Genomic DNA, 72,089 nt, shown 5'->3' on the forward strand with positions numbered 1-72,089 from the left:
GCATTACCCTACCCTGCCATCCTGTCAGCTGCTATGTGTACCACCAATTCAACAATTGCTGAAGTACCCTCGCAGGAGCTGGCTGTCATGAGACTCCATATGGCCCTCCCTCCTTCCTGCAGCACATAACCTAAATATGTAACAACTCATCCACCGTCACACTGAGAATGTGTTACTAGAGTGACACAATTGCTGTGGAAACAAAAGGTAGTTTGGGGACTTTCGCATTATATTCCCCTCTAAATTCCAGGTTCTAAAAAAAAAAAATAAAAATATTTCAGCATGTCTCATGGTATGGAATAAGCAATTCACAGGAGGATGTGCCTCCATCACTCTACACCTGAAAAATAACAGAGAAAGAAATTTTCACTTTTGGAAAGAGACAGTGTACCAGCCTTCCCTCCTGCCATAAGGTCATCTTTATGCACTGAATGCTGTTAAAGAGCAAAATAAGGTTCAGATTTTTTGGCTGATGAGATATGGGAGAAAAGGCAGAAGGCATTTCAAAAAGCAAAACTGAAAAAGTAGAGTGCCTCCCACTGCAGGTGCACACTTGTCATTTGTGCGCCTCAGGGTAAGAGGGAGTCAGAAGTGCTTTCAATTTACTGTATTTGATTTCACTTCTGAGAGTAACAATCTGTTCAGGGACTCTAACTGTGATGCTGGAAGTATGTCAGATTTTGGGTTTGCATTCATGAAGGATTTGGAGAAGAGAACAATACAATACTCATCCTAGCAGTATTATTATAGCAGCAGAATAGCCTGCTACAATTACCTGTTTGGCACAGGATTTAAAATGCAGTAATTCTTGAGGTAAAACGTGTCATGAACAATTCATTTGCTTTGGCCAAAACGTGACATTCTCAATGCAATCTAGAATCAGGAGAGTGGATAATGAAGGGCCTGCAGGGCATAACATAACCTGAAGAATCTTTATGGCTGGTATAGCACTGAGCAATCTTCAGACAAATCATTAAAGATGCATGATAAGCTGGTTGAAAAGAGCAGGGATTCCAGTAAATGTTGATGTATCAGCCAGAGGAGTTTAGCTGACACCTCAACTATCCTGTCATTTGAACACAGATATTTTTTTGGCTGTGAGTCACAGAACCACTTAGGTTGGAAAAGACCTCTAAGGTCACATCTAACCTTTCACTGATCATCATCTTGTCAATTGGAAAAGCAGGTCAAAAGTACTTGGAAGTGTGTACACTCCCTTGAGATCTGGATGGATATGTAGAATTCAACATTACCAGGCTTTCTTTATCTGCACCATCTAAGTTTGAATCACCAGTTCCACAGACAAGGAATTACAACATACTTTACAGCTTTTTTCTCTCAGGGCAGCCAAATGACTGAGAGCTGTTCAGTCTGGTTTCTGTGAAGTATAAAAAAAAAAATATGACGCCATTCGATCTCATTAATGAGCTGCTGAGAGCCACACTCCACAGTAACCAACATCTCCATTTTCCCAGGCAGTAAATCAGCACTACTCCATTAACTTTAAAGGGCTCCAGCTAATTTACACCAACTGAGAGTACCATGCTGTAAACTTAGGCTCCCACAGTGTATGGGTTGCTTCACTCATCACAGAATCACAGCTACCTCCAGCTGGCAGAGAGCACCTATTCAGATCCTGAACACTGCACAATAAAGCACAGTAAAGCAGGAAATGAGTAAGAACATGAGGCCCTTGTGGGAGTGTATGGTGCATGTACATTTTCTGAACATCATATGGATTCGGTCAGGGTGCTCACGATTCAGCCACTGTGCTTGGGGATGGGGTAAAAGAGGTTAAAATAGTTATATATAATGCAGTGGTATATCTAACATAATTATAGGACAGTGTAGAACCTATGCTGGTCCATTTGTGCAGTCTTTGAAATCTGTCAGAATTTTAGAGTATAAAAAATTTTAAAATGCACTGTTTCAACATAGCTGAAACAAAGGATTGTATGAAAACAGCAGCTGAATGAGAAAGCATTTCTTATTGGGCTTTTTGTTCTCCTGTAGCTTTTGCAGTAATTAGAAGAAAAGCAAAGAAAAATTCAGAGTTTATATAAATAACAATTATTTCTACTGAATTAGGGCAGTTCTTACCTGAACAGTAAATTTTTCTACTTTCCGTCATTTAGTGGGGCTCCTGCTTTTAAAGATCAGCAGCACTGCTTGAAGGAGAAAGCCTTGGTGGAATTTAAAAGTCTTTTTATAGACCGTTAAATATTGGTGAAAGAATACAAATATACACATTGGCCAACCAAAAATTCATCTTTTTCTTCCACTCTGCCTAAGTTTCAGAAATCAGTTCCTAACAGAGCTGTTGATACTTCTGTACCTAATCTCACCTTTCCAGAAGGGCTGGTCCCTGCTGCTTTGCTCATGTGTGACAACAGGGAGATACTGCCTGGATAGTAGGCACCATAATTAGGCAAAAAAATGAGCAAACTGAGCCTCTTCCACCATGTCTTTGGTATTGGTTACATAGAATACAAAAGACCCACCTATTGGGATGCCAGTCAAGACAATAAGGAAAGGTTCAGACTGTGAGGAGGAAAGAGCTACTTCTTTCCCTCTTTTTTTTTTTTTTTTTTTTTTTTTTTTTTAAGGGAACATAAAAAAAATGTCTAATTTTTGTAGAGTTTTGAAGGCTGAGGTTTGTGAGTAGATAAAAAGGTGAATCATGACGAAGGCGTGGGGATGGAGTGAAGTTCTTAGTAGGCAGTTCTTTGTTTGAAGTATGAAAAAGTGAAGTTATTATCTACAAAACCGAGGTTTTTGACAGAGAGACTAAAAGAACTTTGCAGAGGAAAGTAGCAGGGAAGACAGAAAACTTACAAGGAGTAATGCAATAAAAATAATCCATTAAGAAAACACTGCGTGGCACACAGCATCTGTGACCTTAGTGTATCCCCAGGAAGCTTAATAGCAAATCTTAGGTTCTTAAGTCTAACACCAGTAGGCAGACTGTCCTCAAGGGGCAAATCTCTTCTAAGCTGCAGAGGTTCCATTACAAAAGGAAAGAGAGGATCATGCTGTACCTGCAGGTAGATTCCCTGCTTGAACAGCAGATGATTGTGAGACACATTCCTAGCTGCTAGCTCATTACCAGTTCTGTTTGTTAAAATACAGCTGCATCAATACAAATGTGGAAAATCCATTATTTGATTGTGCTATGGATTCTTTTGGCCTGGTGCTGGAAAATGTTTTTCCAACTTTAGTTTCTGATGCTTCCTTCAATACTGTGGCTGCTTGGGTTCCCGTTTTCCCTGTTACATTTTGACCAAAAGTATGCTAACCTATGAACTCCTTAAAAATTACCATAAGTCTGCAGAACTTCAAGAGCACTATTGTCAGGCTTTTGTTGGGGGAAAGCTGCTTGGGGAAATCCTAATGTGGATGCTCAGCTCTCCCCCTCCCCTCTTGTTTTGGGAGGAAGTATTTGAATATTGCTCAGGGCTCTGGTTTTTGGAATGATGCCTGAAGGCTTCACTTTGTGGCTCTAAGGACTGTGATAGGCAGTTCAGTTCATAGATCTATTCCTGAGTATAGAAAATATTATTATTATGATAATGAAAAAAACATTTTAGAGACTGTTTAAAGACTGTTATGATTGTATATTTTGCCTGAATGTTATTCTTTATATTACACTCTGGTCCCAGTGGACTGGAAATCCTTTAGGGTAGGAAAGGAGGTAGAATCACTTCTCCTGTTTCTATTCATTAATTAGTACAATGCAGCCCCTATTTTTATAGTGGATTTGGGTTACGCTGAAATGTCAGTAACATTAAAATAAAGATGATATTCTTCTATTAATTTTCCCTGCTATTGTGCAATAAGCAGTGCACTCAGTTTTCGATATGTCCAACTACCCAATTGCTGATATCTGTTTTGGAGTGAGCCTCTTCAAATTTACAGACTTCAGATGTGCCCCAAATAAAAAAGTACAGTGGCCACACAGTAACATTAAAGTGATAGGATGTGACAAAACACCAATCATTTTTATCTAGGTGGATTGTAATGATTAATGCTGAGTTGGATAGGAAAAGCAACTATGCCCTGCTACAAAATTCTCAGTGATATAACTTCATTTTGTTAAGAGAAATTCCAGTGTGATTTTTTAGTTCAGACTGAGATTTTCTACGTTTGCTGTGGGAGTAAAAGTTGTACTCTCACTCTGGTCACTGTGACAGGAGTTCCATCCTGGCTTGCCCTCTGCATAACTTTGTCAAATGTGAATTTCTCATGTGACATCTCCCATTCAGGATCTGTTTGGACATGTTATTGAGTCTTATTAAAGCATAAAAGGACTGGCAAGACAGGGAAATGAATGAGAGGAAAATGTATATCCTGTGCTTTCCAATTCTCTGTTAGCTGGCTAGTAGGAATGCAAAAGACCACATGATGTTCAGTGATTAGACAGTACCCCAAACAGGCAGATTTTACAGCCCTCAAGTTCTGTTTTAGGTTGTATCAGTAAAGCAGACCTTAGATTTCATGCAGCTGCTGGTGCTCAGATGCTTGCTGCATACCATGCAGTTCAACTCCCATTCCTGGAGCCCAATCCTGCTGCCCTTTGCAGACAGACAACAGTGTGTGAAGGCACTGGGCCTTGCCTATCTGAGGCTACAGGTGCTGGAGATGTGGCACAGATTACCAAATATCATTTATTATTATATTTACAAAGAAACAAAGGCTAAACTTACGATGCTGCACAAGAAAGTCTGATGGCTATACAGATAAATAGGATTGATTGAGTTTTCTAAGAATGACACATATGGACTTTAGCTATATGAATATGTGGTAGGCAAATGGCTCAATAACTTTAACAATGGGTCTGTACAAATACCATATAGTCTTTTTTCATACTCTTTGACAGCCACAGACTGTGATCTTAGACTAAGAGTCAACATTTTCCGGGACCCTAGATGTTCTTGGATGTGATGTATCCGTAAAGTTAAGTTTCAAGACCAGAAGAATTGCTAATGATCAGCTTTTGTACTGTGATAGCAGCTGTATGAAACTCAGCTATGGAATCGGGGCTCGCTGTGCTTTCTTAATGTTTATAATCCTTTGGTTAGGGATGCATCTAACACTTTTCAGTTCTACATGTAAACAGCTGTAAAACTACTATTTGCAGAGGAGGGTGAGCAATTCAGGTTATTTGATATAAGCTTTGGAATTTCTTTTCCTATTTTCTGCTCCTGTTTTCACTATGATCAATTATGGATTAAAAAGTGTCATTATTGCTACTATTGTGGTTCCACCATCACTGTGAAAAATCAAGTCAGCAGCATAATTTATTTTATTTGTGATAGTGCTTCAACACTCCAGCATTCACCAGAAGGTGCAATAATGGGCATTGACAGCAGAGACCCTGAAGATCTGGCTGCCAAATCACATCACTGGAGTGATGAGATGAAGTTTACAGCAGAGGAAATGTCTACTTTTCACAGCTACAATTTGTTGGGTTTTTTACTAGCCTTATATTTTCTTGGTCAAAAAATGTCTTTTTAGATGAGAAATTATAGCCTGCAGAAAACATCTGCTAGTAAGTTGATTAATTAAAGATTATAACCCCTGAAAGCAACTGTTGTGTCAATCGGTCTGGAAATGAGAGAATATAGAAAGTATGGCTGAAAGGCTGGGGGATATAATAGATGGTAGATATAATTGATGGTAGTGAAGGTTTCTGAAAGGCCTGGATTTACTTGAACAAGCCATGGTATAGCAATAGGCCAAAAAAATCTGAGGTTCTTCATTCTTGATAACCCAAGGAAACTTAATTCATTAAGACACAAACTATTTAAAGCTATCCTGGGTATATAAGCATGCAATTTTCCCCAGTCATCTGCCTGCCAGATGTAAAGACAGACACCAAGGGCAGGTGTATTAAATCCCTCTGCTAAGTGCAACATTCCCTTGGTCTCATTGGGGGAAGTTTTAAATCTTGCCACTTTCTCAGGTAACCTCTGGGCACTGCTGCTTTTCCCCAGGCAGAAGGGAGAAACTGAAGTGCCATTCCCAGGCCCCCTGCCTGCAGATGGGAGCAGGATGGAGAGCCCTGAGCCCATGGGAGGTCCCATGGTGGAGCATTCTCCTGTCTCTGCCTCCAAGTGTGCCAAGCTCCAAACCCCAGCTGCATCTACTTGGTATTCCAGGGTTGGTTTAGGGGACCCTGAAAAAGTCGCTTGAAATTGCACTTTCTGTGTGGAGCCAGCCATGGGGATCTGTGTTTCACACCTTTGTGGGCACCAAGTTGAGAGTGTCATGCTAACACACCCAACACTGCCATCATGCTCGTGTTCTTAATGGCATGCTTGGACTGTAGTTTAGGAATTGCGATTTTCCATCTGGTCTCTTAGTAATTAAGAAACAATAATGCTGGAAGATTAATGGCTCATGAGGTCAATAATAGTTGCATTCTCTTTTCAGACCTTTCCCAGACTGCTGCTGCATGGCTGAGGGCCACTGAAACCCCAAATAGGTTGTGTGTAGTCATCCTGTGACAAGCCAAAGATCTGTATGTTCTCTCTCATCTCTCTCTCATGATAGTTTATTGGATTCCTCCTGTCTATTTGGTTCTTTCTGTCTGTAACTAGGTGGATAAATAGTTTTGTATGTGGAAACCCCTCACACACTTTCCCACCTGTCAGGGCATACCCACCCTACTCTGTGAGGAGGAAAGTACCCCTACTGCCTCCCTGAGGCATTCAGATTTGCAGTAGCAAAACAGCTCATAGATTTTCTGCTTCAAGGTCCTATTTGCCTTCTTTGAATTCCTTGAGCAGGAAACTGCCTGGAGAGCCTAGTTTTTATTCAGCTTCATAATACAGTGTTTGGCCTCAGTTACCACTTACAGGACCCAATCCTCTTTTTCTAAAAAAGTAAAATCTCAGTTTAGTAACATGACCCCCTTTCAGCTTGTCAAAGAGAGACATATAATCACAAGAGAATTGAGCTGGTACAGAAGAAGCTCTTGAAAAAGAATCTACAAATATAGGAAATTATGGTCCTATAATTTTTTAATATAATTTGAATTAAAGCAATTATTTTAATTCAATAAAACAATAACTTGTTATCTTTAAAACATAATCTAAAATTTAAATAGTAGATATCAAAATGAGATTGTCTCCTTATTACAAGTAACGCTTGGTGAATTCCATGCCACAGAAACATATTTTTATTTAAATCACAGGAAAGAAACAATGTGTTTGTACATATGGTCTGTGGCAAAAAAGGAGTAGAAAATGGTCTAACAAGGATCTATCCTCTGATGTAGAATTAAACCTACAGATTTATACTCAAATGTAACAGGCTGCCCCATAGTGTAAGGTACAGCCCTGAGCCTGGGAAAACCCATTTACATGAAAGACAATGGAAATGCTAAACTAGGAATTTATTATCTGCTGCTTTTCTTTCCCCTCTTTCTTACATCAGAAAACAGAATATTAATGCAATATACGAGAACAAATTGAAAAGGGCCAGAGAGAAAAACCTATTTCCAGCTGTTCTAAAAACGCTAATTTACTCACTCGTCTGCTTGGCTCCCTTCAAATGGAACATTCAGCATTACTTTTGAGCATGACATAACCACTCTCTGTGTCTGTGTACGTGTGCATGTGCACGTGGAGAGGGCACACTTTGGAAGCAGCATCACACTGCAATTTCTCCATTTTTTTGGCGGCTGGAGCGTAACATTGCCTTTTAAGTGGATTTTCTTGCATTTAATTTGCTGGATTAGCATAACTAAAATGGTAGTCATAGGACAGAAAAACATTGTGTCTCTGTCTTCTTTTCTTTATTGGCTTGCCCTCTGACAGTATTGTATTTCAGTGTGCCAGCTGGGTGACAGACTGCCTGATGAAAATTTATCACGTTGCCCTCCACGGTGGACACAAAGATGTGTCATGAGGAAAGTATCCATGATGTCATACTTTTAGCCTCTAGTGGATGTACAACACAAAAGATAAAAGCTATAAGCCAGCTATTTCTCTGTGCAAATTTCCTTGCTCTTGCTGGTTGCTGGCATTGTTATATTTATTAATTTTCTTCCATTAAAACATGTTACTCTGCTACACACCAATAATTAAATCATATTATTTTCTTAAAATAATAATTTTCTCTGTTTCATGGGTCTTCATATTCAAGTATAGGTTTTTTTTTTCCAGGAAGCTCTGAAATAGCATGGTTCTTCTTGTTAAATAGTTAAAGTTCACAATAGTGCTGGATCTACATGTGCATCTGAATACATCAGAAGACAAAATTTTGCTTCCAATGATTTTTTTCTTTTTTTTTTTTTTTTTTTTAAAGTAACACAGATAATTCTACTATTTAAATATTTAAACCTATGAAGATGTCCTTTGTCACTCAAGGTAGTTTGAAATTTGGAAAGTCAAAATATTGACTATTGAAATATGTCATATATGTTCTCTTTGCAATCTTTCAAGCAAGAGAATTCCTTCTGGTATTTGACTCCATGTGGTAAAAATAGATCTCTCAACCCAAAAAACCAGAGAAAACTCTCTTTTGTTTCTTAAAGGCAGATCAAAATTATCATTGAAGAGAGGGGTTATTCTAAACTCAGGGTGTGTCCTTAAAGCTTCAGTGGTTTCTTAAGCTGGTATAATTGTGACAAACCCTATTGACTTAAGAAGATTAAACTGTTATGCAATAAATATACACTCCAGATCTTTACAGAATCACAAACATTTTCCCCTCGTGCAAAGACTGCTGTTTCCTGCACAGAGCAGTCAACAATATACCTGACAATTGAGACAGAAAAGTTTTGCTGTAAATTTAACCAACTCATCTCAGTAATATCTTCATTACCACTACCATTTAGGCTGTTCTGATCCTGGGGATTTTTCTTCTGTAAAATGTATCCTGCTGAATTTAGTTGACTGTTACTTTCAGGCATTTACTTCGGCTGTGAAGCTGCTACTTTGAGGAAACCAGTTTCCAGTCCCAGGGTTCCAGTTTCTTGTGGGTGTTGGAGGAAGCACTGTGCTCCAGACTCCACACAATCATATCTCAAATTAGGGTCTCAGATAAAGAAAAAAATATTTTTATACTGTTAAAAAGGAAATTATATCTAATTCTGAAGCAGTAACCAATTAAAAAATCTCCTAACACATGGGACTTCTTTTTGTAATCCGTGCCATTCCTTTTCCCTCTTTGTCTAAAGCTAATAATTTTGTTTTGATTTTGTTGAAAACAAGGCAAACTTTCATAAACATTCAGGGAAAAAAAAATCTTTCCACCTTAAGTGTACACAACCTACACCTAATGTCAATTGTTATGCCTGGGTATAGCCAGCATATATCTCAGTATGGGCCTCTCCTTCTTTAGCTGCATGACGTGAATTTTAATTAATTGTGCTAAGGATGCGAATGACAATACGACAAAATTTGCAGCTTGTTTTACATCAAACAAGCTATTCTCTTTTGCCTCTTGTATAATCGATTGTCTGTACACAAAAGATTAAAAAAAAAGCTGGTCAAGGGTTTAGTGCTGTTGAGCTACCATTTGGCATGCCCATCAAATTACTGCACAAAGCAGACAACAATGCAGATCCAAGCCCCGAATCTTGTGTTAACTTGACTGCATAAATGGGTCTCAAGTTTAAAAACAGTTGAACAAAAGAGCCACCATGGAGTGATTAAGACTTATTTGGGTGCTGAAGTGCACAGCTGCTGCAGGGAGGAGGGAGAGAGACAGCACACATCCTCAGGGCTCGCCTGTGCTTGGCACAGTCCCAGCTGCAAGGGAACGAACTGAGCAGCTGTACAACCTTTGTGCTCCTCGGCTTCTTCAGGGCTGTACCAATCCCCCAGCACGAACAGGACCATCCCACTCAGCAAAGGGTCTGCCAGCCTGCAGCAGTGCTCTGTTTGAGGCTCTGCTCCTGCCACGCCACAGTCCAAGTTTGTTCAGCTCTCCTGCAGGCACATCTCTGCTCCTTTTGTGTTACTGCGGAAGGGCAAGGGGATAGAAACCAGGTGGGGAGTGGTCTGCCAACTTATCAGTGAAATTCATTTCTTCAGCACACGAACTTGAACACCCAGCACTGTTTGCAAAGAAAAAAAAAAAAAGCCTTTGATTGCTTTGATATCATCAACATTTCAGGGGTGACATAGCTTCCAGCAGAAAGATGTCTCTTATACATTACTGACTCTGATGTCTTGCTTCCTATGTAACTGATTATCCCAGACTGCTCATGTTTGCTAATGACTCCAGGAGTCTGTTGAGAAGGAAGTTCAGCACTGTAGAAACTAAAAATTAAAGTGTCATAGGGCAATATTAACACAGAAATGAAACATTTCTTCATGACTGTTCTGCAAAAGACCACCTACGGTGGAAAAATGCCTATTTCCAGGGAGAAGGCAGTACAGGATTGGAACCAAAACAGGCAAAGTCAGGGAACCATTTATATGTTCAGTACTACAGCTTTATCAAAGAACAAATAAATTACTGATATTTTTTAATGCCACCTAGCAGTTTTCAAATAGCACATTTTATACAACTGTTCTCCTTTAATACAGCAAAGGATGGGCAGATTGGTACAGTACATCCAGCTCCTATGCCAGTACTCTGTCATAAAAACAAAATGGTATAGTGATTTAGTCTGTGTTGATTTTTGTCTCTGGGATGAATAAATTAATCAGTCCAAGACATTTTCCTTTTTCTTTCCTTTAACTTACACTTTTGATAAATTCTCCGCTTCTTTGGGACATAGATGGTTTAGCACTATCACAACATAAATGTCACAATCACAGCAATGTATCATAGTTCTCTTAGGTTTTAGAGAAATCTTAATTTAAAAAATATTCTTAGTGGCATAGTCCTATAAAACAGAATAGAAACATTGGAAGGTCAGCAGCTTTACATCCTTAGGGCTTTTTCTTACACTGTTAGCTTGATGCTTTTGAAAATGTATTTATGCTGTTAATGCATGACCAATACAGTGGGCATGTACATAAGATTTCCAAACAAAATAAAGTAAATCCAGATTATTGTTGAACTTCCCATGTAACCTGAATATATGCACAATATGTGTCTTGGAGCTACTGATTGAGGCTGTGAGTTAACAAAAAAATTCAGTCTCAAGCTTGTCAACATATAAAGCTCACTGAGTCAGGCCCTGAAATTTATTTCTTTTCATCAAAAGCATTATGATGGTTGTGCCAAAGATCTCATTCTTACTCACTCTGATGGATGACATCTGCATTTGAGTCCATTCTCTTTTCAAAGAACAATGCCTTGTTTTGTGTCCTTGTACCAAAAAGTCTTGTCAGCTCATTGCTAAAGGAAACTAGCATCATAAAGATATGTTAATCAAAAGAGTAATAAATTATGCTCTAAGTTGCAAACTCAGAACTTGCCTGGCCAAGCAACGTGATTTAACTTTGAAAGGAGCCGTGGGCTGTAGGCTGTACAAAATTACCTCCAAGGATTTTTCCATGGCTATTTGAAATCCAGTTAATGACACAATATTTTGTGTTTACTCTTTCTGTTTCTTTCTTTCCAGCTTACTAGCACAGTAAGTCTAGCAGAATGAACACATACACAATTTATGTTGTTGGATTAAACTTCATCTATATGTAATTTCTGTTTACTGTCTCCTTTAGAACAGCATGCAAAATCTTAACAACTAACAGAGAAGTAAATGTCCTTATGGTGGTTTAGGAATGGAACTCCCCAGCTGAATGCCCCCACTGAGACTCTCTCAAACCACATTGCCATTCACTCCCCATTTCCCCCTTCCCCTCCTGCTTCCCACTCCAGCAGGATGGAGAAGAGAATCAGAGGCATAAAAGGTTAAAATCGGGTTGAACAGCATTGGAACAGCAATGAGATAAGGAAATGAACAGTAACAACAACAATATTAATAACAAAATGCATAAGACAAAAAAATTAGTTACATGAAAAAGCCACGAGAATCCCAACCTTGCTTTCGCCAGAAATCTCACTCTTCTTGGAAGAAGAGTCCCTTTGCCAGCCCCTGGCTGTGATCTGAGGTGATCTGGTCTAACATTAGTGTCTGGCCACTGCCCCTCTCAACTATTGCCAAAGATTAACACTGTCCTTGGCCAAAACCAGGACAATCACCTACACTGCCTAACAGAAAAACCACAGAGGCAGAACACCTCTGAACAACTCATCTCAGGTCTTTGCTAAAATTTGGTTAAGTGATGGCATTGGGCATCTTCATGTGAAATCTGCTTATACACATGTTCTTCTGCCATAAGAGTACAGCTATGCACGTTCATCCAACATTTCCCAAGAGCTTTGCAAGCTCTGGTTTACATTTGCAATAGCCCCATGACTTGGTACGAGTGGGAAAGCTGAGGCATAGAAGAGATTTCCTTAAATGAAACAGGAAACAAATAGCAGAATGAGCGCAACACACTTTCCACTTACCACATGAGCTATTTAATAGCCTTGCATACAAACCTAAACTGAAGGCAGCTGCGCCTCCTTACAAAGCACAGGACTGTATTTTCTAGTCATACTTCTAAGGCCCATGAAGCTTAAACAATCAAACATGATGGACTGGTGCACAGAAACTCTGGAGTGCCAAGGGATCTTGTGACAACTCCTCTTCATAGCTGACTGTGTCAGCTTGTGTGCTTAAGATAAAATGCTGAGCCAGGCATTTTCTTCTGAGTTTTGTTTCCTCTCTCAAGAAAACTGGGCTCTTTGTCAGTACACTTCTCTGTGTATTGCTTCTAAAAGCAAACTGTAAGTTCCTAGAAAGCCAAGCTACAAATTTGCCAAGATGAAAAGACATTGATTTTATATCCTTCCTATTTGTAAGAAATAGAAAGAACCAAAATTAAAAAATTGGTGTATCTACTCTGCTACTGCCTGGTAATGGCCCTTCTTTTTTTTTTAAGAGCTGAGCTGTGCCTAGCTGGTCTTCTGGACTTTCATTTGCAGTTAAACTTGAGAATGGTATTTAATGCAGCTCTTAAATTAATGCAAATGAGAAGGATTCCCTGCAAAAAGAATATGGCAGCTTCACCTTTGACTTCAACTGATTTTATGCTCTCATCTACAATGTATTGCTCCATTTTTAATGTTAATTTCTGAAAATCTTAATAACACAGGATGTCCTTTTGCCTGAGTATCTGTCCTTGATCCTTTGTTTCAACAGATGGATGAAGCATTGCACACTGCCCTCAGAAGAGGACTGGAGCCTTTCCATAAGACCCAGACTTGCTGGCAGAGACAACTTCTGCAAGGAGCACCTAGGGATTTTGCTGCAGGCCTAATGGAGGCTTCCCAGACTTTGTGTGCTATTTTGCCTGCCCTACCTTTTGCAACGTGAGCAGCAGCGGGGCTTCTGCATATCTTGCTTTTGTTCTCAGCTCTACCCATGCAATTGCTTCTGATTGCTACAATTTGGGCCAGGTTTCTTCCTGTGAACTATGGCTAACACTGAAGACCTTATTTTACAGCATCAAGAGTCTTCTTAAAAAAAAAAAAAAACTAAAAAGGAAGTGAAAGCAAAGGGGAAGCTGCCACTTATCTAAGCACACCAGAAGTACTGGAATATTCTCTGATGAGGATTGGGCTCCTTACTGCAGACCCCTGGCTCAGCCCTGTTTCTTGAAGCAGAGTGTGAAGCTTCACTTCTTCCCTACATGACAACAGGCTCTGGAGATAATTGATTTACACAAGTTGTGATTATTTCAACTCTTCACTGATTCATTAATGTGAGGGTTAGGCTCCTAATGACCAGCCTGGCTGCTTGACTTCCTTCTCTTCTGAGGTAATTTAAATGCAGTGTCATTTTCTCAGCTGCCCCTACAGAATCATGTAAAAAACTGCCACTTAGTTAATTTAACACTAACTGCTACTGAAGTGTCAGATTAGAAGAACAAAATGATTGTAAGGTCTAATTACTAATGCTATTTGTCACAGCCACTTGAAGAGACCATACTCTGGAGTGGATCCTTTTAACTGCTAAATACTAAAAAGCAACTGTTGGGGCATTTCCTAGTGAAAGTCATGTCTTATACAGGGAGCACCAAACAGCCTTCTGATAGAGGCTTTTGATGGTCAACAAGGGACCCTTAGATAATATCAGATAACTGGGAACGTCCACTACTTGACTGTGACATTTGAATTACAAAGACAGCTAACAAAATGTTGATCTTCAGCGGTCAGTGGGTATTTGCATCTGAAACCTAAGATGGTGAAAAATGGCTTTTCTGAGTGGTTTTTCTCTCAGATGGATGCACTATATCAAATACTGAAATGCAGTTCTCATGACACCATTTGAATGATGCTCTCTGTAAGCAAGTAGTTTTACAACTTTTCTTTCTCTGTATTCACTTACACAAATTAAACTAGCAGTGGAGGCTGCCAAAAAGACAAAGGGCTATGAAGAATAACTCTTTCTACATGCTACAATCCGCCAGCTACCCACTTCTGTCCAAGCAATTCCTCAAACTCCCTAAGATATAGGTATACTACAATTAAAAGAAATCACCAGGTTTTACCTGGCACCAGGTATTTGATAATGTGTATGGATAACAATCAACAACTTATACATGAATTCTATGGACACCATCCTCCCACATCCTCTGCCCCTAAACGACTTTGACTTATTCTTCCACAAAAAAAAGTTGGGGGAGAGGGGCAGTGGGTTGAATGCTGTTTAATTAAAGACTAATCAGTGTTTCTTGTAGTAAAACTAGAATGACAAAGTTGCTTCAGTATGAATATAGCACATGTAACTTAAATTTTGTACTGAGGCTTCATTAAGGATAATTATTTGAAGAAAGTTAATGGGATGAACTTTTATTACTACTAGAGACATCAGCCAAAACGTTAGAAACTCACAGTATTTGTCATTTAGACTGCAGCAGCCACAACACACTATGGAACTACCAAACCACAACCTAACTTTCAAGAAAGTCTTTGTTTAAATGCACATATGAGTTCTCATATAGCTAAAAATCCAAAAAAGGAATAAGCTTCCTTACACTTCTCAGTGTGCACACATCTACAAAAAGGATATCAGAACACGCAGCACTGTTTCTAGGTATTTTTGGCAATGACTGTATTCAATGATCAGCCTTTCCAAGAGGCCTTTCAAAAATACTTTCCACTGGAAAGAAACATGTGTTCTGAATGTTAAGTTAATCTTTTTGTGCTGATATCCAGCTATCAACTTTGTCTATGCACTGACATCACGATAAAACATTTTCATGTATTTTGAAGTTTGTCTCTAGGAAAGGATGTCTAGGAAGGAAGGAAAAATTACCTAAAAACTGTCTAGTTTTTCTACAGAGGACACTTCCACAGCAAAAATCCATTTCTAAGAAATGTGGTTTTCCCAATAATTTTTCTTGGTTGAATGCTTAGTGTTTCTTACCTTCATGTAATTTATTACATAGAGTATGTTAGTGAAGTTAGGCTTCAGTTACCCATTTTGGCTGTTGTGGTGGGGGGGAAATTTCATGTATGATATGAAGTATTTTCCAGTCTTCGACAGCAGTGAGGAAGTGGCCCAATCAGTGCTGTGCAAGGAGAACTAAGACCATCAATCATTCTTTCCACAGAAAGTTTTTATTTTAGATGTTTAACAGCCTGGATGTTCAGCAGCCTAACTGATTGCAGAGCCTGTCTGTCCCTCCCTGCTCTGAAGAATTTTTCATTTGATATGGGCAAGTTTCAAAGCTCTCTCAGGAGAAGAAAAGCAAAAACCAGCAAGCCAGGAATGTATTAAGTTGGCTCTTGCACTTCAACAGAGCAAGCAGACCTCTCCAAACACCTTCTTCCAGTAAATGACAATACTCACTGTTGTGAGCCAGCTCAAAGAAGGAGCAGGAGCACATTGCTTCATAGATATGCTGTGACATATCTACAGAAAGTACTGGCAGACCTCTTCTCACATCTAAATTGTGAAGAGAGCTTCTTTAGCTGTATGCTTTTTTTCTTTATCTGATGACTCTCACACTATTTCTTCAAGTCTAAGTCTTTGTTTCAGTACTTTTTCCTCATATCTACCAAGATTCAGCACTTACAAAAAAATAGATAAATGCATCTTTGCTGTTTCAGGAAAGATCTGATTGGAAAAAAGGTATGTTCATTAAAAATGTAGGGTTGGAAAAAGCTATATTGTAGCTAGCTGTAGAGGAACAAGCTGCAGAAGGGGAAGAAATTCACATGAGCAGCATCACTTCCCTTTATGTTAATTTCCTGCTGAGAAATAATGTAAAATATTTACAGTGCTATAAAAATAAAGGCAGATCAAACAGAAAGCAGAAAATAATGGGGGAGCAGAGAGAGTGTATTAAGAGAAATTTGCATGTTTATAAGGGAAAGAAAAAGCCAGACTCAAATTTAGTTTTGCCAGCAGACACTGAACAGAAATAGAACCAGAACCAGAGATTTTGGTTTAGAACCGGAGGGCTTACATAGTCTTCTGGGAAGCAAAAACTATACCTTGAATATTACCTCAATAACCAAATAGTCATATTTTTGTATTTATAAGCAGAAAATTCTTCAGGAGAAATATAGTCACCTTAACAGTGAAATCTGACCAAAGAGGTTATTAATGTCCCATTGCTCTGGGGTACCACAAGCCTGCAGCAGTGGAGCTGAGGCAGGGATGATGGCTAAGAATTCCTTTAGTGGAACCAGCATAGCCACAGGGTGCTGCTGTAGGAGTGCTCAGAACAGCTATACCATCATCACTAGATGCCAAAGGAGTCATATGACAAGGAGTAAACCAGAGTCAAACACTTCCAGATGGCAGAGGGGAAAAAAACTGTTCAAAGAGAGTACAGCATTTGTCAATGCAAGTTGGATCTCTTTTTACAGAAGGAATCCCTGACCACTCTCCAAGCCTGCTCTGGAAGTAAAAAATGATTTCATAACACAAAAATGAAGAGGGGCACAAAAGAATAAACCTAGTGAGACTAAAAACCAAACAACATTTGCAAATAAGTACAGGCCATCTTGCACCATCTCTGGCTACTGCCTTATATTCCCCACTCCTCTCTTCTGCTGAATAAAGCCATTGTTGTTTTATCTGGTAAAGTGTTAAGTCCCCTCTACACTACAGGAAAAAAAAATGTTTGTCAAGGCACTATTCTTTGTTCAGCACACTGGAGTAATGTCAGAAAACAAATTCCTAGAGTCGACAGTGTCTGTAAAAATTACATCAGGTTCCCATAATAGACTTAAGTTGCTACTTCAAATAAATATTCATCTCAGGAAGAAATGTATGAATTGGTCTTACTGGTATTTCCTTACACCATTTGGTATGATACTGGTAAGAGCAATGAACTTCAGCAAAAAAGTAGAGCTGTTCTATACAAAGACTGGGAAGGCAGAGCATTTTGCCTGTAATTAGCTGCCATGTGAATTTAAAATCAACCATCTGAGAGTTTTGTTTTGTTTTGTCACATCTGAACACAAATACTTCAAAGTATCCAGAGTTAGAAGTCTAACTGAAAAAGTTGAATTCCACCCCATAACTAATGAATGCCATGTATTAGGCATCTATGAAAGGCACTTTATCCCAACAGATACTAGGAAAAAGAAGATACAATATTGCTAGCCAGAAACTTTAGAGGCCCCCTTACATCCTAATCTTTGCAAGACAATTTAGTACACGTGAGTTCCAGAGATCTTAAATATCTACAGTCAAGAGTTGCCAGAGACAGCTGGTTAGAAGCTTCAATTCCCCAAAGAGCTGTGAACTTGCTAGAAACAACTTATTTCAAACCTGCACAAGTTGGCAGCTGTCCTCATCTGTTAATAAAGGAGTCCACAATACAAGAAGACCATTAAGAGAACAGACCCCAGCTGTAACTGCAATGAGAACAGGCATTGGAAGCAAGCCTAGGAACTGATCCAAGTTCTGACTGTATTTTCATGGTTACTGTTTTATAGACAGGATTGATTTAGAATGATTTAACATGTCATCACTAAAGCATAATCAGGAGATTATTGCTTCTTCCAAACTATGTCTTAGCCTTGAAACTGCATCCCTCCCATCACAAGCATTTTTTTTTTCTTACCTTGAAGCGGGAAGGATTAGCAAGAGTCAAGCAGCACCTCCTACTACAAAAGTTATGGGGAGTAACTGCCAACAGCCTGACACTGCAAGGACCTCAAACTCACCTGTCAGATCATGCTCTGACCCGTCTCCACCTCGCACATCTGCCAATGCTGCCTCTCAAAACCTTGCAGTAGTAGTTGAGTAATTTTAGCCAGTGTCAGCCCCAACTTAGGAGATCAGCTGGTATTCTGTGATAGGAGAGCCACTCTGTCTGTTACTCTGTGCAGACTATTAGTCTCAATAACAAACATGTCACCTGGCAAATGTCTCAGCTGCCTAGAATGCTGCTGAAGTAACTGGAGAAATACCTCATGATCTGGCTGGCAGTGGTAGTGTAGCCTACTAAAGCTTTCAACTTAGGAGATATATAATTTTACTTTGGTGCTAACATAATAACTGAGAACAATACTTCAACTGCTTGACTCATTTTATTTTTATCCCCTCGGCTGCATTTGAGTTTTACAGTGGTTTCTCAGAGATCATTCATTCTTGTAGACCTCTAAGAGGTAACAGACAAGATTGAAACAATCATACATATAAAATTACTTATGTTTACAAATTTTTGGCAATCATAGTAACCCGTTTTTTCCTATTGCCATTGCCCCAATCATTGAAAAAGAGAGTGTACAATAATTTACATCTGAAGTATTTCAAAGTGCTTGGTAGTGATTTTCCAATAATTATTTACAAGTGGCCTATAGACATATGTACAGGTGTTACACAAGTTGTGGCTGGAATATGGCTTTCTATGGAAAGTGCTTTGTATTTGGTCAGTGATGTTACTGACTAACCAACCCAAGGGTTACTGATAAAATTGTAACCACAAACAGCTGAATTGTTGTGGACAGGTATTTACAGAGTTGTTAAACTGTAGAAAATAACTATTTACACAAGTGTTCCATAAATACAGAAAGTATCTTCTTTCTTCCAAGAACGGAGGAAGTCCTTCAGCCACAAACCTGGTTACTATCCCCAAAGAGAGTAAGACACAAGTAAACTGGAAGTGATTGCTGATCCAGTGCTCACGCCATATCATCATCTGTGCTGACTACAGATATCTGTGAAAGAGTAAGTACAAAGTTAGCTACAGTTGCAGTAATAGGACAGAGCAACACAAATCATTGCTAATTCTGCAGGCTAGTGACCACATTCAGCATAGATTACTCCATCCCAGGTATAGACACTAGTTGCCTAGCACAACTTGAACCTTGATTATAGGGTAAAGTTCTCAGTTGATTCAGCCCAAGTAGTTTGTCTGCAAACAGCAGCTTTCAAAAGCAGAGACCTTTCCTAAATCCAACTCAGGCATCATTTGGCAGTCTTTCTACTCCAACTAGAGTCTCAAATATAATAGGTTAATAGGTTTACTTACTGCAGGGTAGGTGTGTCCTACTGAACCACTATGTCTTCCAATATCAATTGTGAGGTCCTCTTCTGTAGTCTTTAGGTAGACTGGATTATCAAAATTCATGCTTTTCATGTTCTTGTGCTGCCAGTTACGCCACATGAAGTAGCCAGCTGCTGCAGCCATCATCAGCAATACTGCAGGGAGATAAAAGAGATTGCAAACATGGAGTACAGTCAGGTCAAGCTCCTAAGAGTGGCTTTGTACCCCACATGGGGTCCAAAAGGCTAGTAAATGCTGTACTCACCTGCAGGAAGAATGATCCAAGCTGCTGATGTTCTTCCAGCTGCAGTTACTTCAGAGGTTGCACCACTAGTGTTGAATCCTGCATGAGAATTTGATGCAGTGAGCTTGCATACTGGCAGGCCAGCAGATTGTCATGTGCAAGCATTTCCCAAACCCAGAAGCTCCTATTTGATTAACTTCTCAGTAGCACACTGCTAGGACAGCCTAACATGCTTCATCCTGTATTAGTTGGAAGGTTTCTTTATTGCTCACTTTCTCTGAGCACTCCTGGGATTTCATGGAACCTACAGGTTCCACACTGTCCTATGAGAACTAAATCTGTTTAACACATGCTCCAGCTGTTAAACTACACAAATGATCTGGCCTGTGTTCCCTATTTGCATGCAAAGGAGAAAACTTCCCAAGTAGGCTAGTTGGTCAGTTTGCATTTAATTTCTCTAAGGTTTAGCAGTGTGAGTTATTGGGACCAGTACCTCCAGGAACTAGTCCAACAGTTGGAGATTTTTCTGTTGTGCTGGTATCTTTAGCCTCAGTGTAAGCCACAGTTGTTCCAGTACCTGAAACTAATTATAGATCAAGAACTAATTATAGATCAGTTAATCCTGAAGTTCTGCAACGGCTTTGCTATGAGAGCCATGGTAGTGAAGGTTCAGCAGATGGCAAAAATGATCATGCAGCTTATTAGCTTCACTGGGTACACTGACATTAACTATTTCACTAGCACACCCTCAGCAGAGAGTTCTTGATGAAAAGAACAAGGCCAGATGGTTAATCAGGAAAGAACTACAGGCATTTGAAGTCACAACAGTTGTAAGCCATTCCACCCCTCACATAAGGTTTTCTTTTTACTATTTTACTTGTTAGGTACAGCCTTTGATACCTATAACAATCTTTTAGAGCAGCCAAGGGAGGCCAGCATCTTTGCACTTAGCACTCCGTGGCAGTCAGAATCAATACGCAATAGTCAGTGGCACCTTGGAGTTTCCAGTTCCACTTCACTGGATAAAGCAACCTTGCTGCATAGTCAGTGCTGACAACAGTAGTACAGCAGAATGTTCATCTGGACCAACAAACTCCGTCAGACAGCAACATTAGCTCATCACCTTTTAAACACTGTGTATTTATATTACAGCCATGTCAGTTTATACCCATTTTACAAGAGGCTGAGTATGTTTCATCCTTGTGCTTGCTGTCTGCAGAAAGCCATGGAAGAACAAGGTCTTGTTGCAAATGATGATGACAAAGAAGCAAAGCACGGACTTTGAACAGCAGCTGCAGACTCTGAGGGTCGTATTAATGCATAAGACCCTCCCTTCCAAGATTAATTGTACCAGATTAATTTTAGCAAAGCTGTCAGCCTATACCACTCTATTTCCTTCCCACAAACAGGTTCAATGCTCTCTTATTCCCTCCCCATTCATCCTGGGAAAGATCAAAGTTGTGTTACAGTACCTGTACATCTCAGACCATCCTCCTGCAAGAAGTACCCAGCAGAACATGCACAGGTGTACTTTGGAGAATGTTCATTAATCTGAGGAGCAGGAAGGCACAGGTAGCTACAGCCTCCATTTGCCATGTTCTCTTCACACCAGTTCCTACCTGTTGGTACAGCAATTAAGGAGTGAACAAGTGCAAGCCTTCATGCTCCAGATGTGTAGTAGAAGTATTTGCTCAGTAATTGTTTTAGAATAATCACTTGTCTCAGCTGGTTATAGATTTATATCTGCTCTGCTCAAGAGAACAATTGCAACTAGACCTCTCAACCCCCATGGGGCTGCCTATGTTAGAAGCTCCAAGCAAAAGTAGAAATGGACAGCTGTACAGAGAAGGGATACCATTTGCCACCATCCAGGCAGGGCAGGCTTCTTACAAGTATACACTGACTTAACTATAACCTGTACTGAAATTACCTGAAGGCTGAACAAGTTCATGATACACAATGATGTCCTGTGCATCATTGAGGTTGTTCACCAGGGTAACCAAGTCGGATCCAGTAAATTTGTTGGCACCATAGACTGCCTCATTCTCTCCGTCAATCCAGTACACACGGTCCTAGAAGACAATGCCATTGCATCCCCATCACCTCCATGATGCTATCACAGCCCCATCATTCCTGCCACATACCAGCAAGAAGAGGATCTCTGACAATGACTATAGGAAGTCATTCTTACCTCAAAAATGGTTAGAGCAAGAGGATGAGGAAGGAACATATGCGACTTCAGCACAATCCTACGATCCTGGCCATTCAAGTCCACACTTGACAGCATGTGTAGTTTAGAATCAAGCCAGTACAGACGGCTTTTTACAAGATCTAGGAGGGGGAAATCACCACATATATTTAGTGTTCACATGGAGGAAACCTCCAAAGCTTGCTGCAAGAATTGAAATGCGCACAGGTTTGAGAATGGTGGTGGTGATGCCCTAGTTTCTTACCAGGACACAGAGGGCTGCTGCAGTGATGCCTATGCGGCCTGTGCCTCAACTATAATACAGAGCAGTTCAGGAAAAGTTACTATTTCAGTATCTGAGAAGTGCTGTTGCCTGTTGCAGTGTCTTCAGGCATACAGAAGCTTCCCTTTCTCAGAAGCTGAAAATAGATTTCTGAAGAATAACCTTGGCTTCTGTAGCAAAAAATTGCTAAAGCTCCAGAATACCTCTGGCACAGAGACAAGTTCAACATACCTAGAGCAATTCCATTAGGCCATTGGATTTCTGTTGTCACAAGCTGCTGTCTGTCAAATCCATTCATTCCTGCTTTCTCAATTTTTGCTGGCTCACCCCAGTCTGACCAGTACATAAAGCTGTGAAGCAGAATTTATGTTGTATGATGTACTATAGTACTGTGTAGTATTACTCTTTATAATAGATCAATTTTTTATTATGACCAATAACTAAGGCTACCTAAGTCAGTTATCACAACATGTGGTTGGTAGGTCTGCTCTTCCAAAAGAACCTGGACAAATACTCACCCAGAGATGGGATCTACAGCAATAGAAGCTGGCTCTCTCAGCTCAGAGAGAAACAAAACCTTTCTTTTTGTGCCATCCAGGCTAGCCACTGAAATGGTCTTTGCAGTTGAGTCAGACCAGTAGATGTTCTTATAAACCCAGTCAACAGCAATTCCTGCAGGGCTGTGTACATTGTTCAGGATTCTGATGTGTGTTCCAACTTTATCACGGGTATCAACAGAGGCACTGGAAGACAAGAATTACTTGCTTTCAACCACTTCTTCCACAGATACTATCCATTGGCACACCTCAGCAAAAACTGCACAAGATTTCAGGTAGAAGACGCATGCGGGACTTTCCACAAAGCGCCTTTTGTACAAATGTAGCAGCAGTCACTAGGAAGTGCAATAGGCAATACACATACACACTGCTAGCTGTAGGAATTTGCAGCAGCTGTACTTCCTCTTTAGGACACCAGGAATCTAGTTTTCACTACCAGAGGCTAGAGAAATAGCTTGGGTAGCACATGGGATGGTTTAGGGAAGTACACTAGGTTCAGAAGCTAAGCCTATTTACCTGAAGATTGCTTTTTGGCTGAAGTCTGCCCAGTAAAGCTTTTGTTCAGCAATATCAGCATCTAGAGCTATAGAGTTTCTTAGCTGCTCTACAAGCTGAATGTATTCTTTTCTCTCAAGGCCAATCTTCCTGATGTCCCGACGGTTGGTGAAAATTAGACTTGGTTCTTTCCCTGTGAAAAGAGTTCAAAGTGTTATCTATACTTCTAGATACTCAGTCACATGCTTGTCTTTTACAAAAAGTGTTAGGAGTCATCATATTTAATATTTTTCCATTCTACACTTGGTAGCAGATGCTGACAGAGGTCTTGGCTGTACCATACCTCATCCTTTTCTCCCTCCACAACTTGATGGGGAGGATCCTCCTGCCCAGGACACAGACACAAGCAGTTTATGTCAGGCAGCTTTAAGAACTGTATCATGGCATCATTCAAAGCGTTAGTACTGATCAGTAACAACAGCTAGTGTAAAAACCACAGTAATATAAACAGTGCATCACTTGCTGACTCATTTTAAAGTGGGGATATGAAAAAGTCTTACATCAATACTCACCAACTGCCTTGCACACCCCAGTAGCAAGATCCATCTGATAGCCACGGCTACATTCACATTTGTAGCCCCCTTTCAGGTTGATACAGATCTGACTACAGATACCGGGGTTCTGACATTCATCAATATCTGTAAAAACAAAAGTTTAATTTATGCTCACCTCCAGTATCACCGGTAGAGTCCATATTAAACTACTAGATACTTGCCTCCACAGGTTCTCCTGTCCAGAAGCTCAAACCCAGCTGGACAGTCACATTCATAGCCAATAATGAGATCTCTGCAGATATGAGAGCATCCACCATTGTTCACCAGACATTCATTGATGTCTAGAAGACAGAATTGGCCACTTCTGAGAAGGCATGCATGTTTAGTCTTATAGACTTAGCCATGGAGCACTTCCCCAGGTACACACCCATGTTCTAACAATGCCTGCCACATCTGAGAAATTGTTCTGGCACATCAATCACATGCAAGAGAATCCCCACAAATTCACATTCACTCATCTACCAGCACCTTCTCTGTGTTACAAGCAGGCAGCAATAAAATTGAGGCTCCTGAAATTTCAGTGTTTCTAATGCATTCAAGTGCCTTCCTGTCTACAGAGAAATCATCCTATCAGCCAGTATGGCTAGGATAAAACTAGCCTATTAACTAGGCTGGCCTCAGTTTGCCACCAAAAAGCACCAATGGGCATTCCAGCTGACATCTGACAACTCAGAACCTATACCCAAGTATATCTAGTAGTCAACATTGTGCAAAGAGTTTATTTACTTACTACATTCCTTGAGGGGCTCATCACTCCAGTCCTTGCAGTCTCTCTGCTGGTTACATACTTTATTGATATCTATGCATTCTCCACTTCTGCATTTGAATTTGCCAGGCCCAGAGCACTGAATAACTGACATAATGAAGATTGTGAGGGTGACTACCAGCTTCAACAGATTCTGCAAAAGACTTTATTCTTGCTCAGTTCCACGCTTACCATTGTTACAATTTGCTTCATCTGTGCCATCCAGACAGTCTCTCACACCATTGCACTGCCTACTCCCATGGATGCAGTTCCCATCTTCACATCTGAACTGGTCTGGTCTGCAGGTCCGAGAAGCTGAGGACACAGCCATTACAGACTTTTACTCCTGAGGTTTATTGAAGCAGAGGAAATAAGAGAGGAGTCAAGCAGTATCTCCTAGAAAAGAACCAAGTGAACTTACGGCAGTTGATTTCATCACTTCCATCCTTACAGTCAGGATCTCCATCACAGCGCCACTTTTTGTGGATACATTCACCTGAGCCACACTGCACCTCACTGGCAGAGCACTTCACAGAAGGTGCAGGCTGGCGGCCACATTGCTCTAGAGACTCATCTGAGTGGTCAGAGCAGTCAGCATCATCATCACACACCCAGCTGAGGGGGATGCAAGTCGAGCTCTTGCACTGGAACTCATGAACTCCACACGTAGGAGGTGCACACTCCAGCTCATCACTACCGTCACTGCAGTCATCTTGACCATTGCAGACAAAGCTCTTGGAAATGCATTGCCCACTGCTGCATGTGAAGTCTGCTGGACTACAAGTCACATTGCCTAGGGTAATGGGAGTAAGAGAGAATAGTACATTATCACAAGCAGGCTGACTTTTGTGTCAAGGTATTTTGTTTGGCAGCTGCTAGCTGACAGAAGATCAGCATCCTGTGCAGGACAATAGGAAAGCCTAAATGACCACCTACAGGACACCTGGACTCCACAGATCATCCTCCTTGCCACTGGCCATTTTAAGTGATAGGCATCAGATTTGAACTACTGAGTGAAAATAACTTTCTGAAATAGCTGGTCTGTCCTGCATTTCAGACTGCACTTCAGAAAACAGGGTCCAACCAAAGGTGAACCAAAGGCATAAGGTAAGAGAATTGCTAACTCAAGAGTACAGACTAAGATTAAGGTAGTCTCATGGTCAGCATGTACTGTAGTTTGAAATTAAAGTGTTTTGTGATGGTCCCCAGGACAGCAGTGTCCCATTTGCCTGGACCAGTGGGGATAATACACCAAGATCTTGCCCGAGTTGATCCCGTGGTTAAGCAAACCCATGCAATTTATGTCAGTACAAATTAGACTGGTTTAAAAGCAATGTAACTAACAGCTCATAGTTTTATCAGCTTTATTAAAAACACTGTCTGTAGATTTACTTGTAGATTAAGGCATTAATTTGCTGAGTAAGATGGCAACTCCAATGACACACAGCAAAAGTCTGGAGATCTGTGTCTCATTAGGTCATCCGGGTAAGGTGGATCTGATAGAAGCCAGCCCTGTGGCTTTGGTTACAGCAAATATGTCCCAGAACACATCAGAAAACTCATACGTATGCAAATTCTTTTGAATAATCCAGGAATCCTGCATTCTAATGCTGCAGTGGCAGCTCTACTTGTGTACCAGCCTGAAGTTCTGCCCCCACCTTGCTACCCAAACACCAGACATCCAGCTTCCCAGATATTTCAGGACTGGCTGTAAAGTAGATCAGCTATGCCCTCAGCTAAAAGTTGCTACTACACTTTAGGAGACAATTAATTTGTTAATGAAAGCAGCAATTTCAGAAACTCTCCAGAGAACAAGTTCTGACAGGTGGCTTGCCAGGTGACTAAGCCTACCAATTGTCACTGCCGAAATTAGCAGGGAAGAAAGATACATTAAAAAGCGGACACTACTGTAGCTCTTAACTTAGTAGGCTATAGGAGTGTTAGAAGAAGTTTAGTTTAAGTGGCTCCAAAATAAAAGGAATGTAGGAAAGATATTGATACTATCAAAAATTTATCTTCCCAGGTGTACTGCCCAGATAGCTCCTTTCCAGACAAGTTAACCTCAAACAGAATTATGCAGCCACCATTTTTCTCCTTACCACAATTCTGTTCATCTTCTTCACTGTCACAGTCTTTTTCACCGTCACACTTCCAGGACACTGGGATACACTGAGTTGACTGAGGACCACAGCTGATTTCATTTACCCGGCATGTTCTCGTATCTATTGAAAGAAAGTTTAAGTTCAACCTAGAGCTACTGATCTTGGGTTTCACATTTGTGCTGAAAACTGAGACTGAAAGGCTTCAGGTCTGGACAAAGTTGCAGTTATTAGGTGCCAACATCTGTGTAAATTGATGAAAAAGGCTATACTATTTTGTAGGGTTAAGCTGAAAAAGATGTTTCCAGTTCCTAAGAAATTAGTATTTTAAGGGTACCTTTGCAGTGATAGCATTGTGATTGCACACCAATTACACTGCAGCAGCTTGAGCTACAACAAGTAGTAGTAGGGAGGAATAATGCCAAAGTGCACTAGGACTTGGGGCTGAAGTATTCCCCATTGTGGATCCTATTCATACACGAAAATTACAGTTCCTGGACCTATACTCCTTGATGATTTATGATACTTCAGACCAGAGTTGCTAATCCTGAGACCTGACAGTCAAGCCTCTGCACTACTGCTTCCCACACCCAAGACACAGTCATATACCCAGTCCCTACATTAGCTCTGGTAGTATTGGGACTGCACTTGCAAAGTAGTTGCCTTGGAGAACAGCAACCACTTGGTAGACAAGCCACAGTGACAGCCAGGCCTGCCACATTCTACTTGCTGCTTCTGACTGTGAATAAAACTCGGTACTTGCTTCTCTTACCAGTACAGTGCAAGAGTGCCCACTCAGTTCTGCATTGTTTAAGCAGTGAAAAGTCTCCTCAAGACCCTGACAAAGTCAAGCACTTAGGATGCTGCTCCCCAAGACAAGTTCGTCCTTGCTTTAGGAGGAGAGCCAGACAGCAAAAAGGCAAGAAGTCAAAATGCACCTCCCTACAGGCTTGGCTACACCACCACGCCAGGTTCACTTACGGCACAGTTCGGAACTCTCATCAGACCCATCCTCACAGTCTGGATCCCCATCACACTGCCATCTGTTAGGCACACATTGACCACTGAGGCACACAAAATCAGATTCGGCACATGTCTTCTTCACTGCAAGGGAGAAAAAGACAGTTGTTTAGGAACCAGAGCTTAGCTTATTTATTGCTAATCAGCTTTGTTGCCCTATAAAGTTATTTGATATCCTTGGTTCCTGGGTGCCTGGTGCTCCTCACCAATCTAGTAAACAGTGCTGTTGAGCACTTCCTACAGTTATTCCATGCATAGAGAAACATTTATATTCATCTAATCAGGCACTAAAGGACCAATATTGCTAAGGAGACTAATCAGGTTAGTCTATATTTGTGCCGCTTTGAACAGATGAATTAAAATAAGGTCTGTTGATATTAATATTTAGGTTTTGAATTCTGAGTTTATAGCTGAGGCACTTGATTTGCCATTACAGAAGCATGGTACTATGTAACCCCAGGGTAATAGTTTAGGTCTGCTTGAGGAGACTGGCAGTTCTACCACACTAGTGATGGATATAGAGTATGCTTTGCCTGGTCTCCAAGTAAATCTAGTCATCTATCTTGGCTTGTATGTCTGCTTAAAGCAAGGGTTGGCAGCCAAAGCTAGACTTAATGTTTATAGGAGACACAGCAGAATCACTTTCATATATAAAACAAGGCTTTTAACCATGGCATAGCCAACAGCAGAGTGCTAATAGCAAACATTTCCTATTATGTATTCAAGAAATAACTGATAATAGGCTTATATTCTGTTCCTGTCAGTCATCACTCTCACAAGGGAAGAATTTGGTCACAAGCTTAGTCTCAGTTGCCAATTTCAGGAGAGTTAGATAACACTCAGGAAAATTTAATTGCTTCAGATGGATACAAGGAATCAAAAGCAGTTATTCTAAGGAATTTGTCTTTGTATTCCAACTGCCAGAAGTGCTGGATAGGATAAGCATCTCTCCAGCTATCCACTTTTAAGTCCCCACTTCCAACAAGCAAGTACTACTACAGAGGTATTATTTTGATTACTTACCACAAGCACTCTCATCACTGCCATCTGAACAGTCTTCATCCCCATCACATTTCCAGATTTGAGGAATACAGCGTCCATTACCACATGCAAATTGGGATTCTTCACATTTTGTTCTCGCACCTTCAATGCAAAAAGGAACCTAAGCCTTGATACTCTTAAGCTATATCTTCTCACTCTCCCCACTGATCAAGAAGCTACCCAGCCTAATAAAGAGCATCATACAAACATGAAACCAGATCTGAGCTCCAAATCTTTGCAATCACCCTATTCAATCATGAAAGTAGAGCCAAAAGCTTTCTTTCACAGTACAAGTGCAGAGTTTAAGCACCATAACCATCCACCTGCCAAACAGCAGCAGCCTCAGTGTTACTCTTATTCAATTTTCCTCTTCAAGACAGGATCAAGCCTGCAAAAATGTGTGCCCACAATTACTTCTGCTATCTTGCCCCTAGCATCACATTCTCAAAACTCTTCAAACTTTAAGCAAACTGGGTTTAAATATGATTAATGTCAAGCTGGATTAGCATTCCAGTGCTCTGCTTCTAACACATTACAGCAGAATCCTAGACATCTGTAAAGGAAGCTTAGGTAACTGCTTTGTAGCTGAGCAAGTTTTCATGCTGTAGATGTTACTCCTCAAACAGTGGCATCCCTTTGGGTGCCATGTCTCTATAGTCCTTGGTATACACCAAAAGAAGTGTGAAGCCAAAAGAGCAAAGTAATTTATCACTTTCTTCTGGAATCAAGTCCATTGTCTCACAACTGTAAGTCTTGATTTGTTAGTACGCTTGAGTAAGGTACGGCTTTCTCTAAGATCCTTAGAGTACATTTTCCAGAGTATCTTCAGCTCTACAACTGTATGACCCCATCCTCCAAGGGAACGTGCTTTGTCTTGGAAGCCCTGTTATAACTGTCACTAAAAGAAGCAGCCTGCATCCTCAGCATCTAAGCCTGAGCTGTTCCACTTAATGCACACAGGCAAGTGTGTAAGACTGTGCATCAGTATTGGCTGCACAGGCCTACAGCACAATGCAAGACTCCTGATCCTTCTTGGTTTATTGCATCATTGGCTTTGTCCTGGCATTTCAAAGCTCAAAAGGCATCGAATTTTAGTAAGTATCTGCTATTTTGTATCCTCTCTGTATGACACGCAAAATGCAAGACAGTTTCCAAGCAGAAGGAAGGTACTCAGCTATTTTACATAATATGGGCTATAGCCATCACACATGAGGTACTCACAAATGCTGGACAGTGAAAGCAAGAACAACATGAGCACTTCTATCTGCTGAATGTCTCATGTAAATCCATGATCAAAGACGTGAAACAGAATCTTACTGAGTTCGGCTAATGTTTTAGTAGCCTTAATGGAGGAGTAAAGCAGTAACCTACTTGCTAGAACAAAGTCAAAAACTTTTTTTCATGGGAACTGTGTTCAGAAAGTACCAAAAATCAGAACATCAGCTCTCATGTATACTGTTCCATTCCATTTCCTTTTCTGGTTGAGAATTACACCAGCATGTGCTTTCTAATAGCATGGTTTTGTAAAGCTACTACTACTACCTGGTCATGAGCTGTCAATTAGCTCACCTTGTGCTAGAAAGCACACCCCAGTCACCTAAGACTGGGACTAGCTGCCACAATTAGAAGCTTGTTGTAAGCCTGATAACTTGCTGTCTAAAAAATGGTTAGAGATGTAAACCCTGGTGACATATTTCATGTTTTATAAAATATGTAATTCCTGCTAGTTTTGGGACTTCCTCATTCAGGCATTCAGAGTGAGAATAGCCAACCTTTCCCAAAATAGCATACAGAGAGGTCCCACTAAGGAGATCCCAAAATAACTCCACGGTCCTTAGTTACTCCATTTCAAGCTAGAATAACCAGAATAGGCTTGCTAAGGCTGCCTAGTACATTGTGACTTACAAGCACAACACCATTTTGACCAAATGCTACAGGGAAGCTATGCACAAGGCTAACAGAAACCATACCTGAGCTTGGAGTAACAGCTATAACTTTACAACTACAATCCTAACAACAAGCCATTCCAAGAAGGTATCATTGCTTCTGCGGCTGATACCAAGTGAAATGTCAGAGCAACTACTTTTAGCCCACAAACTAGTAAAAAAATCGACAAGGCCTAACACCCGCACAGGTGCTCAAAGGGGAAGGTCAACATCTGCTACTGCTCCTGAAGATGTCTGTCAGATTCTAACAGCCACTTGAAATGAGCTCCAGTTAAGATGGTTAGTTACAGCCAGTAACTCTGATCCCCTGTCTTACACCAAGCACCGTTCTACAGTGCCAGGTAACCATTTAGTTAGATACTACCAGTCTAATCCATTGCTATTTGAAGCAATGGACTAATACCTCAGTTGCAGCTTCAGTCACTAGACACCTAAAGATTTTTGGATGAGCACCAATTAGCCACTAATTTAAAGTGTCTCTTTATGTGCTCTTCATACAACAGAAGCACCTTCACATATTGTATTTTCCTTAGAATATAGCTTAGGCTGAAAAATGTCAAGAACCAGTCAGACCCCGTTTTTTACTGTTCCCCAGGTAAATTCTTCATAGAAGTTGGCTCATAAGTAGCAATGGGTGTAGGGTGAAGGTGCACAGTTACACTGACTACCCAAGTTAAATTACCTTTCTCCATATCTCTGCTATCACTGTTAGTCTCAGCCCCTTAAGCAAGTTGCCAGATTACTTGTCTGGGCAGCTTCAAACATGTGACACTTGTGTACTGTCATCTGACACCAAGTCCCAGAAAAGCTTCCAACCGTGATTGGGAAACCTTTCGAAAGCTCATATAGGAACTAGCTTTGGCTTTTCCCAGACCCCAGCAATTGGAACTACTAGTAGAAGAGAGCTAATGGGACCACTGACTCAATTGAAAGAACAATCAGAATAACGTGGTTAGCTAGCCTACTAATTACCCTCCACTGCGTATCTCTTGTCATGATTTCTGAGCACAATGCAGCAGCAGTTTCAGTGCCAGCCAGCTTGGTCCTTCATTCTACAGTTCTTTAACCATATCTGTTGCAGATCAGGCATGGGAACAACCTACAATGCTGGGAGAGGAGAGGTGACTAGGCAGACGTTTCTCCTCTCTCTCTTTGTATGAGGACTGGATACAATAACATGCTGGGAGGGCTACCCGATTCCAGTGTCTGAATTACTGCACACTGTTACAGAAAACACAGCCAGTGCCAGACACTTTAGGCCTACATTAGGTGAACAGTCAGGAGATTTAAGACCATATGACAATGCAGACCTAAACTGCCCACCTCCCACCTGGGAGACAAGGCTGGAGCTCAGCTCCTCAAGGAAGAAAGGAGTCAGCCAAATGATTATTACTTGCAGTTAAGAGTAAAATATCTTTAAACGACCACCCAGCTGGCTCGGTGTGCAGGACCTCTGCCAATAGCGGCAACAGCTTCTACGGCGGGAGGCAGCCCGAGCAGGCCACGAGCAGCGCCACTGGCGAGCGCCCAGCGCCGGCAGGACTCAGCCTTGCCACCAGGTGGAGATCCCTCACGGTGGTTACCCTAAACCAGAGCCGAGCCAACACCGCCGGGTAACACAAAGCCTAAGTTGCATCGCAGTTTGACAGCACCTTTAGCGCCGCGAGCTTCCCGTGCGCTCCTCTTTCCCTCTCCACAGCAGAGCCCCAGTGCTCCCCGACCCTCTGGCGCCAGCCCCAGCCCCTCAGCTCCCCCCTCAGCAGCGATCAGGAAGCAGGGCCCGTCCCGCAGCAGCGCGTGGCTCCCGGGGCTCGGTCCCCCCTCACGGCTCCCGCCGCCCGGGGCCCCGGGGGGAAGGCGGCGCCTCGCCCGGCTCGGGGGCGGCGGGGCCGGCGCGGCGGCAGCGCCCCCCGCTCCCCCCGGGGCGGCGGGCGGGCAGCCCGAAAGAGCGGGAGAAAATAAGGAGGGCGAGGCGAAAGGAACCGGCGGTGGGGGACGAAATCGCCGCGGGGGGCAGCGGCGGGAGCTGCCCCGGCGGTGCGCGCCCCAGCCCGCTCCCCCAGCCCCGTACTCACCGTCGGCGGCGGCGCGCAGGCAGCCGAGGGCGAGCAGCAGCAGCAGCGCCCAGCAGCGCGGGAGCGCCCGCCGCCCCACGCCGCGGCTGTCGGCCAGGGCGCTCGGGTCTCCGTGCTGCCGGTCCAGCCGCATCGCCGCGCCGGGGACAGGGTGCACGGGCAGGCAAGCGCTGCGGGCAGAGAGCCGAGGAGCAGAGGCGGCAGCCGGAGACATGCACGGGGGGAGGCCGTCCCCGCGGCGCTCTTATAGCAGCGCCCGGCCGCCCGGCGTGCCCGCTGGTGACTCACGGCGCTGCGCCGGGCCCCGGTTGGCTCGCCAGCACCGCCCGCCCCCGCTACCTCCTCCGCGGCACCTGCGGCCGCCGCGACGCGCCCGCACACCGCTCGGCGCGGCTCGGCGGGGCTCGGGCGGCGCGGTGAGTGGCGCTGCGGCGGCGCGGAGCGGTGCGGTGCTGTGCTGTGCTGCGGGCAGAGCCCCCCCGCCCGGCCCTCCTTCCGCAGGGCGGGGACGGGCACGGCGCGACCCTGCTGCCAGACCCCGCACCGGGGCGGCGGAGCGCGGCAATCCCGGCGGGAGCGGGTCGGGAGGCGCGGCGGCGGCTTTGGCTTTGTTTCCCCTGCGTGTCCCCAGCGCCGCTGCCGCCGGCCGCGGGAGCGGGGTGCGGCTCCCCGGTCCGGGCGTGCCGAAACCCGCGCCGCGCTCCGGCTGCCGCCGAAGAAGCGGTGCTGCCACGCAGTGCCCACAGCCCGTGCGCACATGCTCGCTTGTTTGTGCGGTTTTCCCTCCCTCTGTAGCGGAGCCTGATTTTAAAACGAGGAAGGCGCGGCTCTAGAGAAAGAAAAGCACTTCTGCGTAATCCCATTGTAGTTAATTAGTAATTTTACAAAACAATATGTCAAAGTCGTGTATTTACAAGCTTAACCTTGTATTTAAGGAGGCGAATTGGTAGTTTTATACCACGTTTATAGCGTTTTATACATTCAATCCTGTCTCGGTGAATTATAGATAGAAAAGACGGGCTGGTAAAATGCAAAGTTGCGTTTGTACACAGCACTCTTAGATTAGAAACTCTGCTTTTTTTAAAAAAAGTATTTTTATATACTTGCTAGTTAATGATGGTATTGTGTGCTGTGCTTTTAATACTGTTGTGCAAATATAAACCTTAGCAAGCAGCTCCATCAAAAATGATGAAGAAGCTGGTTGCTGTTTCTTCCCTTGGAAATGAAGTCTTCATTTATTAGCCTAATACTATAAGTCTTTTCCAGCAACATGAATGATCCCTCCAGTGAAGCGAGTATCTTTGATTTTCCATGTTTCCTCACTGTCATAACATGTTTCTTTGTATGTTATTTGCAGAGTGAAGCTCTTTTTGATTCACACCCAGTTGTATCATGACTACACTAAAGCCATACTACTGCATGAATAACTTTGGAGTGGATTATCTCTTGCAGTTCGTTGTACACACCATCAAAATGGGCAAATAGTTGATGTATCACAGACTTGTTTAGAAAGTCAAGATTTGATTTTGTGTAACTGAAATACATCTGGGGATTATATTTTTCATACGTATGTAAGTATGAAGAGAGCAGTTTCTAGTATTTGCCTTCCTACAGCTCTTCCATCTTATGGCTTCAGGGGCAAAGACTGTTTTCCCAGCCTGCCTGGTATGTGGCATTAGGTGCTACAGCCTTGTTCTTGCAAGTACATGCTGCTTCAAGCAAGAAAAACCTATTGTGTACACAGGGGTTGACTGGGGTCCTCAAGAACGTGGCGTAGTATAAGTAGTATGTTAGAAACATAATTCTTCTTGCAGATCTTCAGTAGAACATACTGCCTTCAGAGCTCACTGCTCCATGGTCTGCTGTGCTTTGAGATGAACAGCATGTTCATAAATGTCCTGCTGTCTTTACAGAAATGTTTTACAAGACATATCCTGAGTGCAGCAATACATAAGAAGACTCCAGTCATGCAGAAATACAGTACTGGACAGACCTTGGTGTATCCTGGTAGCTGATGGCCTTCTTTGTTTGTCTGTGGAAGATACAGGTTTACTGGAGAGAGAAACATTATTCATTGTGCCCTGCATTATGGCTGCTCCATGAGCATCTGCACCTGGCTTTGTGATGGGTGTCCAACTTTCTATCTGGCATGTACCTAGCTCGTTGTATACCCCAGGGTTTGGATTCCAAAGCAGAACTTAGTATAAAGTAATGTTTACAATTTCAGCTATATTAAAGTGCTTGAGTAAGTTAGTGCATGTATCTTGTAATCCACAGGTTTTGGTGGAATCTCCATAAATGGATCTCAGACAGAAAGGTTTTCTCCATCCGTAGCAGTATCCTTACAGGAACTCTGTTCGAGAAAGGGGCAGGAATCCTACTGGATGCTATGAGATGGTCTGCAGGATGGGAGCCAACTGCACTGAGGTTTCATGCCTTTGCAACAGCTATAGTCTTTCAAAGGCTTGCTTCATGTGGGAATGGAAAGGTATCTGGGGGTCTGCAGTGTGTATAATGAATAGAAAGTCACTTGTTCATGCAAGGATACAATCCAGAATATATCCGTACAGGAGAATAGAATAAAATTGTGGGTTTCTGTCAGTTGAAAATATGCACATAGGGGAGTAGCAGCAGGAAAGCACCCAGGATGGTCTAAGATTTAGAAAGGATGATGAATATCCTAGGGGAATGTGAGCTGGCTCTTGTAATTAAAACTCTTTTATTCATTTAGTCAGGGAAAACACATTAACATTTGCTTTGTTTCTGTTAGTGACCTGCAGTCTGTTTTTTGTGATGCATCTTTGAGTTAAACTTCTTCAGTTTTGGGGAAGTCAGGAAGCTGCAGAGAGCAGGTAGATAGGAAAGTGTGCAGCCTCAGTATAGAGAGTGAGGTGTGAAGGGAAACCTGGCATTGACACCTCAGTTAAGCAAGTATTAAATATTATGCATAATTGTTTTATTACTGCTAATTGCTTTTAGCGAAGTCTCCAAGTCTCCACCCTGTTTTCTGGCTGTAACTGGTGAATATTCTTGAATATGTGATGTTTTCTTGAAAAGGCTGGAAAGTACTCCCAAGAAGATAAGCAAACCACTTAGGCATTGCCTTCATCTTAAAATATGACGCAACAAGAAAAGGCATGATATTACCTTTCCTTTGGGAATTGTGGCAGATATTGGCTCTCTGAGACTTTCCAACATCAATTCACTGGTTAATGCATTTGGACTTACAAAAAAGCAGATAAGTGGTCCCATCCTTCGGTTTGGATCCTTTGGGATAATTAATTTACTCTGTTGGTTATAGAGTGTAAAATCAACTTACAAGAAAAAATAAAGAACAAAAAGGACCTTCTGGAGTACACGTAACATGAATTTAGTGTGTTTTGTTCCTTTCTCTTTTTGCTTTAAAGACCTTATAGTCTTCATTTCTAAATGAACTCCTGAAGCACTGGGATTACTAATTCAGCCTCAGGTCTTAAATCAGTGGGAACTTTTGCCTTCAGCTGCTTTGGTGGAGGACATGATGTGAGGACGTGTCTACAGTATTCAGCATAATCTAATAAAGAAAAGGAAAGCCTCATGGGTAGAAAAAGCAGCAACTATATGTTATGGGATAACACCCTGCATTAGGATCAGTTGCAGAAATATTTTCTTCATTGTATCCTGGCATTAAAGACATTAACTGCTTACGAGATTGCATGCCTGAACGTACAGTAAATGAAGCAAGTGTGTTCATGGCTGTATTTTGGACGTGCAGAGCCAGGATCTGTATTACTGACTTCAGAGGAGTTGTGGAGATGATGAGAGAGAAAGAATACATCCTTTGGGAATAATTTAAAATAGGTATGTGCATGAATCCTGATTCATGTGATTGTGTGTCTGTGTCTGAGGGATAAATTGGCCTATTTTTTTTTAAGACTTCTCTGCAAACTGTGTAAAGGTTTATACTCTTGTTAAAAAGTCCTGCTCTTGTCCATGTTCTATCTGCAACTTTACACAAAAAGAAGGGGAACAAAGAAACACATACACAGCTTTGCAGTAAAAATGCACAATTCTTGTGTTTTTTAGGATATCTAGGAGTGAATCAGAGCTCACAGAAAAGTCGTCTTTACCCACTATCATCCTCTAAGCTGTAAAAAGGAGACAGAACTTAACTTTCACTGGTGGTTTAAATCCACTTTTAAATTATTTTTTAAAAAAATCATTAGTGGTACAAGAAACATATAGGAGGCTAGAAAATACATATTTCTTTTGGCTGTATTCTTCACAATGGCTAAAACAATGGATACAGTTCCCAATATCAACACCAAATTGGAATTTGCTGCTGATTTCTGTGAGGACAGAATTTCCTCCTCTGTGCTACAAACTGGTCAGTTTTCTTTGTATGACCACTAATTAATGGGGCTCCCCTGTTTGAGAGCATGTGTGATATGAACACAAATGCATTTTTCATAGTGTTACAGTATTAGAAGACTTCATAATAGCTATGTCATGTTAGGAACAGAACCTTGTAAGCATTTAATTTGCTTTCAAAACACAAATTTGCATTTCATTAGTGGTACTGTGCAGTGTGCAAGCCTAGAACTAGAGAGAATTGTAACTGATACTTTGGAACCAAAATTTCCAATATGCTTTTTTGTGTGTTTGGGGTTTTTTTTTCAGTAACATATGACAAAATTTTAGTTGTGAAGAAAAGAACCTCCATTTCTGTCAGATGCGGCATGAATGTGGCTTCAAAACATACCCTTACCAGTTTCACAGCTGTGCACTTTTTATATTTATCTTCAGAAATGAGAAACTCTTTAGAATATCATGCCCTCGTGTAACACCAATTTTGTATGTTTAGCAATAAACCAAATAAAACTTGATCTTGCTGATACTGCAAGGTTTATTATACATAAGTTGGAGTATATTCTGATCAGATTCTCCTTTGAGAAAACCTGCTAGGATGAAAATGTACTAAAATTTCACCAGAACTGCATGTTAGTAAAGTTTTCCAGTGGAAAAAGAGAAATTTGAAATTTGTTTTCTTTAGTGTACACTGTATAATAGTCTATAGGTTCACCTTTGTGGCAGTATGCATGCATGCACATGGTAAATCTGACATTTGTGTTCCAAAAAACTTGATAGTGTAGAAGGGTATTAATATTTGCTTTCTTCTATAGTAAGGATTAAAAATGATCTGGTGCACATTAAAAATAAGGAATGTGGGAATAAGGAAAGTGGGTTAAAACTTCTAATTGTGGTGTTATGTCTGTAAAGCATAAAAAATAGAAGGGGGCACAAGGCATTACTGGCAAGCTTGGAGTGGGCCATGATGTTCTTGCATTATTTTGGGAGCGTTTAGATTTGGAGGATAATGTGGAAGCAGAATGCAGTGTATTATCATGAACATAGAAATCCCAGAATATGTTCTTGATTTACACATAAGGTGACAGATGTTGCAGAGAACCTGTGTGTACCTCTGTGTAAGGATAAGCAGCAGAGAACCATGCCGGGGAAATTGTCACTGTTCTGTGCAGATAGACTGTGGAACTTGCTGATCAAAAAAAGAACAAGCTAAGGACATAGTGAGAGAACTGCCCTGGGCTCATCAGTTATTTGGACTTAACAGTGGATTGTGTTTTCCATGTCCCATAATTCTTGCAAAGATGATTTGTTGTTACACTCTGCAGTGCCTACTCACATTTAAATGCAAATACCATTTTTCATCAGTTAAGAGTGTTGTAAACTCTTGCCATTTTCATTCATTAGCCCTTCCTCTTTCCCATATGTTTAAGTTTCACAGTCTTTTTTTGGATACTCTTGCTAGGGAAGAGGTGTAATATTCGACAGGCAAATGGTCAAGCTTGTCTTTGCTGCAGGTGGTGTTTGGCAAGAAGTGGTAGACAGATTTACAAACTGAGGAAATTCAATATAACAGCACTCCCTTACATTTTAACTTAAATTGAAATTGATCAGTACTGATGCCTTCGCAAGATACTATGGTTCTGCATATTGAAATATTGTTAGATTTTGCTTATGAGGAATTGTTTCTGTGAAATTAAATGATGCAATGAAATACAGTTTCTGAATCTATTTCAGTGGTATAATATGTATAATAAAATGTGTCTGCCTTTAGCAGCACATTGACTCCAATTCTGCAGGTTGAAAATCAGCCTTCTTAGGCCTGGGCCATCTTAGGACATACCCAGCTAGGATAGATATAAGTATATTCTATCTTTTAAGGTCAATTGTTTCCTTATTACATCTGATTTCAAAGGGAAAAGGAGGGTTTCTTGATTGATTTTTGCTCACAATGAGATTTTACTCTAAACCTTATCAAGCGTACGTACCCTGATGTCTTGTTTCTGTGTTACTCAGTTTCCTTCTAATTTACACAGAGAATTTTTTTATTCTGTTAGTTTTGTTCCTGTTGCTTCTGAGACTGAGATTTGTGTTCGGTGACTGTGCCTGATGTTCTTCCCTGTCCTTTCTTGCTCTCTCTTTTCCGAGCTAAGCTAGCCAGACTCTTTTAAGCTCTTCACTGTGAGAGACCCTTCCTCTTACCGTTGTGACTGGGATCATCAGGCCCTCTCCCAGCTTGAATCCACCTTTCCTGGGCTTGACTGAACAGAAAGACCCAGGGTGCTCCAGGGGTCAAAGAGCTCTGCAGGAAGACTTTTTCAAGTCTTCTATGCTGACATTAAGCTGACAGTGATCATTTTCTTTGCTGGAAGTACCTTGACTGATATCCTGTGCTCTCTCTCTGGTTGCATCAGATGGTGTTGTGGTCTCTGGTGCAAATATCCACCCATCCTAAGTATTTATTGACGAGCAAGTGTACCTTTCTAATAAAAGGGGAGAAGTGGACAATTCTGCATGGCCATTCAGAGGCATTGATACAATTTCTGTTATATAGTTTATGTGTCAGTTGTCTGTTAAAGTGTGCTGTCCAACTTCATGTCCTTTGTAAAATTCCTTTTCAGTTTCTAGGTTGTTGGTGGTGATGTTTAAGATGGGTGATAATACTGTTTGATAGGTCCCATGGCTGATCACCTTTTAGTAAATTCCTTTATCCTTAAGTTTTCTTTTCACCATTACTCCTCATGCACTCCTCAAGCTATATATGTTATATATATATATATATGTTATATATATATATATGTTATATATATATATATATGTTATATATATATATATATGTTTTATATATATATATATATATATATATATATATATATATATATATATATATATGTACCCCATCAGGCAACTCCTGTACAAACTGCCAGCATTTTCTGCTTAAAAAATAGTTTCTCATGTTCTTCTTTATGTTCTTTGCTGAGTGACATGTGGACTTGATCTAGCTAACTAGCTGGAAAATTCAGATGACTTTTGAAAGAAAGAGTGAAGTTAGCTGGGCACAATCAAATTCTGGTAAATCCCAATTGCTTTTCCCCATTTTCCAAGCATACAAGAAGCTTATGCATCTCTCTATTCTGTATTTGTTCTAAAACTTAGTAAATTATTGAAGTTGAGACTGTAGGTGACTGGCTGAACAGTTAGAGAAACTTCTCCCATTGTCTTCCTTAAATATAAACAATGTTCATTTTGTTCTTCTAGAGCACATCTTAGGATAGAGACTCTTTTGACACTGCAAGATCTTTGGAATTTCATCTCTGCTCCACTTTTTTTTTTGTTTGTTTTCTTTTTTTCCTTTAACTATCCTACACTTGACAGCATTGTCATTGTTCTGTAGAAATGTGAATCAAGTATTAATTTAGTTAAAGAGCTATACTTAGAGGATCTTTGATCTTAATATCATATACAGTATGCGTGCAATGGATTTTCTTTTTTAAATTTATTAATACATTTAATGATCATTTGAAGGAGTTGCGGACTCTTGAACGCTCTAGTTCTGTCAAGTTTTTTAAAGTTTGATCTTTTACAATAAACAATTAATTTGATTTAAAGTGAGTTGGCTGGCAATCATTCAAATAATATTCTACCAGCTCTGATGTGGAAAACTTAATGGAAAAAAATCCCCTCAACTGCAGTAGTGTTGGTTTATTGCCTACCAGGTGAAGATACACCCATCATTCATGTGCTGAAGTAGCCAGAACTGATAGCAATCAGTAGTATATTTTCCTGCGTGTGGAAAGTTCAGGGAAGAATACAAGGTTCTGACATCTCTTTCCTCCATGAAACGCTGTAGAGCTGTGCCTGCCATCTTGTCTGGTAGCCCATATCAGACACCAACTCTATACCACTAGAATCTTTCTGTTCCAGACTGATTTTCATCTTTTTTCCACATGTTTGTCACATCGTTAGTATGTAAAACTACTGCACTGTCGTAACCATTATTTCATTTTACCAAAATTCTTTAAAATATAGGTAAGTATCTTTTCCAAGCCGTGTTTTTGTCATGGTTGCAGCTTTATCATGTCTCTGTTACTGCTTGGAGATCCATTTTATCATGATCTCTGCAGTTAGTTTCAGTGTCAATGCAGCATAGCATCTCCATAAGATCAATCTGATTTGCATATAACAGGTGATTCTTTAGGCTTTTCAACTGCAGTTACCTTCTCTTTTTTTTCTAAGAATATTGCTGTGAAGATCCTGAACAGCAGCCCAGGATATCTAGATTCAGTTTATGGCTTGTCTTTGTAGAAATATTTTTTAGATGTTCTTGTGCAGATCACCTTTTTAATACCTCTTTGCCCAAGAAAATTAAGGCACTTCCTGGGGGTATATTTATCAATGCTTGGCAAGGGCTTAAGTAATTTAGTAGTAAATATAGTAGAAATAGTGCCTAGTTACGGTTCAATCCTCAGAACAGCAGTTAATACATAGTGAGATATATTTTGTTTTTTTTCAAAAATGAAAGCTTAGAAACATTTCGAAATACATCAGCTATTTTGTAGAATAAATGCTATACATGCATTTCCCAATAGTTATTATTATTATTATAGCTCTTGTCTTCTTTTCAGGTAAATATGAACCACTGTTCAAATTTTAATTTTATATTGATATATGTAAAAGAGAATCTTTGTTACCTAGAGGTGACCTAAGGTTTTGTTAATAATTTCTGTTATGAGATCCTGTTTTCAGACTGATGTTCTCGTTACTATTTATTAATTTAGCAAAAATTTCTTGTTCTTGTATTTCTTACCATATAGTTGAAGGAAACTGCCAGATTTTGGGCATTAGTACTGAGAATTCTCAGAACTTTGCTTCTACACTCGAAGTTTAGGATGTGTGATTTGCCATTTCAAAGCCTGTGCTTTTTAAGTCTCATTGTCACATAAAACACTACCTTTTCTCAAGTAATAGTATTAAAATAATGAGTCTCTTGTTCATATAGCTGTGATTTTCCTACAGTTAGAATGGTAAATTCACCCAAGACCCCATATAGCAACTATTATTAAAAATAGAGATGATACAAAGCCAATAATGGATGATGATAGAAAAGTAAGACAGCAGAGAAAGACGCTGAAAGAACTGTGCTAAATGGAGGACTCGGGAGATTTACAGTTACAGACTATAAATAATTGCAGAGATAATAGTATAAATGAAAGAAGGGAATTACCTGCATTCTCAGAAGAAAGAAAGACAAGGTGCAATGGCCTGAAGCTGGAACAGGAAAATCTCAAGTCATAAGAGAGTGTTTCTTACAATGAGAGTAATTGTGGAGTGAACTAGAGGGCAGTGCAGTGGCAGATGCAGTGCAGATGGGTTACTGAGGCCATGAGTGTTACTGCAAAGTGGAGCTGGACAGATTAGGTGACGTGGATGAGCTTCTCCAGCTGCTAGTTCTTTCAAGAGCTTACAAAAATCAGTCTGTTTCTCTACATCATCTTCATAAATCCTTCTAAACCTGCCAGTCATGTTGGGCCAATGGTCTATCATACAGAAATGGCTCTTTGCAGCCAGCATCATGAGCCCCAGTGGCTCCAGTGAGATAAGGGTCTATCTTGTCTCATTTTCTATTGAAATTAAGTATGCTTTCTGCTCTGGTTTTCCCAGCAGACCCCATTTTTCTCTCACTGTTGCTTACTCGGTGAATAAGTTCTCACTATCATCTTCATTGTCATATTCAAGTGCACTGCAGTGCTTATCTATTGTGTTAGCATCATCAAAAGCATGCAAGAAAGGTCCAGTGTGACCCTAACCTATTTCTTCTTTCTACGTATCTCACTCATTTGTTGCTGTGCTAGTGACACCATCTATTTCTGACTAATTCCAGCAGGTGAGTACAGCTGGGGAGTTTATCTAAGCTTTACTTGGGTTATTTGGAGTAAAAAAATGAGCGTCAAGGTCTACTTGCATTTGGCTTGGCTATAGCAGAAGCCCTTGTGGTGTTAACACATTCCAGGGAAAAACATTCTGAAGAAAAATCTTCGGAAAACTCCTGATCCCTTTTTCTCTCCTGTTGGGAATTAGAAATTCTAAGTCTTCATTAGTGCAAATTGCCAACAAAAACTACCCCTGTTTTATCTTTGGTGGTTTTTGCTAGGTAGTCATTCCTGTGATGGGAGAAAGCAGGAAATGTCATGTGCTGGTCTCCAGGCTGTCCACCAGTTTCAACGGCTGGCACTTGATAGTTTGACCATGTTCATAGTTGTTACACTGTTCTGAGCAGGTAACAAGCAGGGAGACTTCCTGCTTTTAATGTGATAGTTAGCTCCAAAATGGTGTTAGGCTCCAAAGAAGCAGCCCCAGCAAGAAACTACAGCTTGGGAACATGGCTGTTTAACTGCAAAATGGGAATGTGACCAGGCTTGGTGCTGCATGCTGCTTTTCAGCTGGAGCTTGGAGGCCCATCTGCAGGGTTAAGATCAGAGCAAGATTCAGCCCTTTGTCAGCAGTCTTTAATGGCTGCAGGATCTGCTCTCTTGCATATTTATTTTGCAGGGAGAGCGTTCTTTGGTACCTCCTGACAGGCTGTGCTCCACAGATATCAATAATTTAAGCTTTGCGACAGTTCTGTGAAGGAACTCGTGCATATGAGCCTGAGGGACAGCCACAGGACTGGTTCAGCAGGAAGGCAATTGCCATGTTAAGCTGCCCTGATTGTTTATCCACTTCTTGCTGCCTCACTGCGCCGTGGAGTCCTTAGCCTGTTTTATTTGTTTTCACCTCTCAGTGCAGTTACTGTCTCAGAAGTTGGTTCTGGATCCCCAGGAGCAGTGAATCGGAGGGAGAAAGCTTTGGGTTTGAAAAAGCATAAGCACCTAAATCTTTAGATTTAGACATCCTTAGGCTTGTCAAGCAGGGGCATCTCTATGCTTCAGGGCAGCCCTCCCTGGGTAGTGAAGTACTAAATTTCTCCTGTGCCAAATGGATGACACTTTCTAACTGAGATTGCATCTCAGCCTTTTTAAGGAAATGTTAATGTGTGTTTTCTATGCAGTTTTAGATGTGCTTTTCCACATTTGTTCAATTTGAATCCAGATTTTTAAATAATGTCAACACGTGGGCTTTATATTGGGGTACAGATTATATATTTGGTCCTTAAATAGAAGCATCTTGCTACTCACTCTGAAAGTTAAGGACTTTTTATGTAATTGAGCTGCAGGCTTCTGGTTCATTCAATGTGTCTGGTTTTCTGCTTTCCACCACTGTGTAACTGTGGGCCAAAAGAATTCTCAGAGCAGCATCATGTCAAAGGCACACCTGGCAGCTGCCTGGGTATATCTAGCTGCTGTGTTTCTGATTTTAATATGGCTATAAATGAAGCAACAAACTTTTTTTTCCTCAGGCTTCAGTTTTGGCTAAGGATGTTGTATTATTTAGCTTTCCATTGGCAGCTGGGGAAGTGCTTGTACGGTTGCTTAACTAATTAGTTTCACTTTTATTTTTGAAGAGTTTGCTGATAGTTCAGTCAATTACTTTAACAAAGAGCACTTGTAATATCCATGAATTGAAACGGTCTGTTAGTGTTGCAAATGTGTTGTAAGAAACTGCATATCTGCCTGCAGGAAGGTAATATATAATATTCTGTATGTAAACTGGAGACAGATTATCCCAAATGAAGAAAAAACTTCAAAAAATAAATATTTGTAAAGGTAAAGTGTAGTTGTTCCTTAGAAACCCAAAGTATAGTGACGTGAATCATCAGAGAATTGCCTTACTATGACAGAATTAACCCTTACATACTATTACTTTATAGCTGTTTTCAGCATTATTTATTATTATTAATAAATACTACTTACATAATAAATACAATCTTAACGTCTTCACTGAATTTTTTAAGGCTTCCAGTGAGACTTTTATCAGACTTGGGGGTGAGCAAAGGCTGATGTAGTATTTGCCTTTGTAAACACTTGGCTAAGTGCAGCTGGTGGTAAGTAGTGCAAGCCAGACCTGTAGAAAAACTAGGCTAGAACTGCTTCTCCCCAGTCATCTGATCCAGCTCCTGCCTCTAGAGAAGGCTGGTACTCTAGGTTGGTCTTGACATGGGAAAAAGCATGTCTTAACATGTTTTTAAAACCTTCCAACAATGAAGACTCCAGGTTTTTTTCTGCAACACCAGGACATTATTGGCTCCTTAGTCTGTTATCTACATTTTTCCATCTGACATTTAAGATGCACTAAGCCTTATAGAGAGGGGGTTACCTGTGTTAAGGATGCAATGTTTGTGTTATGTTTTGGACAAGATTGAGAGGCTGTGAGGGTATCTTTGCAAATTCAAATGACATAGTTTTATTCCTGGTTAAACAAGCCAGATGCTTACAGCATGCCTGTCTAATGTATGAAGAAATTTTCAAGGGCACTTTAGCAGAGGTGAAAACTTCAGCTGTTTGTGTGCCAGAAGCAGTCCTAGGATTATGCACAAATTCACCAGATGAATTGATCTGAATGTGATTTGGCAAAATCTCACAGCAGAAGTCAAAAGGATCTGAGTCCAGTGAATAAAATGCTCAGTGTGCACACTGCCAACTGGGCTCCTTACTTGTAGCAGTCATGACGCAGGTGGGTGATGAAATCTACCCTCTGCCAGCCAGAGGCGGGAAGCAGGGAGCAGGATGGCAGCCAGCAGCTTGCTCCCTTTCCCATGCACAGCTTGTCCCCCTTCAGCCTCCGACTCTGGTGAAAAGGGGCGAGCCAGAGCCCTCTCAGGCTCTGTCCCAGATCTCTGCTATTTCCAAGGGAAAGTTTTCCATGACATGGTCCTTTTGCACTTGCAGATTGCAAAGCAGGAACAAAGTCAGGTGACATCTACCCCTGTACTAGAGGCCTCTGCAAGCACTAGATAATTATTTTGAAGTGGTTGATTCATGTGGTAGCAGCTAGTGTTCTGTACTACAATTCCTCACTGCGTCAGGCCGTAGGGCAGAGAGCTGGCACAGTATATGAACATCTTGCTTCCCTCTCAGTCCCACCTTTTCTATTCAGTAGCTCCCACATATTCATGCAGAAAAGTGAGTTTTCTGTCATTGAAACACGAACATCTCAAAACTCTGTTTGCAGGGGCAATGTGGTAAAACAATATTCATGGCCAAATTCACTTCTCCCCTGTTCTCATTTGCAGAAGTGAACCTCACACTTCTGATTTGAAAGGTCAGGTTTTATAGAGTTTGCCTCACCAGAAAGATGCCTGAGGTTGTTGTCTTCACTGGTAATGTCAGAAGTAAAAACTTATCTGAGTATTTGCTGATGTAGAATTTATTGTTTCTTTACAGTCACACTTGTTAGGTGGCTTGACATAAAAGATGTAACATTCTACTTCCACCTAAATTCCTTGATTTGAATAGTTATCAGCACCAAAATTGCACAGGAGAGCACATATTATGAGAACAATACCTCCATTATGACCCACTAACATTGTAATCTAGTTTGAGTTTAAAGAAAGACCTACATATTAATATCCAGTACAGTAGGATAGCTGAATGCATTTTTATAATACAGAAACACTCATCTCTGACAGAAGGTCAGAGCATTTGTGTTTCAGGTATTTATGTTTCAGTGTTATTTACTTTGCCATTTTAGACTGGTACAATATTTCAGTTGAATTAACATTTATCTCCTGAGATAGGCTTTATTTTATTTCGTTTTTCTTTTTTGTTTTGGCTTTTTTGTTTTGTTATTTGCATGTTAAAAAGTTTCAAAAATGTGATTTTTTAATTAAGGAGTAATTCCTTATTTGGAACCAAATTTGTGTCTTGAAACATTGAGGACACAAAGGAGCCTTAATTTTCTCATAATGGCCTAGATTAAGGATAATGTTGTAGCTGCAGTGATCAGTCATGGCCTATATCAGAAGCTCAGAATCTCATAGGCTCTAATGTATTTCCCATCAGGGCAGGGATGGGAGTTGGGTTGCTCTGCTACCTTATCTTTACAGGCTGAGGGAGCCCGGAGCACAAGAGATTCAATAACCTTCCCAGTGTCATGGCAGGACCTCTGTGGCAGAGCAGAGTTGGGTAGCAGCTGCTAAATCCTTTCTCACTGAGTGGTGCAGCTAGAGCCCTGTAGAGAGCTGGTGCGTGCTCCCATACGGACTGGGTTAGCTGCATCACATATTAAAAACATGGCCACTAGCTATTTTTTTCCAAATGCAGTATGCTGCACTGGTGTAATGTGTAACAAAGTTACATTAGCGGGAATTTTTTACCATCAAATGCAGGTAAACTGCAAATCTTGCAAGAATGCTTCTGTTCACATGTAAACCCAGCTCTTGCCCTCCTTGGAGCTGATGGAAATCCCTCCATTTCTATAGTGGCTCCTTCACCGTGCTCGGATTTACCTCTGTTCCCGTCGAAGACATCTCCTAGAGGCATATTTAAGTGAGTCAGGGTAAAGATACCTAAGGGGAGTTTTAAATACCAAGTTTAGCTTGCTTGTTTTAACTCTCACTAAGAGCACTTCTGTTCCTGGGTCACGTAGCCAGTTTTAAAACACTCCTTGCTCATTCTTATGCAAATAAGAATACTGGTCCTCGAGCCAGATCTCATTTATGTATACAGTGTGGCAGCTGGTACTTGCTCCCATTCCCAGAGGGGAAAAATATTGATTGTGTATTTTTTACTATTGGTTTTTGGTAATTGAGCTGTTTCCTTCAGTGCAGGCAAGCTGTATTCAGCCATTAAGTACAGTAGCTCAATTAAGAAATTTGAAAGTTTCTGCTTTCATTGTGCTAGTTGGTATGCTTAAATACATACTTTTTGGTGCCACCAGAGTTCTTCCAGCTGTTTAATAACACACAGATAACAGCACCTTTTTTAATAGAAATTTGTTTTCAGTGTCAAGCTTCCTAATTCCAGTTTAAATATGGTATTATGAATGCAAGATACATAATAACAAATAATACAATTTCTAAAAAAATGAAGCAACTGCTTGTGACCAAGTATGTGGGAAATTAAACAAGTCCTAACTGGCCTTTTTAAACATTAGATAGTTGTTACACAGTAACAGTAAAGATACAGAATTATACAATAACTTAGTCAGAAAAAAGATCTGAATTTCTTTTTGAGATATTACATGTGTTAATTGTACAGGCTTACTTCTCACAGGAAATTTCAACATTCATCTAGCATGCAGATATTTGCCAGACACACCTAAGTTGTCTGAATAGCTGCCTAACATACATGGTGTGCCTATTCCTCACTTGAAATACCACATTTTGATTTCTGCCTGACTTGCACAATAGTAGGCCTATTTTTCCCTCCCATTCCTGTTCTGACTTTCAGATTACTTGTTCCTGCTGGAAGTACTCTCTTACATTTAATTATAGCTGCCATTTTCTGCTCTATACTTTGTACATTGAATTATTCTTATGCATAGACAGAGATTAGTCTTGCTTTTCAGTTTCTTTTTCTACACTTATTTTGTGTTTTGTTTGCATAACCTTACATGTTTTCAGATATATGGAGCTTTAGGGATTCAGCTTTGTCAACAGGTCTTAGAGAGGAGGGAAAAACAGGAGTGAGAAGAGTGAAAGAACTGAGTTAACCTCCAGTTGTATTAATAAAATAATACAAATAGTAAAAATACTTGCTTTTGTGTCTGTGGTGGTGTGGTAAATAATTGCAGTATCCCTGCTGAAGTGTGCAGTAAGAACTGGATAAAATCAATGATGGCCAAGTTAGAAAACATATTAGCCTTTATTTATGTTAAACTAAGAGTGAAGTAATATGAACTAAAACACTTGTTAGCTGTATTAAATGGTCATAATTTGCATAGGTTTATTGATGTCTTTAAAAAAAAGGCTTAGCTGAACAGGACTTTCATAATGCATGGTTCCTTGAATAAAAAATATGGCCAAATTTTAGGTTTGTGAGACATAGCAGTTACAAACTGGAAGACACATCATGGTGCCTTTGCATGTATTGCAAAACAATGGTAATTACAGGAATATTCCTCAAACCACATCGAAATGGACGGTCCCTGCAGCAAGGAACAGCCAAATCTATTCTGTGATTTATTAGGAGAAAACAATGCCAGAAGATGACTGGATAGCCTGTATAATGCAGAAGGCTCCCTTTGCCTCAGAAGGGAAGGTTAGGTGAAACATGTGGCATGTATGTTGAAATCTAGAACAGAGGCTTTGCAGATACTGAGATCCTGTGGAGAGAAGCTGTAGCCTGCAGTCTGATGACACCTGAATATGTGTTATGGTTGGTTGAGCTCATGCACCAATGCCCTCTGCATGTATGCTCAGCTTCCTGGACGCCAGCCAGCTCCAGTCCAAAAACATGTTTGTGAAGCCCAGCCCAGATCACTCAGCCTCTGCATATAGCTTGTTAGCTTGGGCGCAGCGTCACCCTAGCAAGGTCACAAGGGTTTTCAGTTTGGTGCTGGCTGGAGGCCCATTAGATTGGTACAGGCAAAGGGAGCTCCTGTGTACTTTTTGTAGCTCGTTTATCCACATCCCATAAGAGCTTACCAGGATAAGCAGTAACAGAGGTTAAGAAAATGAATAGAATGCTCTGGAGTTCTTTTGAACAAAACCTTTTTTTATTAAGCAAGCTTGTATGCAGACTGTGAGAGGCCATGGAAAGGAAGGTTAAATGCTTTTACTCAAAGGCTAACACACACTTCATGTGCTGCTATGGCAGCCGTGTCCTGTGCAGGGCTTGCAAGCACACCTGACCTGCAGGAAGGCTCTGCAGCTGACTGCTCCTGCAGATGTCACTGTGCCTGGCTGCTGCTCCCCATGGCCTGCTGTTCCAAGCATGACTTTTGTGCAGCCATATGGGGAACTGGGCTGGCCAACCACCTGGCTAAACCCCAGTTGTTTCCTTCTGCCGGCATTCAGCTGAGTAGTTTCCCACTTCCAGCCCCTCTGCATGACTGCATGAGTGATGGCACAGAGGGAAAGTGGCTGTGGGCAGGGAGAAGGGGTGAAACCACTCATTCCAGTGCAGCACCCATTTCCTCTGTGCAGCACCCATCCCCTCTGTGCAGCCTGCACAGCCGTCCCTGCATTCTGCCGACCGCTCTTGGAGTATGCCTGCATGGCCCAACATCAAATTACAGCCCTCCTGAGGCACACATAGCCCAGGGGTTGTGGGCACTGCTTCTGAGTCCCAGTCTGGCCTGCAGTAGATCCAGGTTTGCAAGACAGAGGAATAACTGGAATCTAAGCTTCAGTGCCACTACAGTTTATCCTGACAATATTTGTGTGGTGGCTTTTCATTTTGTTTTGTTTTGTTTTGTTTTTTCTCTTCTATAAATACTTAGTTTTACAAAACAGATGTGTTAGGGCTTTTTTTTTTGCCTGATGTTACTTTTCCTGAAGTAATGAAAGCTGTATGAGGCCCATTGTAGGAAATGAACTTTGAGTACGTGCTACTGAGAGCAAAATCTTTGTTGGGAGATGACCTTGGTATTGCCCAGATGTAGTAGCAAGAAAGGTTTGAGTTTTTTTCAGATCATCTTAAAAATATTAAAAAGTGGAGTGGATCAGACAATCAACTTTTAAGATATGTTTTTGCAGAAGAGAGTAGAAGACTCACTAATGGGAAGCAGCTCCACATTTTCCTGCTTTCATCAGTGCCTTTTCTGAAAGTCCTATGATTGGTGGAAGTTGAAGATGAGGAAGTATAAAATAATTTGATTTTATTTTGATGGATGATATGTCAAAAGCAGGCACAGCCTTAATGACAAACTGTGACTTTGGTATCTTAGTAGCTGGGAAATAAAGTTTATTCTCCAGTGTAAGGTAATATGCTGAACATAGCATGACACAGTGCATTTTAGGCACTGTGTATGGTTACTGTAACAGTTATGCTTTAGTTCTTCAGTAAGAAGTATCCCTTGAGGAACAGAGGTGAAGCAAGACTAGAATTCACATAGTTTTAAATTACACATTTTTCTATAAATAGAATGCCTATTAAAATGGAAAAATAGAGCACCTATTAAAACTGCCATGGATTTCAGTGGGAACTGAAGTGGGTCATAGGTCTGCATAGAAACTCAAAAAAATAATGAAATTTTATGCAAGGAAGTGCCTGCACCATGCCCCAGATTCTTTGTCAGGTTTTGCACTGTTCTTCTTCCACATAGATTTGAGTTCCTGCAGTGACTCTTGATCTATTCATGTTTGTATTTATAATGTGTTTCAACAGAAAGTATGATTAGCCTTGTGTTCTGGACATTGGCTTGTCTCTGGGAGTGACTTTTTTCAGCTCTTGTTATTTATGTCTTATCCACAAGCACAGAAGTTGCATAGTAACCAACCTCACTGACAAGAAGGTTGCCTTATATCACTGTGGCATAGTGAAGGTGGCAAGAGACACACTTGAGTTCAAATTATGTTTACAACTTTTGAATTATTAAGGTTCTTTATGTTGCCAGTGCAGTTTAGGAGTGCCAAGGACTTGTGCCTACACCTGCATCAGCAGAGGGGGAATGGGATTAGCAGCTGATGACAATAACTAAGGTACTGAATAAACAAATCCAGATGCTGGCACACACCAATATCAGATTTCCATAATTTTTCATGGGTTACACTCTGTCAGAGACATCTTTTACAAAGCAAAACTTGATGTCCTGTTTTGTAAAAAGTCTGGTTGTGCTGCTCACTTAGGTGACTTTTTATCATTACGTCTGTATCAATGAATCATCCATAAATATTTTGTGTTGCAACCAGAAGCATGGATTCTGTTTCTTGTACATACAGCTCGCAAGCAAACTAAAATGGATTGAGGGCAGAAACAGTGACATATTTTCTGCTATCAAAGAATGTTCCATTTGATTAAGGCTATTAGAAGTCACGAGAGCCTGTCATAAAATCTGAAAATGCTCTAGCATCCATAGAATTTTTAACATTTACACAGTACTGGTGATCACATACAGATGTGACTGCTGTGGTAGCATAGTTGAAAAGCGCTATTTATAATCAAAGTAATATATGCCTAAAATTTCAGACTGCCAAAAGGCCTCAAAAGGAAAATCAGTATTTCTGGAATATTGCCTAGGTTATAGTATTGTAGACATAAAGACAAGAGCAACATTAAATACTGTCTTGAAAGTATAAGACCATATGGCATGGCATTGTGTATCAGATTATTGATTCCAGTCATCATCATCAGTTATGAAAGAGTTATTGTAGTTATAAAGGACAGCTGCTCTTGTCTGCATCTAACCAACTGTGCAACAGGACTATATCACAGAGCAAAGTCCTTCTGAGTGATTAATCTGTCTATGCCAGTAAATGAGATTTTATTGTCCTTATCTTGCTTATTGTGTGAACAATTGGAAGTTCTCAATTTTCTTTTATCTCTACTGAATAGCAGAGACATGCTGGCATGAAATACATTGATAGGAGAAAAATAAATGTAAGGCAACCTATCTTGAGTGTTGTTGTGTCTAGATATGAATAGAAACATATGACAAATATGTGGAGTCTACTTCAGTCATACCTGATGCCACTGACAGAATTTTAGCAATTTGTGAAATCTCCCACTCAGATCCTGAGCTTTAGACTATATTCAACAGAGGAGCCAACAGGCTTGCAGAACACTGGCCCTCTCATCAACTCTTGAAAGCATTCATGAAGGCCAAAATATGAAATATTCTCTCATTTAGATTTTTCAGTTCACGATGTGCAGGGTTTCATAGTGCAGTCAGTTTCCTAGTGATTTTTAATGGCTCAGAAGCTGTGGATATTTTAGCAAAGCTCTATCATGGGCCAGGTGTATCAGACATTCCAGTTAGTTTCTCTAACCATGGAAATGTGCTAGACTAGGTGAAAATGTGGAAAAGTAATGATGGAAACAAGGCAAAGGAAGCTCTCCTTTGTGTTTGAAGATGCAGTGTGCTACCTACTTGGCAGTGTACAGCCTGTTATTTGATGGATTAGCTTAATTAAACTCTGACATCTCCTGTATCCCATTTTTCAATTCCCTGTAATTTCCAATTTTGCTGACAAGTGGCATTTTGCAGAGTTCACGGCAATATAGGTTTTCTCTTTGCCCACAGAGGATCTAGGTCGTGTTCTCATGGCAGTTATATAACTTCTGTTGATTTAGGATCACTCTCTGAGTGTATTGCCTTGCAGTGTCAAGGCCTTCCCTTTAAACCACTCCTCCACCTCCTGAGGTCAGTGGGCTGGGAGTGGACAAGATGCTGGGAGGGGACCAACCAGGACAGCAGATGCAAACTGATTACAGGGGTGTTCATGGCATTTGTCATCCCAAACAATCATTACAGGTACCAAGGCCCTGCACTGGACATATGCCTGGTGATATGATGTAGTGAGAAAATTCCTTTCCTTGCTTTGGTTCCAGATGCAGCTTTGTTTTTTCTTACTTAACTGAGTTTATCTCAATTCACATGCTTTTTCAACTTTTTGTCCTCTCTTCTGATGAGGAGAGGGACCAAGAAAGCAATTGAGTGGATGTCTGCCAGACAGCTGTTGTCAGTGCACCATCATCTTACTTAAGAGACTACTTTAAAATCAGACCAACATAACATAACATAACCAATCTCAATAAACAGGTTTGGCACACTCCATTTTACAAGATCACATTTCTGATGTAGGTTGTCAGACACAGGGTTTCTTTTATTCACTCAAAGTCATTGCATGACTAGGTTTTTTTCAATGTAAAGCCCATCTGCATAGCCTGCATTTACAAAGGAATGTTACTTTTTCAGCAGAGTGATCTGTGATTTGCAAAATAAAAGATTAAGGATTTGACATACATTTAAGACAGTATCATTGTTCAGGCTGTCCACAGATCATGCCTTCACAGTGATTCAGAGGCCCAGGAGCTGTTCATACAGTTGATAATCAGGATGGTTGCTCACTCCACTACCAGCAGAAGAGATTATGTCTGTGTGAAACGCAGCATCAGATGATACTTCCTGCAAAGGGAGCTGTGAAATGATGGTATTTCCTATAGGGAACTCTGAAAGTCCACGAGAAGGGCATGGGGAATCATACAGAAGGAAAAATTAATTTGATGTGAGTAAGAATGGTTTCTCTAGTTTGTTGCAGAGAGGACAATACGTGAGAAAGTGAGGTAAAATACTGGTGAATGTTATGAATAAATGTAACTCTCCAGACAGCCCTCTCTTTGACAGTACATTCCTGATTCTCTCAACCATATAAAATTATAATTAGTCATGTCCCAAACTCAGCACAGCTTGCTGAATAGGCTGTTTATATAAGATCCCTGTAGCAGACTTAGGAGTCATGGCATAGGAAATGAATGCTAGTATAAAAAAATCAAACAGATTTTCCCATAAGAAGCTATAGCACTGTTTAAGTCTTAAGTGTCAAAACCAGCTTTATAAAGATGAAAGAGTCATGTGCTGTTTCAAGCTACAATCTGGAGAATTTCTACAGGTGAATATGGTGTTTGTGCATGCTTGCACGAAAGCTACTGCATCCACTACACAATGCATCAGGAAATCCTAACCCCACAGAAATTAGTGGAAGCCTTGGCATGCATTTGACAGAATCATAACTTTATTAATCACTATGGCTAGCAGAAACTGGTGAGCAAGGGAAAGTGATGACTTTGAGATCAGCCGACAGGGTATGAGTACACACCCTTTTGCAGGGTGCCACAGACAGTGATACACAGTTGTTTCCTGTAAAAATGACAGCAAGAAGCCTCCTGCTTCAGGACGAACAGGTGGTAGGACTTTGTAGCTCAATGTTTGTGAGCCTCCAAATTGGAACATGAAACCTTTGCCTGTAAAAATCACATTTTGGAACATTTTCCCAGAGCTTATTAAGTACCAGAGTTGGATATTTAACTGGAAACAGACTTCTTGCTTAGAAATGTTCTTTGACATTTCTTGAGGAAATTTGTGATGAGAACATTTAAAAACCAAAGCATTCAAGTGAGAGGCTTAACTTTATTCCCAACTGAATGCGTAATTCAAGCATGCAAAGCCTGCTCCTGTCTACAGTTATGAATCTTCCTGTTCTGCTTTTCTGGAACACCTTACACTGGGTACCATGTGCAGCAACAGAGCTGATGTGTGTTATGATAATACAAATAGTAAATACAGGAATAATCAGCAGCAGATGGGATTTTCACAGAGCTTTTGCTGAGGAGTCTGTAGGAACATCACCCCACTGCAGCAGGCCACACAACAAGGGACAAGGGAGCAGTCAGGATGATTCTTATAATTGAAATTAACTGTATGTTGTTTCAATTAATTGTCCCAATTAGTCTCTTTTCAGTTATGCCTTTCTGTAACAGTGTCATCTGGGATGCTGTGAGAAATTGAAAATGCCCTAATGGTCAGAATGCTCATCAATTAAAGAACTTTCTAATTAGCTCCCTGAGAAGAATTTATTGCAAGAATGAAAAATATTATAGGTGGAATGGATGAGAAGTTGTTTTTATTATTAGACCAATTTTCCTCTCAGCAATAACATTATTTCTGTTGCCAAAAATAATTTTTTAAAAACCCTCAATAGAAAAGACAAGGAGACAGCTGGCTTGTTTCTGTGCAGCAAGAACTTGATCTTGTAAGCTGTCTTCCACAATAGGTTAGTAGCAAACAGCACGACAGCTCTAAATCACTGTTTTAGAAAAAAAATTCCAAAATAATCATGCACATTCATACTACCAGAGCTACTTTTGATGAAGTCAGATCAAGAGGTACTCTTTCAGATTTTTGGTAAGTGAGACCATTTCCTGAAAAATACTGCTTAAAAACAGACAAATTCTGGATCTGGTTAAAATATTTTTGAATTTATATATATATTTTAAATGGAGAACTGAAGTCTAAGATGCAGTTTCAGAAGTTTTTTCTTTTCCCTCAGTTTTTATTTGCACTGGAAGTTCACACAGTACTGGGAGCAGTTGCTAGTAGCTGTTTCCCCTGAGGCTGTAAGTGTAAAAGGACAGAAAGCTCTGCCTTAAAGCACAGCCCAACAGATGCTTTCTGCCACAGCCTGTAACCATCTCCATATCCAGGTGTATCATACTGCCTTGATATGCTGAGATTCAAGGAGACCAGTTTTTCAAATAGAGTTATTTAGTTGTGGTGTTGCTTCAGCTCTGGTGATCCAAGGAAGTTTTGTCACTTAGAGGTGACAAAAATTAGGGAAATGTGCTATCTTATCTGTCTGCTTTATTATGTAGTATGAACAGATGGCACATAACACTTTCATCAGCTGTTTCCATGGTCATTAAAGATAATTTAGCAACAGGACTTAATGCAGCTTCTTACTCTTCCTGTCTTGTATCTGGTCTTAGCCTAAGAGAATGACTTCACTGTAATCACCACAGATTTGACCATTGGATTTATTTCTCTATATCTATATGTATATATAGGTATATATATGTATCCATACACACACACACACACACACACACACACACACACACACACACACACACACACACATATATCTATACATCAGTTAAATTATAAATCAGCTTCCATTGCAGTCTCTGCTTATGATTTCCATGTCAAAAATCTGTGGCTAGCCAGAATGCTGAATGAAGTGAGGCTCAAAATTTCTCCATCCTATGCCTTGTTTATCAAAGTTTGCTTATACTTTTGTAATATCTTAGTGGAAATAAGTTAAACACCACCTGAAATAGTCCATTTTTGTGTCTGCCAAATTAATGATTTTTGCCATAGCATTTAAGTGACATGAACTTAGTGGTTTTGTGGGTATCTGTGCTGACAATATGTTTCATTTAATAACTAACTTCTGACATTGACACAGCAGGAACTTTAAAATCAGCTTTTTGTAGATTATCTACTAAATGAAATACTTTTATAAGAAACTTCTGACATGTCCTCTTCAAACACTTATATCTTGTTATTCATTCAGTTGAAAAGAACTGAGCAGAAGAGCCATAAAAGAACCATAAAATGCTCAGAAGTTGTAATTTCCTCCAGGTTGTGTCAAACTGGTGAAGAGATTTATGTAACCAGCAGTGATTTGCACAGATATGCATCCATTTTGCATTTCTTATTATTTACACCACTTTGATGTGTTCTTGGAGGTGCAAGGAGGAGCATTACATCAGAACAAAGCAGTGTTTGGCAAATGATAAACCATGGCTTCTCAAAATCCAGTCATGCATTTCTCTGTTTACAGAGTATTCCTGGAGTGACAGTACAATGGCCCTGTCCTTAAGCAGTGTGCAGGCTCACAATGGTCTCAGCTACCAGACCATACATTCCTGCTGTCTCTTTTATGCTGGCATTAGCAGCTACCCTGGCTCTGCTGTGAAAATGAAGCTTTTCTTTTTTAGTGGGATAAATGTTATGCAACATAAGTGAGCATTCCACATCGCTTTGGTTGTAGTGATTGTGAACCCACTAGTGGGATGGTGAGGAAAAAAAGAAGTGTCTGTCAGTACTGTGAGCCCATACTGCAATCTCTTTCATCCTTGTTCTGCATGGAAAGGAGGACCAGACAAAAGTAAATCAGTCAGAAAAGTACAAAAATGGCCTGAGGTTATTAGGGCATGCTGTTGCTCTCTGCTCTTTCTCTATTTCCATCACCACCTCCATTGATTGAATTGCCAGTGATTTGTGTCTTCCCTTCCAGAGATGAAGGGACTCCACCATTTCCTTTTGTCAGTCAGCATGCCCTAGTGAAGAGTTTTGGGTACCATGCAGCACTGGACTTCAAAAATTTTGGTGTACTGGGTTTTGCAGATGGATGAGTAGACTGTCTGGTGATAGTAAAAAAAAGAAGAGAGATTACATCCTTCACTGTAATTAATTGTGGCAGTAAGCTTCAGAGTACTATTTCTAGGTACCTTAGTATATTTATTTCTATTGGGATAATTTTTATTTTTTTACTATTATAAATAATAACATCCTCTTTTTTGTATATTGAGAGGATTAAGAGCTAGAAAACAAGATGTCTCTCAAAATAAATTTGGGTTGTGCTAAACTCAGGGGCACTCTCATTGGGCTGTTTTGAGAGAACTGAGAAGTGCCTGCAGGAACTGAGCTGGACATACCAAGCAGGCTATATTCTGGCTCAAGCATCCATTAACTGTGATATTAAAGACTCTTTTACTGACAACCCTTAGAGTACACAGCATCTTGGGACCACCAGATTAGACTAATTATATAACCATATATGTACTTTTGAGGTACTGTTTTTTACAAGTTTCTTGTGGAAGGGCTCTTGTTCAAAAGAGAAGGCACGAGTGAATGCACTCTTTATTCATTCATTGCTGGGGTATTGTTTCATACAATTCCAGAAACCAGTGTGTGAAAGATTATAAAATTTGTCACGTGATGGTAATGTATTTTAGAAGCCACAAATGTCTCAATGGGAACCACAAGCCAAGACTAAAAATATATTATTCAATCAATAGTCTCAATATATTAATCATTACAATGTGTCTAACACTAATCTAATACTGCAGGTCTCGGCTTAGAAAAGATGAGAGGAGTTGACTTCTCCATCTCTTTTTCCAAGGCAGTACTTTCAACAAAGCCCTTTCTCTTGGCTCAAAACTTGCCAATCTCACATCAGCTGTTGTTGATATTTTTATTACTGCCACCACCATCATCATAATCATCATCAATAGCAAACAAACTCCATCATGTAGATGGGCTATTTATGGCTATTTTCATGAGGACTTGGAGACAGATGTCATGTGCAATGTGCTATAGACTTTATCTCAAATTGCTGTTTCAAATGTCCTTTTTTTTTGTGGATCATTTACCAAGGATGCCAATGGTAGCAGAACAAAAATCAAAGACTACCTCTGTGTTTTGTAGAAGGGGTATCTAGATAGGCACTGGAGACTCTCTGAAGAGCAGAAGCCAAGTGTAAACCTGTAAGGAAATGGTGCTAATGACATCCATCACTTTCAGCACTGTTGAAAAGTGTGACATAAGACACAGTCTGTGTGTTTCTGAGTGGGATAAGCTATAAAATAATACTGTCTTCAAGCAACTCCAGACTATTCACTCCTAGATTCTCAGACCAGGTCCTGGACTTCCTTCACCTGAGAGGAAACTCCAAAAGCAACCATTGCTCTCGTGCTTAACAGCTCCTAATGAGCTGTGAGGAGACTCTATTCAAACAGCTCTCAAAGAAAAGCAGAGAGCTAACAATAGAGTCTAAAACCAGTGTAAAACATCTTAGGCTTTATTATAATCTTCAACAAATCTTTGAAATATAGGTTACAGAGTCTGTCTCTTGCACTGTACTTAATTAACTAAAACCATCACACGTTCCTCAGTTCTAGTCATGGTGGTATGGAATTGGCCAGGAACTGATTATAAAAATATCTTTCTCTTTTGACTATAAAATTTTCATCTTCCAAGATGATGAACTTCAAGCCTTCATTGTTAGGAGGTACGAATTATTAACTTCTGGGAAGGTTATTTAAAGTGTGTGGTAGGAAAGGACAATGCCAAGACACAAACTGAACAGGTCTGCAGCCAAAGGCCATGACAGAGCATTATCATAGCAGGATACAAGAATGCACCTGAATGATACAGAGCTGGCAGACCATGCTACTGAAAGTGAAAAAGCATTAGGGCTTCTCTAAATTTTGCCAAGAGCTAAGGATAACCCCACCACCATACTAGGTGGAGGAGTAAGAGAAGAGCGCGTTTATCCTGCTTCTCCTATCTTGGGTATGCCAAGGAAATCACAGCTTCATTTGAGTTTTCTGCTTAAGTGTACCAACAGCTGAGCTGCAAATTAACAGATTAGTGTACTTGAGGGGAGAGTAAAACAGCAATTAAATTAATTGAAATACTTCAAAAGGACACCTTGTATCTTCAAAGCTTCATCTGGGGCACTTGTGATGTGATACACAACCTATTTTGTGATGGGCCAGTCTGGTAAAGCAATCACATACAATGGCTAGTGCTAGTGTGCACCAAAGGTAGTTAGCTGGTGTCCATTTTGTAAGGTTTACTTTACAGGTAGCATGTAACGTAATTCAAACTGATAGGAAAAATTAAATCAGCAATTAATTAAGCACCTCTCTGGAACAAATGGATGTATGGTTATTCCCAAAACATATGGTATAAATTACTGCTGATCAAGTCACAAGGCATTTATCTCATATACGGAAGCTTCCAATCAATCAGGGCATGGCTCAGTGCCCGAACTATACAGCTTTTCCTGATGGCTATCTTCAATGGATGTCCAAAAACCTGCTGAGAATGCTGTCAAGAATGACTGGTGAACCTTACTAGATTCTTTCACTTTTAGGGACTTCGTGTTCAATTGTCTAGCTACAGACCTTAGGGATCCAAGGAATTTTGGAGACAGCAGTTTTTCTGGATCTGAATCAAACAGGCTTCCAGACCCATATTGATAGGAGAAGTGAACTTCTGTCTTCAGACTTTATTCTCCTTCCTGCATGGCTGCAAACAGAAGTGTTTTTTCCAGCTCTTTAAGCAGCCAAGATTCTAAGCCCACTAGTTTATAATATTGCTGAGACCTCTCCAGCCACCTCGGATTTACAGTACAGCTGACTGGTGAGGCTCGTTTGCTTGAGAGAAGTGACAACAGTAGTCACAACTGCTTCGTTTGGAAAAACTGTACCCTGTGTAGTGGGATTTGATTCTGCTTAGGAAAGAACATTTCTGATTTCAGTAACAGAAAGAAATTGACAAAAAGAGTGTAAAAATAAACAGAAGTCTAGAAACAGCCTCTGCTATTACTTAGCTTTTACCGGTGGAAAGGCAGAGAGGTGGTGCTTACCACTTAGTGAAGGGTGTCTCCCCACAGCTAAATGAAGGTGCTGTTACAGTGTCGTGCTGCTTTATCTTCGCCAGATAGTTTAAGATAACATAGACAGAAAAGAAAGCGAGGCACACCCAGTGGCTCCACTCTCCTGAGAGCCAGCAGCTTGGGCTTCGGGTGCTCAGGAACTGGGCTGTGCATTCTCTTCAAGCCATAGCCCGTTGAGTTGCTTGCTAACTGTAAGCAATAGCACTGGTTAGCTCTAAATGTTCTTAATTTCCTTTGGGAATCGCATAACAGCATATCTGAGATTTGAATCCCCTTGTGGAGGGACTACTACTCAGCTACATCTAGCAGGCTCTGCTTTGCCTCTTGTTTAGCTAAATTAATTTGTTAGGCAGACCATTTGTCAAATTGCTATTGCTTGTTGGGTATTTGCGACTACACAAGAGGAAATATACCTCAAAGTCCACTTCCTCCTTAATTAAATTGAAGGATTAAAATTATTTATACTGAGCTCCAAAGCATGTGGTGGAAGAAACAGTAGATTCAGTGCATTTCATTATTCTTACTGAACCCCAACAACTGTCTTCTTAAGAAGTTTTATTGTCTTCTCCGTTTAACTTAAAACATCCCATAACCACTGTCTGCTCCAATCTGTTATCCACCAGATCAGCACAACTCTGTCTGGCATTACATCCCTTACTTCAGGCCCCTGGAATCCTCCACACAGACCAAGTAGGAGCCTGGGTCCAGGCAAAGGCTTTGCTGCTCACTTGTGGCATGTCGTGGTGTGGAACAAGTATCTCCATTTGGTAGTGTCTGCTGTTGACTTGCTGCAGGGTTTTTATCTTACTTCTGAAATGTTCAAAGAACATTCACAGGACAGATGTCTAAAACAATTGAAATAGCAAGAGAGAAAGAAGAGGGAAAGCCAGAAAAGACCATAGGTTACTTACATAAATGGGAATTTTGAAGGCAACAGGAGAAAGCACTCAGGTAACTTTAAAAAAAAAAAAAAAAAAAAAAGGAAGAGAGGAAAAAGAAGAAGAAATTATGTAAGATAACATATTTGGGTAGCAAACACTGTGTTGCTGGAAGTGTTACCTTAAATCTATGTAAGTGATACCTTTATCAAGAATGAGACTTAAGAGGTACTTTTGCAAATTCTTACTTTCATCTGAAGCAGAAGATGTGTTTTGTAACCAAACTGGCTTTCTGGACCTGACGGGATATATGTTATCTGCTTGGAAACCATCCACAACACCTTTAAGGATGATATTCTCAGCTTGTGGTCACAAATATACTCAGTGTGTATGAAGCCAATTCACACACAGTTGAGAGATTTATTTATTTCGTGTCTATGCAGAGATGGGTGCTAGGTGGTAAATCCACAAAGCTAGCACACCTTCAGTATAACTTTTAAAATGAAAAATTGTTGTTTTCCATATATTTAACAACCTAAAGCTGTAGTCCTTGGCATTCTCCTGTCTATGACACAGTGAACACTTTTTACATGGCACATGCTGTACAAGGAGGAGGCCTGTGTGAGTAAGGGGCAAACATAACCTATGGGTGGATATTTTACTGTGTTAGTGACTAAGAATAGCACAAAGTTCAGTCAAAGTTATTCTTCACCTTTATCAACAGTGATTTTTTTTTTCAATAGTTTGACTTACAGTGTCTTGTTCTTACTTCTTGAGTCATGGCTGTTGATTCCCACAGCTTGGTTCTTCCTTGTCTTTTAATAAAATGAGAGAATAACCTCTTTTATTTATCCTGCACTATATTCAGTAAATTTTTAACCCTCTCATGATACTTTATTTCAAAGAGCTTGTGTATCTCGCTGCATCTTGCCCCTCATAATGCAGTGTTTCACCCTTGCAAACAAGAACATGTCCTCCAGGCATATTAGCCAAGATAGATGATTTTTATGCATGAACTTCTGATCTCCTTGTGAACTGTACAGCTAGTGGAGATCCTGGAGATTCTTCCAAAGAAACCAGCAAATCTATTGCATGGGGCCAAAAGCTCGGGACTGGTGATAGGCTGGCTCTGTCAGATGCTGGGTGCCCTTAAATCCCCTTGCACCCATCAGCTGGCACTGGGTTATGTGGGAGAAGAGCACTGGCCCCACTTCAGGCTGCAACTTGCCTACCTGGGAAAATTCCCACTGGAGTCCCCTCATGTCCCTAGAGCAGAATAATTCCCCTTCCAAGTTCAGAAGTGTCTGCCATTGTGTGGACAAATCCACACAAACTTTGGAAAAGGCTCCACAGTATCAGGCTATAAGATGCTATTTTCACAGAATAACTCCAACACCACGATAGCAGAGAAGTTTTCTTCTGAATTTATAAAAATATCCTTAAAATTGTGAGCTCCTCATTTAACTACGTTTTTGGAGTGCCTTATTCTAGACCTGGATCCTCTCACTTGAGCTGCTCTTGGTTTTGGCTGTCATGTGCTTGCATGGTGTTGCATTGCCTATTGCTCTAGGGAAATCTGCAGGTAGATGGCGGGCTGAAACTGGCTTTTTAGGCATATGGGCTGTTGACAGATTGGCCCACACATTACCTGTGTGGAGTACAAGGAGCAAAGCTATAATGTATCATCTGAATATTACCGGAGCTCAGTGGATAGAGCTGAGCAGAGCCTTCGCTTACTCTCAGGTCACAGCCTGAGAAACAGCCTGGTGCAGTCTGCATCCAGCCTTTAATAGAGAGAATTAGGGTAATCCAGCTCAGAAGTGATGATGCCTGGGTCATTGTGACCACTGCTTATCTAGAGAGAAGGGATGACTCCTGCTCAGCTGGAGGTGATAAAAGCCTTCTTCCAGGCGTATTACAAATACCCTGGGGGCCTGACTTGATGCTCTCTGTGAGATGCTGTATGGAGGATAAGGCCAGTTGTTCAGCTAGTTCTTCAAAGGATTTCAACTTCCTAATCAGCACTAACTCAGCCATACTGGCTCCTCTAGAGATCCTCCTCGGGGGCATGCTGGTGCCCTAAGGGACATCACTGGTCGTGAACAAGCTTTCAGTGTTTGCTGGCAGCAGCCGTGGGTCCTGTAGAACTCCCTTATTGAAAAGCCCGAAGCAATCCTGGCTGTGCTTCCTCTGGGACCCATCTTTTGGTGTTTGTGCACACGGACAGTATCTGCCTACATGACAGTTACACTGTTGAAATCTGGGTTATGTTCCCAGGCAAGCTGTTGGTCATCTGCACCGAGCTGAGAAGAGTCACAGCCAGCAGCAAATTGATGTTCCCCTGAGGAAAGGAGAGCTAAGGCTATTAAGGCCTGACTCACTCCTGTTGTGGCTCCTCCAGGGGATGAGTGTCTCTGTTCCTATCCTGACACAGATTGTGAAAAACTACTAGTAAATCCAGTATTGCAGGCTGTAAGATAAATTTCCAGGCTGTCAGGAGTGTGCAGGCTACCTCACAACTCCTCTAAGGCATCTTCTTCCATAAGTGCATGTCATTCATCATTCCTTTTCAGTCCACCAGTAAGTTCTCTCCTGGGTAGGATTGTGGAGGTCCAGGGGGAGTCCTGTGTGTATCCAGACCACTATTATACTGCTATTGCTGGCATATGTATGGTGTCCACTGTTATCAGTCTCTGTCACAGTATGTTGTTTTCCACTGTGTTTTTACTGGACAACCATTTCCTCTGCTCTGAGAGGAACCATTTTCTCTCCTTAATTGAAGCCCTGGAAAAGAAAACAGTCAGCTCTGTTAGTTCTCCTTTTCTCATAGAGGATTTGGGAGGATAGAGCCAGGGTAGCTTACCTCATCTCTACACAGTAAGAGCTTTATTAGCCACCCTTTGCAGCTGGACAAAGAGAACATGCTTAATTGTAGAAATTAAGCTATTTCTGTAACAAAATTGGGTTGCTGGAGGTTTGCACCAAAAAAAATTGTTAATCTCATTCAGCTAACCAACCTAGCAAGGGTAGTACCTTTTCAGTTTAATACATCACATTTGAATACATTTAACAAACTAATCAGTGTATTTTGAAGAAACACTCTCTGTTCTTTCTGAGAGCACAGGATTTGTTCATCTTCCTCTAGGTGCTAATAGTGAACTGAAGATATGAAACAAATCTGATCCTATTAACACAGTGTATTGATTTGTGCAGTTCCAACATACTTGGGAAAGGGGCATTTTTTTATTCTGCATATAGACACTTCCTTCAGCAGGCAGCAGAAATATCCTAACAGCGTAGTGGGATTTTCCAGCAGGAAAATTTCATGGGGTTCTAGAAACAGGCTTTTGTATTTTGCAGGTGTGGAAAAAATAACAAGGGTCAATTCTCACTTTAAAAGTGATGGGAGGAGAAGATGAGAAAATCAGACAGAATGTTTTCCATTTGATGGTACAGTTAGCTGTAAATATATACTTAAGGTAGTATTTTTTCAGTTAAGTTCCACTAAAACTATCCTTCATCTCTCTGTATGGAAGATAATGCATGCTCTGTAAGATTTTTTGTGTATACAAAGGAAAAGAATCTCAGTATAAATCAATTGGAATGATGGAGGGGTACATATGACAGGCAAACAGTTAGTTTTTTGACATTCTTCCTTTAGTTTCACTTGCTGTATTTTGTAGGAAAGATAAGTTATTTTTAATTCTCCACAGTAGCAATGTTCCTCCCAGTCAACAGAAGATATTTGATACAAAGAACCCATTGTATGGGCAATTAAGAAATATAAGTTAATGCAGATACTGTGACATCTGTTAAAAGCATTTTTAAAAGAATATTGAATGGCTCTGAGAGTGTTTGGTACAACATACATGTTAAGTCAGGATATGGTCTGGCTGGACTGATGTGGAAATCAGTTAGGAGACAGTTTGTTCCCTTCAACTCATTAATTTGTAAAATACTCTCTGGTTGGAAATCTTTGGTAAATATTAATAAGCATAAACCCTAATTTGTGACAGTCATTGCATTTGCTCAATCCTTGAGACAGAGACAGGCAAAAGTGGGCATTTTATGAGAGTTCAAGGAATGGTTTGCCTTCCTCTATTATGGTTGAACAAATGCATCTTTTTGCGTGTCTTAGTGGATTACACGTGTTTTAAAAAAAACAAACCTGTTGCATTGGTTATTTTTATCCCACTCAGAGTCTGATTGCTCTTAATAACACTGAGATTATAAAGAGGTTTTTGTACTGATGATCAAAGCTCATTGGCATTGTGACATGTTTTCTAAACTGGAAAAAAGGAAGGTAGAAAAAAAGCTGTATGGGTCTGAGAAAGATTTTGTAATATGTAGAAAAGGATGCCTCCTTTCAGAGAGAGAGAAACTCTGCCAGCTGTTCTTGACAAGGCTGTTTTCTGTCCAGAGAGTTTATGTAAGTGTGGATTTATGCTTGGCAAGGTAGGACATGGCAAACCACAAAAAAAAAGCAAGATTCTTTGTGAGCAAAGCCCTTTAAAATTTCTGAAGCTGGTAGTATGGTACTGAGTGCCCTTTCTTGGGCTGAGTGAACTTTCTGCACTGAATAAAAAGTTTTCTTATTTAAATTATTTTGTGTGTTAATTTTCTTAGTTGACAATATAGTTTTGAAGTGGAATCTTCAGTGATTTTTGAAGTACTTTTCAAATGACTGAAAATGTGGAATAATTAATTAGTCACAGTGGCTCTTGACATCTCAAGATAAGTCTGGCCTACTTAACAAGATGACACGATGGAAGGACTACAGATTTGATTAAAGAAAGACTTAGGTCTATCAGGGATGAATAGGTCACTTGGTGATTATGTAAATGCTGCTTGCAGAAGTTTTCTGTGAGTAGCAGGTATATCAGAGTGATGCATTCTCCCAGAAATCTGAGATGGGAGAGGAGAAAAAGTAAACGGAGATGTCAGCTGCATAAAATAAATGACTTTTCATGAAGAATTGTTGAATGACCAAGCTGAATGACAAAAGTTTAGCTGCAGCTACTAGAAAAGTGCTCAGTGTCAAGTAGACCTCCATCTGTAAGGGAAAGGAAAATACAGAATAAGTCCTTGTGTATGGAGTTTTTAGGGTAATTTCCTCCTCCCTACTGCCCTGTGAAGCTATGTGTTTGGTTTTTGAAAAGCATACTGCTAAATGCCAGTTCTCCTCAGTCTTTGAAGATACTCCTGTTTTCCTCATGCAGTTCACCCTGACCTCCTGAGCCAAACAGAATCCCCTATCACTGCTCTGGCAGTGCTGCTCCCTGAGCCTGCTTTGGGATGGAGAGCGTGCCCTGCCATAAGATAGCAGAGCCCAAGGCATTCATATCTTTTCACAGGGCCTCTCCATGAGGCTGGAGGAAAACCTCCAGACTGTGTTGTTCCAATTCTTTTCCTAGCCACCATCTTTATTCTCTCCACAGATATAGGCATTGCCTATTTTATCTGGTAAAGCAGACTACTACTGCATTTCTGTTTCAATGAAACAGAGACAAATCACCCAAAGCAGTGAAGATGTCATGTTGAATTGAACCATGTTATACTGCCCTGGAAGATCCCATTCAGGTGTAACATTATTAGATTGCAGCTCCAGGAGAGATTAATTTACTGTGATTGAAGAACAACTGTGTGGGAGGGAATGGGAGATAGAGGGTGAACGGTTAATGAACTTAATTTTTACCCTGAATTGATGTACTGCTCCAGTTCTTGTGTGGTAAAGCCACACTAAATGCCACAAGGAAGTCGTGTTGAGTTTTTTTTTATTATTACTATTGGTAGTGATGCATTTTTAAAAGACAAACAAAGGCCCCTCTGTCACCTGCTTAATTTCGGTGCCTGCACCGGGCACATCTCAGTTTTCACCTTTAATCCCTCTTCCGACTTCAAGTCATTCATCAGGAGTCCGGAAACAAGTCAATTCTGAGCTGGCACAGGGACTTTTTTTTCATGAAAGCACAAATTTTGAACAAAGAGCTTTGCATGACCTTCTCATCTGGGCCATTTTACTGTTCTGTCCAGCTGCTGTTACATATCGTGTCATAAACTGACACTTGACTCAAGCCCCCAGCAGAATACTGGAGCTATGGCAGCGTGCAGATCACAGATATGCAATTGCACCTATTTATTGTGTGATTATTCTCTATTCTGTTGACTTGAGCCACCAAAACAGAGATTTCTCATCTTGCTCCTTTTTGTTGTTGTTCCTTCCTTCCTTCCTTCCTTCCTTCCTTCCTTCCTTCCTTCCTTCCTTCCTTCCTTCCTTCCTTCCTTCCTTCCTTCCTTCCTTCCTTCCTTCCTTCCTTCCTTCCTTCCTTCCTTCCTTCCTTCCTTCCTTCCTTCCTTCCTCCCTCCCTCCCTCCCTCCCTTCTATCCTTCCTCCCTTCCCCCCCTTTCACATAATCCCCATAAGGTAGTTAACTGAAGAGAACCTGCTGGCAGAAGGATCACTATTACTGTGCAAGGTATGAAGCTTTTCTGGGAAACATTTATACACTCACAGATTCAAAGCCCCTGCGAAAACCCAGTGGCATCATAAATACCTCAGGATCTCCTTCAGTGCCTGCTTTATTTGATAAAAGGTTTGTTTACATCATTTAATATCTCTAATTAGTCTGCATTGTTGCTTAACTGCTGATGTAATTTGCATTACAATTATTCTTTGAGATTGGCAACTGAATAAATTTTCTTCAAGTATTACTACTCCTTATGCTTTGTTTTATATCCATGTTTCATGGGTCCTTGTGCAAAAATATTGGGTTTTGATTGGGCCCAGCAGGTATTCCTGCGACCAGTTTGACCAGCTGTCTTCCTTCTTTTTCCTTTGTGTTCACAGATCAAATTTATCTCACTGAAACAAACGCTGCCAAGTGCTTGGTATTAATAATGCATTGAAAGCCAGAGCCACATCTGATGTTTTTTTCACTCTTGAGGAAAGGGATTATTGTAAGCCTTCAATGTTCCTTTCGTTCCTCCAGTCAGAGTAATCTTGAGGGCTCTCAAGGTACTCGGGGAAGGCTTACAGGAATGTAAGTGGGCTCTTCTGAAACAAAAACACATCCTACTTTTTCATTTTGTTCCAAAGGAGTGTATCTCCTGCCATGGAAGAATGAAAGGTCTTCAATTACATGCTACCTAGTGGATTAAAAATGGATACCACTTTCAGTTAAATTACGCAGGATTGTTTTCTCTCATGTCGTTTTATTTTCAGTTCTTTTTTCCCTGGCTCATACTTAAAGAAGTCAAAAGATGGGGGCTTTTCGTCTCATCCCACAGTGGAGGTCAGTGAGGCTCTGGACATCTGTATGGTGGAGGCACAGATGTCACATCTGTATGTATGAACCAGATCTAAAGCCCTCTACTGGGGTCCCAGAGCCTTGGCACTGATCTGAGACCCTGCAGTCTGGGACCACGAGTGAGGTGTCTGTGCTCTCCGTCCCTGCAAGGGATGTAGATGAATAGTGGTGATGGCTGTTTGAAATCCTATCCATCTCTGTTGGATCTGGCTTTACTGGATGGCCTAACAGCCTACACAGCAAATGGAGGACCATTTGCCCTAGAATCTTTTCCAAGTGTCATAATTTTCCTTTCATCACGTGCGAGTGGCACAGTTGCTACAGGAAAGGCCGAGGGCATCTCCTCCCTTGCTCCTAAGACCAAACCTGTTGGCGCTCTCTCCTGGCAGCAGGAAGATGTGTCTGTCAGCTGGTAGCAAGGAGAGCTGAGCTCTTTTTCTGTGGAAGTGCTGTGGTAGGAGGCAATACGTCACTAAATTGCGCGGTACTTTTTTCAGTTCTCTCTGGTAGCACACCTGCTCTTAAGGCACCATGGTCGCCCTCAAGGAGTTTCTCTGAAAGATTTTGAGCTATTTCCTTTGCAACGTGTTTCTGAATATGCATTTAATTCAAACAAGATCTTACTGTATTTTCTGCTTTACTTTTGTTTGTTTTTTTTTCCTGTTTCATTTCCTGTGAATTGATAGAAGTGATGACCACTAGTACCATCAGTGCATGGTCTTTCATCTCTTTCTCAGTCACCAAGTTCAGTGTCTCACATGCTTCCTGCAACAACTGTCTGTGTGGGTTCTCATGAGACAAATGCACCTGCACAGGTCATAATCTTGGGTTTACACTTCTTTTTTCAAATTGCAATCCATTTGACAGTTCTCACTTCCAAACCCACGTCTGTGTAGAGCACTTTGTAATTTCTGACATGGGAAGAAGGAAAATCTAGATGGGATCTGCTATGGCCATGGAATTCTGTCCAAGATAGCAGACAGTGTGCAGGGTAGCAGTTACTTGGTTTTAATGGCACTAGTGTTTTGGTAGATTAACACCTTCTCACATGACCTTGCAGGTTCACCCCTGCAGAAACTGACAGGGCATTGAATCCACATCAGAGGAGTGAAAGGACCATTTGCTGATTTTATAAATCAGACATCAGAATCTCAGAAATGTCTGCATCTGCTTTCTGAGGAGACTTGCAGAAATACACTGTGCTTCACACAGAAGAGAAATTTGTAATCAGTTACTGAGAGTCAGCAAATTCTTTTGAAATTCAAATAAATCTTTTCATGCTCACCTTTATACACTTATGGGCATAATTATGGGCTGGTATTTGACCAGAACACCGGTCTTGACCATGATTTATTGGTTTTTGAAGTAATGGAATACCAGTCAAGAGATATTTGAAACTATAGGTTTAGTGGGATTATTTCTTTTCCTGTTTTAATGGTGACTAGCACACCCACCAACTCTATTATATGCAGTTTCTCATGTACCCATTGATTAAATCCTGCTCTTGAATTCTCCACAGGTTTAACTGGAGATTGCTCCTGGATCTCAATAGGATGGTCTTGGAAACAGCATGAATGTTCCTCATATCTTGTTCTGAATATTTCCCATATCTTATTTGTATTTTCTAGGGTATCTCCCCCTAGAAATGAGGCCATTTGTCATGGTGCATGATTTGTTCCAAAGGAGTGTGTCTTTTTTTTTTTCCTTTTTTTTTTTTGTGTGTGTGTGTGCTGCGTGCAGACCCTCAGAGTATGTTACAGAAGGGCCAAGGAAACCTTTGAGAGTGTCAGGTGTAAATGGTGGATGGGATCCTCAGTCTGGGCACCAGCTGATGTCATGATGGAGCAGCAGAAAGATGAAGTGAAACAAACTGATATGCTAGTGGAAGGAGAGATTGAGTTGAGACTGGAGCATGTGTAGAGAGATTAACATGTAAATTTGAGAGATGAGGAAAGAGGATTGTGCTCAGCTGAGTGTCTATAGGGTTGGCTTTGGTGAAGAAAACTGGATGGGAGGGAGGAGAGTGAGTTAGGAGAAGCGAGAAAATTCAAAGAAAAGGGAATTCTAATATTTGGAGGAGTTGATTTGGGAGGAGTAAATGAATTTTGGTGTGGTGAAGAATAGAGGAATGTATCTGCTAATGAATTTGCACTGTTAGATGACAGGAGTTCTTAAAGTCTAGGAGCACCAGCCAAAATCTATTATGTGATGTGATGTTATGTGAAAGTACTGTTTAACCAATAAGTGTTCTGTTAGTTCCTCACTACGTCCTGCTGCTGTGACAAAGAAATATGATTTTTGCATGCAACTGTTCAATAGAGTATGCTTCCTATTGTAGCAACACTATTTTTGGTCATCTCAGAATAGTTTGTTGGAGACAGATAGATTTCATAGGAAAATCTCACGGGAATGTGTAAGAAAGAAGGCGAATTGTTAAAGTGAATTTCAGACCATCATTTGGGAAAGCACGGTGTTTACCATAGTCCTCTCTGCAGAGAGAGACTCCTGAGGGCCAGTGCTCTTCTCAAATCGCTTTGAAGATGGAAGTGGCTTGTGAACCTTGTGCTGGATCTGTGCACACAGGTATAACTTAACCTTAAGGTGTAGCTTGTATTGGAGTGAAGAATGAATTGTAAAACTGGGTTTTGGCACAAGGGTGTATTCTCTCTCCTGATCCAAGTCATCAGGGTTGCCAGGAAGCTGCCTGTGAATACTTGTTCAGTTTATCCTTTTGGCCAGGTCTTTGCTTTCTTAATGAGATCACTTCTGTAGCAAGACAAGGATGCCTCAGAAAGTTAATGAAACCTCCAAATTTAAAATTATGCAGGTTAAATCTCAAGCCAATGGATGTCACTTATGTTCCTGCAAATTAATAGAAAGGATACCCTTATTAAATCATCTTCAGGAAAGCAAAATATAATGAGTAGGCTCAGTTTCTTTTTTACACTAACTCTAACATTGCCATAAAGTGGATTACAAAATCAGTACAAAAAATA

The 72,089-nt window shown here is 40.7% G+C and overlaps 1 protein-coding gene across 2 annotated transcripts; it reads right to left on the minus strand.

Annotated features, from left to right (window-relative positions):
• Positions 1 to 18,491: 18,491 nt before the first annotated feature.
• On the minus strand, positions 18,492 to 33,091 carry VLDLR (very low density lipoprotein receptor). Of its 2 annotated transcripts, XM_056514903.1 has the most exons (19): positions 32,777 to 33,078; positions 28,738 to 28,857; positions 27,676 to 27,798; positions 26,695 to 26,817; positions 25,017 to 25,388; positions 24,788 to 24,910; positions 24,581 to 24,703; positions 24,012 to 24,131; positions 23,809 to 23,934; positions 23,258 to 23,429; positions 22,703 to 22,927; positions 22,416 to 22,534; positions 21,905 to 22,044; positions 21,644 to 21,785; positions 21,186 to 21,332; positions 20,207 to 20,296; positions 19,735 to 19,812; positions 19,455 to 19,624; positions 18,492 to 19,140 (listed from the first exon to the last, which is right to left on the minus strand). In XM_056514903.1, exons 1-19 carry the CDS (start codon positions 32,988 to 32,990, stop codon positions 19,105 to 19,107), a joined length of 2,763 nt encoding a protein of 920 aa, XP_056370878.1. In that variant the 5' UTR covers positions 32,991 to 33,078; the 3' UTR covers positions 18,492 to 19,104. The 2 variants fall into 2 exon arrangements, with proteins under 2 accessions (XP_056370878.1, XP_056370879.1); XM_056514904.1 differs by lacking the exon at positions 20,207 to 20,296 and having other exon boundaries at positions 32,777 to 33,091.
• Positions 33,092 to 72,089: the final 38,998 nt, after the last annotated feature.

Source organism: Oenanthe melanoleuca, chromosome Z, assembly GCF_029582105.1.
Source record: "Oenanthe melanoleuca isolate GR-GAL-2019-014 chromosome Z, OMel1.0, whole genome shotgun sequence".
In the NCBI taxonomy this organism is placed as follows: domain Eukaryota; kingdom Metazoa; phylum Chordata; class Aves; order Passeriformes; family Muscicapidae; genus Oenanthe; species Oenanthe melanoleuca.

What these genes read in the sequence shown, in the direction of transcription:
- VLDLR (XM_056514903.1), bottom strand. Translation starts at nt 32,990, where the DNA reads ATGTCTCCGGCTGCCGCCTCTGCTCCTCGGCTCTCTGCCCGCAGCGCT. An exon ending in CAGTGATGAGAGTGCTTGTG is followed by an intron (nt 27,799 to 28,737) that starts GTAAGTAATCAA and finishes TCTCCCTTGCAG; the next exon opens with TGAAGAAGACATGTGCCGAA. An exon ending in TGAACTTGTTCAGCCTTCAG is followed by an intron (nt 21,333 to 21,643) that starts GTAATTTCAGTA and finishes CTGTACCAACAG; the next exon opens with GTAGGAACTGGTGTGAAGAG.